The following is a 65,274-nucleotide window of genomic DNA, read 5'->3' on the forward strand; positions in this document are numbered from 1 at the left end:
CTATACTGATACTGAAATAGATTTTGATTCGGAAAGTCCTTGTTGTGCTCCTTCGTTTCATTTATATCGGTTAGTTAGATGATGCACCCAAATTAATGATACACATATTGCAAAATGCATATTCTGCTTTAAAAGAAGTTTTAGGCTACTGGTACTAGTTATGAGGCAAAGCACACATATAGTTGCGATTTGGAGGAGTAGTAGAGCCTCAAATGTGAAGTTCTGCAGCAGGCTGGTAAAGAATAGAAACAGCTCCCTTTTATATAAAGTCTGACCAGCACAAATCCGTCGACCTAAAAATATATGAAAATATTATGAAAATCCACTGGAACAAATCAAAGGAGTCATCAATTTGGAAAACACTTAAGAACCAAGGAGACTTTACATTATATAGAGAGATTAGATGACTATCTATGGTCCACGTTGTATTCTATTGCCCATGGAAACCACCCACTGTGCCAAATCCGCTAGTACTCTATGTCTATGTATATCTGTTGTGAGATAAATCTGGTGGTTTTACAGGCTTTTCGGTTCCTTTTGTTCATTTTACTAAATTAAGATCTTGCTAGGATGTTTTTGGATATTAAGATAACTGAAATATGTATCGACCGATAAATAATTTAAGTGGAAATACAGTACCTGCGAAGAAAGGCATAAATGCTTCCTTCTTTACAAATTTTCCTTCAGAATCTAGAAAATGTTGGGGGTAAAACTCATCTGGTTTCTCAAAGTGAGCTTTATCCTTTAGTACAGACGTTGGCAATGTGACAACCTGTGTATCCTATGAAAGAAAAGTAAACAAAAGAGTGCAGCGCTCCGTTTGTAATAACTCTATATTAATAGTGTTATGCAATACTTGAACATATCCGTCCTTACAAAATAACACCCATCGTGCATAATAAATAAAAAAAGAGAAAAAAAAACCAGGTATACTTAGATTCAAATCACATGTGATGTCTTCTATGAGACTCTCAGCAGGTTCACATAAAAAATAAAAGAAACATCTAGATAATAGTATAATATTGTTTATACAAGAGATATTAACCCTCCTATAAGATTGGTACTCACAATCTTTTGAGCAACCAAGTTTGCTCAAACTATAGGGCGTCTGTGTAGGAATAGCATAGGATCCAATAGTTTCTGGAAAACAGCAGCTTGTGGTGTTCCACTCAATGTTGTTGTTCCTCAATGAGCATCAGCTCAAGATATACAGGAGGTCAAAATGAAGAGGAGGATTTGAAATTAAAAATAGCAATTTATGGCTAGGTTTCCACTTGTTTTTTTTGCTAAAAACGCCCATAAAAACGCCAATAGCGCCACCTGGCGTTTTTTTAGTGAAAAAACGCTGCAGCCAGATGTTAGCTGTTCTTCAATAGGAAATCGCACATTGCCATATCCACTTGGCGTTTTTTTGTTTGGCGTTTTTTCAGTCCTCTGGCGTTTTTCTGCTTTTTTGGGCTCTGTGGCAGTTTTTCAAAATCACAGCATGTTGACACTGGCGTTTTTTGCAAGGAAATCTTGGCGTTTTTCTCCAATAGAAGTCAATGGGAGAGAAAAAACGACATGAAAAAGCCATGTGGGTTTTTTGCCTTGGCGTTTTTTATGGCGTTTTTTTCCACAGTTACAATGCAGAGGATGGACCCAGTATCTGTGTGTCCTACGAGAAATAGGCTGGAAACAAACAGTTTCACACAAAACAAAGTTCATATTGAATTTTACACCATTTGGAACAAACATGCCATTAAAAACAAACCAACTGGATCCTGCGTGCCAAAAGCAACAGCAAACAATTTGCACCATCATTTGGGGCCAATCTTCCTAGAGGAGCAGACATTCGGAATAAAGCCTGCCTTACAAACCACAGAAAAGAGACAAAAGGGTCCGCCGGGGAATTTAAGTAGAACTCTACCAAGTAAATGGCATCAGGAGGGGGCAGATACTTGCCATTTATCCTAATCCCTTTTAGCTGGGTGAAACTTCTAACTTGTAAAGGCTGGAAAAACTGCCTAAGGTCAAAAAAAGCAATTTCCACAGAAAGGCTAAAACTCCAGAAAAAACGCCAAAACGCAGGTAAATGCAGTGGCAGTTTTCTTGGCGTTTTTCCTGGCGTTTTTCATCAAGAAAATAACGCAGGACAAAAACCCAAGTAGAAACCTAGCCTATTAGTAGTAAAATCTAAAAAACGATATGCTTGCAACTTTCAGGTGGGCGTGTCGCCAATTTGCATAACGCGTTTCACCCAATCAGGCTTCCTCAGATGCATACCAGTCCCTCCTCTTCATTATCCTTATATGCTCTGCTGCATTAGATCTGCCAGGTGGAGTCCCTTTATGTGCAGCTGATGTTTAAATCCAATAATATTAGAATGCATTATGTATAAAAGTTTGTCCATATTCAGCACTCATATTTAAGTGTCCATAAAAATATCTATAACAATGTCCATATCGCACAAAGAGAATGAATTAAAAACACACGACTATAAAACATTTTAATCATAATAAGTTAGAAATTGTCTCAGAGACCTATCAAACCCATCCATATGGGGCATGTAGTGTTTCTCACATATTAGTAAAATATTTATAAAGATCATGTATAAATACCAATATAAATAGATATACATTACATCATTTAAAACATATAAAACATATATGAGAAATATATATCTAAAACCACATATACATATATATATTAATTATAAATTAGTTTCATATTTTATGAGGGAATAATTAATCTAAAAAATTAAATAGATCAAAATCCTGATTCAATCCCATAGGATGTAGTGTTTTCAATACATAGACCCACTTCATCTCAATCTGACCAACTTTTTTAATAAAATTTCCTCCTCTCCAATTTCTCTGGACTACCTGTATACCTATATATTTAAGGTGCTTAGGGTCGCTGTTGTGACATTCTTTAAAGTGTAGAGGTACAGTGTGATTTGTTTGAGCTCCCCTTATTGCTCTGACATGTTCATCGATTCTTTTGTGAAGTGGTCTCACCGTTCTTCCAACATATTGGAGTCCACATGGGCATTCCAATAGATAAATAACATTTTTAGTATGGCATGTTATTACATTTTTTATGTTATATTGTTTGCCTGTTCTACAACTCTTGAACACTTTAATTGCTGACCTGTTCATACAGTTTGTCCCTTGACATGAGGTGCATTGTCCACATTTATAAAACCCTGTATTATTATGTATAAATCCATTATCCTTATGTTGAGATTTAATAAAACTAGAAGTTAAACTTAAACTCAAATTTGGAGCCCCCCTATAAATCACTTTAGGGGTTTCAGGGAGGATTTGTTTCAGGTCATCATCCTTTAAAAGTATAGACCAATGACGTTTAACAATTTTTTTTAACTCGTGATGGCATTTATCATAATTGAAAATTAAAGGTATCGTATTATCTTGAACGTCCCTTTTTTTTGGATGTTAATAAATGTGTCCGTTCTACCATCTTGGTCTCCCTCATCGCTTTTTGTAATATTGATTCTGGATAACCTTTTTGTATAAATTCATCGTTAACCTTATTAATTTGTTGTTGGTATATAGAATTATTTGAACAGTTACGTTTTATGCGCATGAACTGTCCCTTAGGGATGTTATTCAGCAATGGACTATAGTGTCCACTATTATAGAGGATATAACTGTTTGGGTCCACTAATTTAAAGAAAGTTTTTGTGCATAATTTTGATTGTTCAATATATATTAAAAGATCCAGATATGAAATTTGTTGTTTGCTATGTTCTGAGGTTAAATTGATCCCCCACTGATTAGTATTAAGATGCTCCAAAAATGAATACAATCCTTCCGCTGGACCATCCCAAGTAAAAAACAGATCATCTATATAACGACGATAGGCAATCAAATTTTGCCCACAGCTATGGGAAGAATAGACAAACGTCTCTTCCCAATATGCCATGAATAGATTGGCATAGCTGGGAGCAAAACGAGTGCCCATCGCCGTTCCTCGTTGTTGTAAATAGAATTGGTCATTAAAGAAAAAGTAATTATTTTGTAAAATCCACTGGATGGCTCTTATTATAAAATCACCCTGTATTTTAGGTATGTTTTCTTCTCTATTCAAAAAATATCCTATAGCTTCACAGCCCTTTTCATGTTGAATTATCGTGTATAATGAAGATACATCACACGTAACTAAAAAATAACTATCCTTCCATTGGATCCCTTCCAATTGTTGTAGCAAACTTGTTGTGTCTTTTAGATAAGATCTTGTTTTTTTCACCATAGGTTGTAAAAACTCATCAATATATTTAGACAAATTTGCAGAAATCGATCCAATCCCTGAAACTATTGGTCGTCCGGGAGGATTCTGTAAACAGTCAAGTGTGTTTTTAATTCATTCTCTTTGTGCGATATGGACATTGTTATAGATATTTTTATGGGCACTTAAATATGGGTGCTGAATATGGACAAACTTTTATACATAATGCATTCTAATATTATTGGATTTAAACATCAGCTGCACATAAAGGGACTCCACCTGGCAGATCTAATGCAGCAGAGCATATAAGGATAATGAAGAGGAGGGACTGGTATGCATCTGAGGAAGCCTGATTGGGTGAAACGCGTTATGCAAATTGGCGACACGCCCACCTGGAAGTAGCACAAACTACACAGGCAAAGCATGGAACTTTGTTTGCTTGTTGCAAGCATATCGTTTTTTAGATTTTACTACTAATAAATTGCTATTTTTACTTTCAAATCCTCCTCTTCATTTTGACCTCCTGTATATCTTGAGCTGATGCTCATTGAGGAACAACAACATTGAGTGGAACACCACAAGCTGCTGTTTTCCAGAAACTATTGGAGCCTATGCTATTTCTACACAGACGCCCTATAGTTTGAGCAAACTTGGTTGCTCAAAAGATTGTGAGTACCAATCCTATAGGAGGGGTAATATCTCTTGTATAAACAATATTATACTATTATCTATGTTTCTTTTATTTTTCATGTGAACCTGCTGAGAGTCTCATAGAAGACATCACATGTGATTTGAATCTAAGTATACCTGGTTTTTTGTTTGTTTTTTTGTTTTTTTCTTTCTTTTTATTTATTATGCACGATGGGTGTTATTTTGTAAGGACGGATATGTTCAAGTATTGCATAACACTATTAATATAGAGTTATTACAAACGGAGCGCTGCACTCTATCTTTTGTTTGTTTTATTGTCACATAAGGGTTAAGTGTTAAGTGCTGGCAGCTATTTATACTCACTTTGTATATCAAAATATCTATTAGAAGCGCCGTCATTCACTTTATTTTTGTACATATGAAAGAAAAGTAATTAAGAGATTCTGCTGTGTTTGTAAAAAAATATTCCACACGTCATATTTTCATACCCAATCGTAAGAATGTCCCTTTTTTACCTGTCTACTGCTCCCCTGAACCGGAAGTTAAGATGGCTGTCCCCGTGACATTGACATAAGGTAGGTTTCTAATACATATTGTTTATACTGTCTGTTTTTGTACTCCTGAGGACTTTCTTCACGTAGGTTTATTAAATGTTTTGCACTGTTAAATGTGCCTAGATCTCGAAAATGCCCCCTAAGTAGGTAGGATAGGGGCCCACGAAATGAACCAAGGCTGAATGTAGGATTGTACATCGCTATGGAATATAATGGCGCTATATAAACAATAAATAGTAATAATGTAGGAGTAGAGTAGGATTTATTAATAAAGACTGTTGACTATGATATCATTTGAGAGGTCTTTAAAGGCTCTTCTCAACTCCTTGTGCTGTACTGTCTATGTGTGTGTGTGTGTGTGTATATATATATATATATATATATATATACATACATACATACATACACACACTTGTTATATATATGTTATATGTATATACGCCACTGTTCAGGACCACTTAGCTGTTTTCATTGAAAACAGGATTTATAGCTGTAACATAATTGCGAAATGTTTTTCATACAATCAACTTTTTAAACTTGGATCAGCGAACACAACATGCCATTGGAACACAGGAGTGATGGGAGTGATAAAGGGCCATTGGAACACAGGAGTGATGGGAGTGATAAAGGGCCATTGGAGCACAGGACTGATGGGAGTGATAAAGGGCCATTGGAACACAGGAGTGATGGGAGTGATAAAGGGCCATTGGAACACAGGAGTGATGGGAGTGATAAAGGGTCTCTCTCCTCTCTTTACGGTCCCCCTGCATCCAATGCAGAATGTAAAATAGACTGGATTTTTGTTTCTATCAGCTGTATAAACTCAGATACTTGCCTTTGGGATAAAATATCCCCGGAATGTAATATCTTGAGTAGTTGCATGCGGAATACTGAGTGGTACGATGTCACTGAATCTTTGGATTACGTGAATAACGGCGTCGGTATACGGCATTAGCTTTCTGTGTTCTACTTGAGGCTTGGTAGATCCAATCACTTCATCTATTTCATCTTGGACCTTTTCTATGAAAACAGAGATATTAAAGTCTTGCATAAATAAATACAAAATACAAATAAGGTATGAAAACAGTATGACCACAGAAACTTATGCTAGAATCACATCTCTAGGGCATCTGAGATAAAATATATGAGCTCAGCAACTCATATGTGTATTATAAGAGACCAATCTTGATTTGTTTCTCCAGTACCAATGGTTGGGCTGGGTCTGTATAATATATGGTTTGGTGAAAAAGATGGCCCCTGCTTGACTTATGATGTAGTGGGAACTCTTCTTGCCGGACAAATTCATGAAAGTTGGTCTTGAGATTGTGGTGCACTGGGGTGAACCTAGCCAGCACCCATAGCATGCTGCTTCCCCTCGAGGAGCCCAGCAGAAAGGACCGCTGTACAGAGGTTGGCTCCCAGCCTAATTACACTAATGTATGGTTTTCTTACTTTGAATTTCCGGATATTTCATCATTAGCAGAAGGCCCCATCGGAGGCTGGTCGAGGTCGTCTCCATCCCGGCAGCAAATAAATCAATCACAAGTGTTGTTAGATTTTCATCATGGAAATATAATTCAATATTTTTACAATATTTTCCACCAAAATAACATTATGAAATGATTTCATGAAACTCCAAAATTGTGCCTTATTTAGCATTGTATTTTTGTGGAAACTAGATATTTTGTCATTAAACCTCTAGCACTCTTAACTTTAAAGGTCATGCACACAAATCAAATAGTGACACGAAATCTTATTGTTATCCTAAACTCAGTTTACAAAAAAGGATAATTAGCCAGAAAATTAACACAAGGGTAATCTGCAAGTTGCTCTCCCATTGTTCTTAATGCGCAGCTTTGGTGGTTGTCGTTCAACAGTAAATACTAGACCTGTGGACCAAAAAATGATTCAAACTAATATTTCATTTTGTTTTTGGTCCAATTGTCTTGACATAGTCTAGGCCAACTAGGCCTCTTTGGGTTAACCAATGAATTTCTAATAACTAATTAGTTGTTGGTAATCATCCCTGCAGGAACCGTGTACTTTGAGGGTAATGTGGAATTGACAAGGTGAAAGGACGGACTTGGGGCTAGAACAGCTCACCAGTGACATTGGACTTGCCATAAGTCTTAAAATCTCATTTACTAAGTGGATGAGTCTCAAAATCGTTGGGTTGTCATAGGCAAACCGTTCACCGAAAACCGTGGATACGATTATATTGGCCACAGCAGAATTCATTAACGTGGTGTTCTCAAATGGCTCTCTTGGAAAGAGAGAGGGAAAAAAAAGCTGAACATTCAATCGGGGATAGACCATGCAAAACTACCATTGCGCTCTGTACACAGCTAAAATTGTTCATCGGAATCCAACAGTCCAGCCAAAAAAGAACATCTGTCCATGAAACGAATAAACTGGATTGATTCTTGCAAGAAACCAAGTCCATAGGTTTGTGTATTTGATATAAAACGTTAAATGTATTGATCTAGGAATTATTGTTTTCTCCTCATGGAGTCATCAAGGAATTTGATTTCATTTTGGGCAAAATTGGCACATTTTTATTTAAATCAAGAGGAATGCCCCATATAAAGAAATAGTTTGGCAACAATAACATATTTACTTTTAAAGCCTTTACCATGAATTTTCGATGGGACATTAGGGTCAGTTTAAACTAGATACACACATATTCATTTAATTTAACACATAAAAGTCCTACACAAACCAAATGGATTAGTTCAAGCCAGCTCTAACCTTTGTATGAATTGATTTTTTTCCACCAAGGAATTGCATTCTTCACTAATTTTATCTTCTATGATTTTCTTTCCCATTTGCAAAATCTCGCAGTGTTGAGATAGTAAATCTTTTCATCACTTTCCAGTTCTCATAGCTGGAAAACGCAATGCCTGAAAGGTATAAAAAAAAAAAAAAAAAAAAGATCAATACATGGATGCTAAAAAAAAACAAAAAAAAAACCAACAAGAGTATATGTCCTCACCTAAAACTTGCAAAATGTTCAACCCTCCACCCACAATACACAAATATGAGAAAAAAATCAAAATAAACTCTTAAATGTGCTGCCATCAGATGAGATTAATTATGCTTTTCTACACTTTTCTATTATTATTATTATTATTTTATTTTTTTTAGCATTTGGCCTCTTTCTTTCCTGCTAATAAATAGGAATGATGGCTTTGTGGATGGTTGCTAGAATGGCCTTGAAATGGTATTTAATCACCTTTTTTTTTTCAATGGGGTGGACAGTCATTTTCACTGCCTGCGGTGGTTCCTCCCAAAGGATATTTAGATGGACTCCTACTCTACCTGGAGGACTTAGAGGTAGGGAGTGGTGTGTATGTGTAGAGATTTTTTTTACTTTACCACCTGCATGGAATGGCATCCAGTCCTCTTCCAATGGGGTTTTCATATGTTTTAACATCCCTTACCCCAGGTGGCAGGGGTGGGGAACAATATGGCAAGGATGCCCCCCCTAAGTGCTGTTTATATATCCCACTGAAAGCAGCACTGGGCATGAGGAGGGGATGCACTTGGGGCAGTGCCTCCCATATAGTAATTTTAACGTGTTTAAACCCCCAATTTCTGAGCAGGGAATGAGGATGAGAGTGGTATATTTGGGGGCCATTGCTTCCATTTTAAATGAATAACCACCTGTCTGTCAGGGTTCAGCCCCAGCCCTGCAAACTGCCAGGCGTGGCCGCCCCTTTTAGTGGTCTGCCTGGAGTTAAACTCCTCTCCACAGCTTGCTATCCTGTTTATTACTGTCTGTATTGTATGTACCTTAGCCCTCTTTCCCTTATACATCTCAGCTCCTCACTCCAGCCCCTGTGTTCTTTGCCTTGTTGCCTGTCCTTTGTGGCATCCTGTGCCATGTATGCATGTCTTGCTATGTATATAATTAATGTGCTGTGTATTTATGTTCAGCTGTGTTTTGTTATACCATTACCCTGCCTCCCTCACCTGAAGCCTAGACGACTCACACCTGATCTGATGATTCATTAAGTTCATTAAGTTCTTTGGAGCCATAGTTCATGCCAGACGCTGGATCTGCCTGTTGGATTTGCCTGCTTACCTGCCTGTTATCGCTTTCACCCGGACTGCCTACTGGATTTCCCCTTTTTTGCTTGCTACCTGTCCCAGACCCTTTTGAATACTTACCTGGACTTTTCTACTCTCATACTCCCCGGCAGTCTGTATGCATGATATGCCTCCTACTCTGCTGCTTCTGGTGAGATGCCTTGCTTTGCTTTTGTGTCCTTTGTGAAGTTTGTTTCAATCACTGCGTTCTTACAGTCCTGCGCTCTGGACTCCAACATCCAGTTAAGGGCTGCAATATGATGAGCCTGACACTGTCCCTCTGCCCATAAGATCAGGGATGCTCACTCTCAGCACTCTCAGTTTAGTAAATAGATCTATGAATTATTCACCAAAGAAATCGGAAACCTTTCCTTTACGTAATAAGTTTTGCAATTGTGTTTTGTTTGTCATCTATAGACCTGATTATTATTTCTCTCGCTTTTAAGAGCTTCATAAGGTATATATATATATATATAACTTACCATACCCTCTTGAGAAATCTAGTAAGATAGGCATTTGGGGTCTTCCAGAAAATGCCTCGGCGTGATTTACAAGAGCATCTTTCACGGTCTCGTAACCACACAGCACCGCTACCGTCACCGATCCTGAGTAAAGAGTGAATATCGATCCATACGTCTTCGATAACTGCAGAGAAAAATATATATTACATGTAATATAATTATATGCTGTCTAGCTAATAAAACCATAAACACAAAGTACATGATTGCCACCAGTGAGTTTCGAGGAAGGTCACTCGTTTCTACTGCTTGTAACTTATTAGAATCTCAAATGTGTGAATTTTCTTAATTATCAGATACCCCCAATGGATACGTAATCATGGATAACAAGGGTAATGAAGGATGTTTATTTATTATTTTATTCACACAGCTTTGTCATTCACCAATTAATTATTTTCCACCTCCCCAGAATCCTGCCAACTAATCTCGAGGATGAAGAAAGCAAAACTCTACATATCTCTGAACATAATCATGTATGCTTTTAATAAATCGTGATTTTGTAGATTTTTTTTTTATTAGAACACATTAGAACATTTACCTGTAAAAGCGAATCAAAGGGTTGCTTCAGATTCACATTGTGAAAATTCCCAATGATTGGCAACGGGTTTGGTCCTGGAGGTAAATTCTGAATAAAATTTTTACTTCGATCAAAGAACAAATAATGCAAACACACACATAGAAGAAAGAAATAAACTACAGCCAATGGATCAATAGGAATCATGTTTTACCCAAAACCTGGACAGAGGAGACAAAATAAAAATAGGTGTATGTTATTAAGTATAATGTATTAACATATTATTACTGGCATTGGTAACCCATTACTTAATAATCTAACCCAAACACTTAAGGGTATAATAGTATATTCTGTTTTTTTTGGCTGCAGCTGGATATCTGCTTGAACATTTCTTATGGCGTTAGCAGAGCCGGCCTTAAGTGTTCAGGCGCCCTGTGCGGACTACTCCTCTGGCGCCCCCTTCTCACAACCCCCCCCCCTCTGCCCCTTCTCGCCGCACAGGTCGCACACCCCTAAGGCCGGCCCTGGGCATTGGTATTTGAAAGCCTAGTTGGGCTTCTTCTTTCTGACACCATCGATGCTGTGTCACGGTTGTCCAGACCTGGATCTACGATTACCCCCCCCAATCACGCGTGCGATCACACTTTTGTACCAAAAAATCATAAAAAAAAAATGTGAATAATAAAATAATTGATAAAAATAATAAACAGTTTACAGATCCCAACTATATCACCATGATATCTTTAGGGCTACTATCTGGTTAGGAGACTAAAAGACTAAAGGAGGCTTATAAGATGATCTCTAGTAAAGAAAAAGATAAAAAATTATAAAAAAAAAATATAACTCCCACTAAAGTATAACATTTAAAAAACATTTTGCCACCCCCAACCCGAAAATTAAAAAAGCCCAGTTTGTAAGGAAGCTTTTTTTTTTTTTAACTCTCCCCAAAAATATATATATTTCCTGGGTATTATGTACTATGTACTTGGGGGATATTGCTACATGTAACTAACCTGTGGGGAATGTTTTGTTTTTTTCTTCAAATTTTCTACATGTTTTTTATATATTATTTGGGAAGTTATACATATGAAAATGTTATCAATAGAAAGCCCTATTTATCCTCAAAAAAGCAATATATCATTTTGGGGGGGGCATTAACCGCAGAAAAATAGGAAAATTATGGTTAAAGAAACTTAAAATTGGAAAAAGAAGGAAGGAGCTAAGGGCACCCTTAAGTTAAAGCGGAACATTTAGAGTGAGAAATACTTTGTTATCCAATGGGCTCATAATGGACAAATGCCCCCTGCAGTAGTAGTAGTGACTGTAGGAGAATCCAGGAATAGTTGTTTTTAGGCATGGAATAAAAAAGACTGGATTGGCTGCTTCTTATTTATATTATTTATTCATGAGTATTACTAGCAGGATGCAGAAAATGAATAGATTCATCCCCACCTAAAGCAATGCGAATCATGTATATTAACATGCATGTTACAGGCAAAGTGCCAAGTTACTGGTCGAGTCATACAGGTTTTGTGTGAATCATGGTTTTCTTTTAACACAATGTATATACATATATAACCATATAAGCTTACAGAAGTATAGTATCCTTGTATGCCGCCCGGCAACCCTTATATGTGATATATTGATATAACTAACTAAGGAATTTAGTCTTTTCTTTAATCAATTTGTTGCTGCTGTTTCTAGACACATTTTTGGGGCTTTTAGGGCTTTGGAACCCTTTGATACCTTCATACCCAGCAAACATTCTGACCTCCTAGAGAAGATGAACACCACCGGGGGAAAAGAAGGAATTGGATCCCAAAGCCAGAATGTCGAAATTAAAGGGATCCCCTTCCAACTCTAACTACCAATTTCCATTTCTCAGGAGGGACGGGCTGTGTGGTGTCCCTGCACATAAGTGTACCATGTTGTTTTACTAAAACATTTATGTGTTTACTGCAGACACTATTTTAATAAATATGTCAAAGAAATATATTCTTAGTCATCCAAATTAGTTACTCAAATTTCCATCAGTAGCTCATAAATGGCCCCAAAAAAACTAAGCCACAGTCTTCAAACTACAAGACTTCGAAATCAACTTAAGCACAGCCATCAAGAAAGAACTGTTGTACCTCTCAACCTAGGAAAGCATAAAATATACCTTAAAATTTGACTCTTGACCACAGAAACTCCCCATAAAACATATGCAACAACATTGCTTATAATCAGATGAAGAAATAATTTTATCATGGAATCAATTGATATAGACACTGGGTTTGCGTCAATAAAGACACAATTTTTTTTTCCTGACACACTTGATGTACAACTTGCCTATGGGCTGTGCTCAGCGGTAAACGTGACCGAGAAGTACCCTGCATACCCTAAACATAGATGAGAGCCAGGAGCCACCTAAAGGTGGACATTCAAAGGGACTATTAATAAATTCTTAAGCGGCTATTTACTTACAGGTCTATAGGTGTCCACAACGTGCGTTGGTTTGATCTTCTGGAACCTCTGTCAACGCCACTGTCACACCAACTTGTGTAGTGCATACATGGACTTGCTACCTGGTAGAGATGGTATGGCCAATTTCAGTATGAGAGGGGTTAATTTGATTGTACAGGCATGTGGTGCCAAAAGGTCTTGTGAGATAAATTTGTCCTTTGAAGCTCGGACTCCAACCGGGGCCTTCTACAGGGTGTGAGGTCCTGCAGTGGAGCTGCTGCTTTGTCTAGGTCAGTGATGGGCAACCTTTTTGGCGTGGTGTGTCAAAAATCGGCAAAAAATCGAGCATAACTCGCATGGTGTGTCACTTCGACAAAAAAACATGCACCTCTACCCCCAGGCTTGCCACTCTGCCCCCCTGATATGCCTTCTAACCCCCTATATGCCACTCTGCCTCCAGAAATGCCTTATACCCCCTATATGCCACTCTGTCCCATGATATGCCTTCTAACCCCCTATATGTCACTCTGCCATATAGGGGGTTAAAAGGCATATCATGGGACAGAGTGGCATATAGGGGGGTATAAGGCATTTCTGGAGGCAGAGTGGCATATAGGGGGACACACTTACATACACACACACATGCCGATTTTTTTGGTTTTTAACAAATACAAAAAACATTATACAGTACAAAAAATACATTATTTTACTCACCTTCTACTTGTCTTGACTTCCTGGTAGCTGCACACTGTTCTCCTCTATGCTGACAGGAAGCCACTGACCTGACATCCGGTGCTGCAGCAGTCTGAGTGCGAGGGGGCGGAGCTTCCACCTCACGCTGCTCCCATCACTATGCAGCCATCAGACTGCTGGGAATGTAATCTAAACGGCCGGTGCGTGCTGATGCCGCCGGCCGGAGCTACTTTAACACTTTTTTTTTTTTATTTATATGGTAAGCTGGATCGGCTTGCCATATAAAGTAAAAAAAAAGTATTGAAACATTCCCAGCAATCTGATGGCCGCATAGTGATGGGAGCAGCGTGAGGGGTGAAAGGTCAGTGCGAGGGGTCGGAGCTTTCACCCCTCACACTGCTCCCATCACTAGACGGCCATCGCACACGGCTGCTGGGTGCACAGATTCTTTCATCCTCGGCGGCCGTGCAGGAGCCGAGGATGAATCGCATGAAATCCTGCGCGTGTCACCCCAAATGGCTACGCGTGTCAGCACTGACACGCGTGTCATAGGTTCGCCATCACTGGTCTAGGTTCAGATGTAGACGACCGTATGCCTGTATCCCCGTATAGATACTGGATTCTTTGATATGCTAAGTGACCACTAGCAGTCAGGAAAACCATTTCATATCCAGGTCATATCCAACCCATATCAATAATATATTCGTTATTATACCTCCTTGTGTGCATACCTGGAACGGGGAAAGCGCACCCTACAAAAAGAGTACAAACATGGAGGCGCCACTTAACCAGTTTGGAAGGAATTGTGAAGTCTATGATGTTCAGTCATAAGTAGCAAGTGTGACATATCTATGGACTTCACAATTTACAGGAAATTCATAAATGCACAAATTATTGCTGTGGCGAGCACAGGAGGGACGATAAAATGAAAATAAGTTATTTGGACTGATATGTTTCCACTACTCAAGGGGGAGGTCACTTATGGTACACCTTCCCTCCGCTTATACCACCTCTGGGCCGGCTTGGAAACTCGAGATGAACTGGGAAAGAGTATAAAATTAACGAGAGAAGGTTGGTCTTTGTGCTTACTAGGGGCCAAGATCTAATTTTGAGTAAGTCGCCATCTTTCCTTGCCGGAGCCCTACGGACAGAAAAACTGTTACTTGACCATTCAGTGAGTAGTTAGGTTTTCTGTAATTTTCTCCTTTTTATTTTTATCTGTTGGTGTAAATAATCTGTTATCTTTTTGTACATGCACTGTGATTTTTTTGTTCATAATAAATATTCCTTTATTAAGTTCTGCCTGTCTGGTAAAGACTCACGTTACCCGATTAGACCATTTTATTGGTAATTTTAAATCACATAATTATTGTGTTAAAATATAGTGTGGGTTTTTTTAGTCTGATTCGTTTGGGGTACCAAGGCACCCCATTTCTAAATTGTCTTGGTGGTGGCAGCGTTATTTTAATATTTGTTATATCATTATAGTTAATTGCGGGTCGTATTAAGGGTGGATATTTGTATTTTTATCACTATTTTCGGTCTAGGGCAGACAGATAGTGAATTTTAACCCTTTTACCACCAGAACCAAGTCACGTGCACGCTTGGAGTAGAGTGCGTTCGTGACAGCCACCCCTAGTCTTTTATACTCTTGCTTACCTAACGAACCTGACTGTAGCTAAATATCTGCAATCCAAACATGTTCAACCAGTGCTTGCTCTTTTAAGTGATTACCTCCCCAACACTTTTTTTTTAAGATGCCTCATTACCATATTTGCTCGATTATAAGACGACCCCCCCAAATATTAATATTAATTTAGGAAAAAAAGAAAAAGCCTGAATATAAGACGACCCTATAGGAAAAAAGTTTTACCAGTAAATGTTAATTCATTTAAACTATTTTTTTAATAAATGCTATGTTTGAGAAAAATATTTTGGTTTTATTTCCTTCTATTTTCCAACCTGCCCCCCAGTTACGCACATCTGCCCCAGAAATGCCTTATACCCCCTATATGCCACTGTGCCCCATGATATGCCTTTTAACCCTATATGCCACTGTGCCCCATGATATGCCTTTTAACCCTACATGCCACTCTGGCACTTAGAGGGTTAAAAGGCATATTATGGGGAAGAGTGGCATATAGGGAGGTATAGGGCATTTCAGGAGGCAGAGTGGCGTATAGAGGGTTAAAAAGGCCTTTCTGGAGGCAGAGTGGCATTAAGGGGGTTAAAAGGCATTTCACAGAGCACCCTGCCTCCAGAAATGCCTTATGCCCCCCATTTAACACTCCCCCCCGCCCCACTTACCGGTACTTCTGAGTCTCCTGTCATGTAGCTGGGGAAGCGTGTAGACTCACGCTGCAGCCGGAAGGAGGCGTGGCTAGCAGCGGGGGTTGTCTGCGTGCATCACGCAGACATTCCCCGGCTGTCAGAGATCAGAGTTCCCCGTGCCGGCCACTCTGAAGTACCGGTAAGTGGGGCGGGGGAGTTGAGACAGGAGGATCCAGATCACCTGCAGCTGCGGGGGATCTGGATCTTAGTCGTCTCATAGTCAGACTTTGAGGTCTGATTATAAGACGAGGGGTATTTTTCAGAGCATTTGCTCTGGAAAAAACCTTGTCTTATAATCGAGCAAATACGGTAATTAGCAAATGCTTATTGTATGGTCTTTAAGAAGCCTAATTCTTCATTAATATGGAGCCGACAATTATGGGTGAACTTGTGAACTGCTTAATGAATTCACTCCTAAATAAAGACAATAGATTTTTCTTACAATTAATAATGAATTAATTATGTATGGCCACAGCGCTTTATTGCTCAATTGCTACACACTGTGGCACGCACAATTATAAATCGTGAATAAAACAGCATGACGCAAAATTGGCAAGCATTGTAACTTGACAACAGACCTTGATAACAATAAGTTCCTCAAAGGACCATGCCCCTAGGCAACATCACCAAACGTTATAAACACGACAAACTGCTGTCTCTTATCTATCCATTGATACCCTTTCCACCAAATTGTTTTTGAACAATGGACCAACGGCCATAGCCTGGACATGTGGACACCTTCACATGCTCCAGCTCCTCCACAACTCTTTCGCCTTCTCGATCCCAATCGTATGTCTAACAACCAAGTATCAGTGCCAGTATCGCTTTGCTACACACCATCCTTCTGGAACAAGCTGTTGTCACCCTCTAACTCGGGGTGAGCCAAAACAATGCCCCCCAACCTACTGACAAACTTAGGAATGGCCTTACTAACTTTCTGCCTGGCATTGCCGACCCTTGTAATGACCGAGCCCCCCCTCTAGAATAAATAGGGAACAATATGAGACCAAACAATGATAATCCCAGGGAATAGTGACCGCAATTTTAGGATATCACATTTTATGTCCCTCATCAACACTCGAAGAGGCTTCTGACATAGGTCACTACCACCTGCATGAATATCCTTCCATCTAAGGCCCCTAAAGCCCCACCACCTAAACTGCGCCTCGCCTGCCATGTTGTTCGACGTTGATTCTGACTTTTGAGGTTTTCTCTGCCCAGAACACATAAAAATCCCAGTCACCCAGGAAAACAGAATTATAAACGTTTCTTCTTTTTATAATTATTATTTCATATTTTTTATATTTATTTGTGAGGCAAACCGATAGCGGTTCAAACCCACAGCCCATGACCCCTTCCAAATTTATATCTTGATGTCAGGAAGGAGCAATCTGATGCAACAGTAAGGGGCCCGATACACGGTGGCCTCATAGCGAAAAATCCCTCCACACATTTCTTTGGACAAACCGGTGACCCATGCAGAGCATGAAGCTAAATGCGAAAGCCCTTACCTTCCAGCAAGAAACCAAAGCACCGTACATGAGGGAGACACCAATTCACTAACTCACAATGCTCTAAAGAAGGCCAAAAGAAACGTGGTTCTAAACAGAAACACCTCAGACTCTGAGCGACATACCAACCTAAGGTTATTGCAAAGAGACAAAAGGATTTCAAACAACACCGGCCTCCTCTTAGCGTGTTATGATCCCTTCTGTAACCTTTAACTGCCTGAGTGTCAGGGACTGGGTCCATACAGACGACTGTAAAGACCCAGAGCGCCCAAAGATGGAGTTCAGGAGGTATTGAGCAGTAGTGGAGTTGGACAGGGCCTGATGCAGGGCGACTGCACTCTCCCAGGTGGGCATCTAGGGTTGAGCAGCCACATACCAGCACCCTGACATAGCAGCGAATGTCCAGAACCAAGCAGAACTAAACTTGGCTGGATACGGAAATCCGAACAAAACTTGGATCTGACAAAACAAACAAAACTTGGAGATATCCTGCAGGCACCCTGGAGCAGGCATGAGACATAGCACGGGAAACATGTCAGGGTACTGCAGGCTGGGAGTATGGAAGCTTAGCAGAGTATATAATGGAAGCAAGCAAGGAGGACAGAGCAAGGAAGGGACAAGGAGACCAAGCAAGGAACATAACCAGACAAGACATACTGTCACTGTCACGTCCTCGGGTCCTGTTAGCCGCGGGTGGGGGTCTGCTCGCAGATCACGGGGACCCGATACTTCTCCCTCCGGACCCGTGGTCGGCGAGCGGACTACCGCTCGCGGCGCACGGGCACCCGAGGGACGTACACGTTCTCTCCGTGCCGGCGGCGAACAGACCGACCGCCGACATGGGAGAAGGAGGGTCGGATCCGGGAACTCCTCGACGAGCAGATCTAAGGCTGCCCGTCTATGCAGGAGTTCCCAGAGGAGTTCCCTTACCTGCTGCCCGACCGCCGGTCCGTCCACTAGGGGCGCAGCTACTCCTTCTGGCTGGTGCTGTGGACGTGATGGACGTCTGGAGGCGTGGCCTTGACTCTGCTCGGGGCGGGATCTTCTGTTTGGCGCCAGATTTAAAAACCTTGCTGTCCTTTCACAGGCACCCTGTTGTGGTCTTTGCCTGTGTCCTTGTTTTTGGACCCTTGCCTGCTTGACCTCCCTTTTGCCTTTGTGATTTTGTACCTCTGCTTACTTGCTCCTGTGTACCGACCCGGCTTGTCTGCTAACCTGCTCCTGTGTACCGACCCGGCCTGTCTGCTAACCTGCTCCTGTGTACCGACCCGGCTTGTCTGACATCCTCACCTGTACCTGGTTGCCATACTCAGTACTTACCTGCTACCTGTGTTCACGGAGAGTGTCTCACTGTTGGGATCATCTAAATCCTGGATTACCAGGATTACTGGATTATAGGGGCTTCTCCCTATTCAGCAGTTTTCTGAGCAGTTTTCTGGGCAGAATAACTCCTGCGGTGAGTACCTCTAGTGATACACTAGCGACACATACATGATACAGGGCACAACAAAGGACAGGGAACAAGGCAAGGAATACAGGGGAAGGAGTGAGGAGCCGGAATCCTCGGACGCTTCTCCTTTAAGCAAGGATAGGACATCTTAACTGGGACATGGGGCGAGAAGAGAGGAACCGAAATCCTGAGATGATTCAGGGAAGAAGGGCAAAGGTACATAAGAGACAAACACACATTAATACAGGAACTAGCCTAGAACTATGTGATAACTATTGGAGATTCCGTCACATCATATGGCCATAGTATGCTTAGCCCACCACTACGCCAAAGTACTCCAATGACGGTGGGTCCTAACGCTAAAGCCTGCTTACTGAATTACTAATAAACTAAACATTGCATCCAAACACAGAACCGAGAAGGACATACCTTTAGACTGCAGACTGAGACAAACAGGTGGGACACACCTTATAAAGGAAACAGGAGCTGAAGCAAAGAGCAGAACTAGAATCCAGGAATCAGAGGTTCAGAACAGAGCATACGGAAATCCAGGAATGGATCACAGCAAAACATGGGAACTGAGGCAAGGCAGGGAAAAACAGAGATATGCAGCTCCACAGCCTGGATGGACCCGGACACTGAGTGACCAAAAAAGTTAGGGGAACCAGTGATCTTAAAATAAAAGGCAAGCCCTTACAAAAACTTTGTGACTTTTGCCACAGACGCACCACCACTAACAGCATCACCCAAGTACCACAATAAAACCTCAATCTTCGCTTGGCTTTCTCAAGGACTTCCGCCAAAAACTGCTCCCACTCCGGCCAAAATGAAGCAGAGATATTATTAATCGCCATGACTACCCCCATGTTATAACATCTGAATGTAATTCTCTTGTCCCTCAACAAATCACCAAATAACTCAACGGCCACAACGATAGGAAATAATTCAAGGAACACGAGATTCCTCAATATATCCTTTCGGCCTGATTGTACCGGCCACCTACCCGCACACCATCTTCCTTGAAAATATGCTTGAAACCTTCCACGCCAGACGCATCTGAGAACAGGCTGATATCCTGATCTTCAACATCCTCCTCCAACCACACTGACCTACCATTAAAAAAAGCTTAACTTATTTAAATCTTCTTCTATAATAATTATATGCTGTGTTTCAAACACCTAAATTTGGACAAAGTGAATGAAGATTAAATACAACACCAGGTATACAAATGGGTCTGTGGTCAACGGCAAATGATTGTGCCTAAAGGACAACATCATGATCCCATGAGGATTAGATGTGTCTTCCAATTATTGATGTGTCTACTGAACAACCTTTTAAGGGGTCCCCAACTCTTCCCATACAGAGGACATATGGAGGGTCAAAACTCGTGGCCATAAAGGAAGAAGAAACGTCCGCACACCAGGAGGGCACAGAATGGCAGATCACGCAATTACAAACTGCCTCTTCATCCACTATAGCCCCTGTGTTTAACTCATCCCAAAGAATCGAGAGGTTAGTCGCTTGTGCCTACCAATCAGCCAGATCGTTTCCAAAGCTGGATCAATATATATTTAATAGAAATCTGAGATTGAAAGAATTATTTGCTAACACTCCCCAGAAGTCTCTCTATTCCTCATTTAAATGTAGGCCCTCGTTTGACCCCCATACCATCAATATATTACTGAAGTAATTTGCCCAAAATACTCATACAGGGTTGAACTCCAAACGTTGCTTAAAGATGCCTCAATAGTGATCTGTCTGCTGATAAAAGGGGTGAAGTGGTTGTACCAGGATTACACGGCATATAATGAAATCCTTTGTCTACTCTCAGAGAGATCACCACGACCTCACTAAAACTGCGTCATTCAAACTGGAACGTCTTTTGTATTCGGCACTACAGATGAGGATCTGGATGCCATTGAAACAAATGTTGTTTTGATGGCATCCAATTTGTCCAGTGATGTACACTGTAACTGGTCCACCAAGAGAGCTGGAGTCACTCCCAGAGATCACTCAGATCACTCCATATGTCTCCGAAATCCCTTCCAGCACCAGCCAGCACCTTAAAACCCTGCTATGTGTACCCAATAAGTAGACACAACTACCTTGAATTGAGTACAGCAAGAATGAACAGTGTATTATTGTAAAACATAGACTCACATATCCACAGAACTGCATTAACATAGATAAACAGACACATGTATCCAACCCAACCTTTAATCCCCTGGCAGCAATCCTAATAAAGGGATTATTAGTTAAACAATGGAGTTCATACCTGTGCCATATTTGTTTGGCAGCCATGCTGGAGCCATCTCTGAGTACCTTGGGGGCCCTGCATGAAATGGTCATTCTTTCACATACACGTTACCCAAAATTCATAGTTTAATTCTGCAATGTAGGCATTAAACTATTCCGCTTATAGAATTTGAACGCTACAGCTCCGTGTCCATGATATAAATATCAAATGGGGCATGAACAGAAAATACACTCTGCATTTAGTATTTACTTGAGACAAGTGGTTTACATACACAAGAAAAACAAAGGAAGACCATGTTCGGCATCCTAATTGACAACCCTATTGCAAAATATGACTTCTGTTGCAGTATTATTTCAAATTAGCCTCATCGTACACTGGGATTTCTTCTAATTCCGGGGCACAGCACATATGTCTTTTGCCAAAGGGCTCCTGGTTGCCCCAGTGCCAGCGGTAAGATCAACTTCGACCCCAGTAGGAGGCTGAAATGTGAAGTTCTGCAGCAGTCTGGTGAAAAACAGGAACAACTCCATTTTTGCTAATTTCTCCCCAGCGCAACTTCTCCGACCTTTTACAAATAAACACAAGGCAGTCAGCAAGTTGCACAGATACTGTTTCTTGCACTATATAACCCAAAGTGTAGAGCTTTGTACAAAGTTGTATACTTTGTACCAACACAGTTGTAAGCAAATGTATCAATCAAGAGAAATGTATTTTCCGCTATTTGTTTTTGACCCCATAATTAAATTAACTCTTAAAGCTGACTTGCAGATGGATTAACAACACGGCGCCCCTACATCCCTGCTCTTATCTCCAAACACTCTCCTAACCGACCTCTTCGCCCTTCTTCTGCGGCCATCACATCTTCACACTCGTGTCTTCTAGAGTTTACCCGCGCTGTACATATTCCCTGATATTCCTTACCCCGTCCCGTTCGTCTCTCTTCTACTTACTCAAACTTCAAACTCTCACTAAAACACGCTTGTTCAGAGAAGCATAAAAGATATCTTCTTAATACCCTCAACCAGCGTCCTGAAGACCGTTCGTCCTCTCCACCTTCAAGATGTCCAGGTCACTCACTTTTCACCCTATATATACTATATATTGTTAACTTTAAAGTTATTGTTCATTTTCACTGTCCCTGTGTTGTAACAGCCCTACGGAACCTGTGGAGCTCTATCTTCCAACCCCTTCCATTTTTGCCTGATGTTGGCCTTTCACATTCACTGCTGACTCAGCTATTGTATTTACAAAAGTGATTCAGTTTAAATATGCAAAACAAAAATATTAGTAGTTAGTTTTGAAAATTCCATAGTTCAAATCGCCTTCAGAAAGCACGTCCTTACCAGCTGAAAACGGCAGGAATGCTTCATTTTTTACAAAATTTCCCTTAGAGTCAAGAAAATGTTGAGGGTAAAACTCATCTGGGTTCTCAAAATAAGCCTTATCGTGCAGCACGGATGTCAGGAGTGGGATGACGTAGGTCCCCTAAAAAACACATTCATTAATTATTTCACATGTCTTCCTCTTCAGAATTCTCTAGCAAAAAAAAAAGTCTGAATAAACCTGTAATCTATAAAAAAAAAATACCTAATTAAATTCCTGGTAAGGCCCTTGACTGATTTTTTAAAAAATGTTTCATTATTACTATGTATTTCTCTAGGCCCAGAAACCCATGTGATTATTTGTTTTCTTTTTTTTTGACTAGTGGATATGTTTAAAATGAGGGGGGAAAAAAAACTACAAAAAAGTGAAAAGAAAAAAGATTTCAAAAAACCCTATTTTTTCAGTATTGCAGTAGATTCCTGCAGAATATGTGCAGATATATACCCTCTTAATTTGCATTCAGTAATATTCCCTTGATAAATGTTTTGGGGATGTTATGAGGTCCAAATGTACATTTTTTTTTACAGAGACTGGGCTGAGATAGTCTCTTCACTTTCCATTTTGGAGGCATACCCAACATTTGTGTTGTTTTCTGGAGTTGGGGAAATTTTTAAAGGAAAAATGTGCCCCTGGGATATTGGGCAATAAGGGGTCATTGGATAACCTTGAAACAAAATTCCTGAAATGAACTGCAACCAAACACTTAAAAAATGTAATTTTCTTTAATGGCAAACAAGTAGGTTGTCGGTGTTTTGTATAATTTCTTATTTTTTCTTATTTTTTTCTCATTATGAGATATGGTTGCATTAACTGATCTACAAGATCTACAAGATTGCCAGTGACAGAGAGAAGTCTTTTCTATTTTTCTTACTCTCCCACAGGCAAATTTCTACAACACAAATATAATTTAAACAAAGGAACACTATTCTGTTTGGGGAAAAAATTGGAATTGCTCAAATCAGATCTGTAGTCCACTATGACTACATTTTTAATGATTCCCATTAACATGGCCATTTTTTTGCAGAGGGGTGAAATCTTTCACATCTACATTTATTCCAGGGGTATTTCCAGATGGATGTGCCCCCTCTTTAGAATCATCCCTGGTAGATGGTCTCTTTCTTTGCAGGTGGCTCATCATCAGAAGAGCTACCACTAGATTCTGGCTCATACTCAATTCCACTGATTCAGATTCCAAAGTGGCACGTGCTTCCTCAAGAAAATAAACCTTTGCCATTATTTCTAACGTGGTTACAAGTATTTTTTTTTTTATATTTTTATTTTTTAGCCCACAACCTACACCTAAAACCAACTACAGGTCTTTAATAACTATACCTAAATATAACGTTCCCAGCTCAAGATGGAAGTTAGATGGAAATGTTTCCTTTTGTAAATTGATGTTTTCTGTGCATTTGATTAAAAACACAAGAAGGAGCCATGATTTGCTGTAGCTTCTCTTCCTGCATGCGGACAGACCAGCAACAGCCTTCCTGTTGTAAACCTCCATGCAGGACATTTACACACAGGACATACTATTACATCCTGTGTCCTCAACGGTACGCATTTGCAGGACATACTAGTACCGCAGCACAAAGGGGTTGAAATATTTAATTACCTTAGGAATAAAATATCCTCTGAATGTGATGTTCTGAGAAGCCGCATGTGGGACATTACCGGGAACAATGTCACCAAACCTTTGGATTTCATGAATAACGGCGTCGGTATACGGCATTTGCTTTCTGTGTTCTACTTGAGGCTGGGCAGATCCGATCACTCTGTCAATTTCATCTTGGACCTTTTCTTTAAGTGATAAAAATAAAATATATTAAAATAGGTGCAGTGGCTGGAATTTATTAAGCCTAGTTTATGGGTTTATTGATGCATTTCCATTAATCTGTGTCACATTGTTATTAAAGGTGTGATCTGGACTGGTGTCCTTGCTTTGCTTCATAATATTATTTTGCACCTAAAGAACTTAAATATTTGACAGATAAGGCCGCTGCTTTAAGCGCATATAACTCTTACTCTGAATTTCTGGATATTTCATCATTAATAGTAGACCCCACCGAAGGGTTGTAGAAGTGGTTTCCATGCCTGCTGCAAACAAGTCTCTCACAAGACTTACTAAGTTGCTATTATGGAAAAACACTTGAGGACTGGGCTTTTCCTGAAACACACACATTATGCATTTTATTAATATGTGTTACAAAAAAACCAAACACAGAATTTAATAGTGGATAAGAATCAGTTGGCCAATCTACTGTCAATGTTTCTACCTGCCCTTGGTCTTGTCTTATATTCAGTATAGCCATATGCATGCTTAAATATCCTCAATAGATTCATCTCTAACACACTCGGTGGATAAAAATACTTTCTTATATCTGAGCCTCAGACCCTCTAATCTCAAACTATGACCACTTGGTGTAGCATTTTTTTTGTCCTTTGAAATATACCCCCTGTTCTTTGTTAAGCCCCCTTCATGCAATAAATATTCTCTTAAATGCCCTCCCTCCAGTCCTTCCCCTTAGTACTCCAGTACAGCCCATGTCTGATCAGAGATGCGTAAAGTAGGATCGCGGCCACCCTTTTTCTAATAGAAATGCCTTTTGTGATACGATATAGAATCCTTCTAACATCGCCTACCTGAAAGCCAACAGGAATAATTACCCCCAAAACTTGAATGAATCCTAAACTCTTCCTTTGGATCTTACGTCCCAAGGTCACAGTGAAAATTCTAATGGAATTAAAAGCCATGCATGAGACCAAATAAAATTTGAGGGCTTAACACTAGCGAAAGTGTAGATAGGCTAAATGTGCATTACAAAACTATCTAGTTTAGATACTCAGAAACGGTAGCTCTCCTTTTCTGGAGGAATGACTTTATGAAGGTGTGGGCAGGCCCGGACCGGTGGGTCATTGGATGACAGCACCGCACAATCTCCCGATCAATCACTCCATGGGCAGAGCGGGTGCTGCAGCATGCGGCCAGCGGTTGGGTATGCCTGGTTGCACGCTACATGACCATTAAAGCAGTCCTTAATCCCTGGGTATGGGCCTAGCCATATGAGGAGACCAGATATGCTCGCTGTGAATGGGGTGGTGCTAGCTCCAGACAACATTAAGTGGGCAGGAGGTAGGAGGGGAAGTGGGCAGGAGGTAGGAGGGGAAGTGGGCAGAGAATGGGTGTGACCAAAAGCCTCTCTGCCGGCCAAAGAAAGAAGAAACTGACCAGGAGACCTGAGGAAGGTGTATCCAGAGCTGGAACGTTCGCATTTATGGTCTTGTGCATACCACGGGAACAGCCATGTGGGATGTATTTTATATGGGCTAGAACAGCGCTGCCAGCCACTTTCTGCTCGTCTCTACCGCATTAGAAGGTGCGCAGTTCTCCATATGGGTTATGGATATGTAAATGGCCCATTGAGTCTGATCTCCTTCTTGCCCCCCAGTTTGGCAGCAGAGGGACTGCCGTCCCTCATGGACTTGAAGCCTAGTCGGTCTATGGCAGGATCCGTCACTGGCTAGAAGGCTTTTCCTTTCATGATGCTGCTTTCTTATGAAAGTGACATACCCAGCCTTACGTTATGATACAATTAAGTATATAGTGCAATACCTCCTGCTGCTTGACAAGGAAGACATCAATAAGGTTCCTTTGGTCATTGACGTCCAGTTGGTCTTTGTGTTTGGTGAAAGTTTCTTTAATAAAGTTGCGCAGTTCCATGTTATTTTTGAAAACTGTGTTGTGACCTCCGGGAAGCCAGCGTATCACCGACGGAAAAAGGTTGTACAGCTTAAGGAAGGGTAACAAGAAATTATGACATTATTTTAGGCCATATTTGAGTAAAATGTATTAATACAATTATTTATGAGGGGGCATAAAAATTAATTGACACTGGTGTCATCATTAGGAAATTTTTACTTTCTGAATTATCTGTTTATCTGATAAATTCAAGCAATTCTGAGAAATTGTAGAACAAAAAATGTAACCCAGACTTACCAGGGTCATTAGACCCGCAGAAATATTTATATTTTCATGAATTAACCCCATAAGCCTCAGGAACGTGGGATCCTTGTAATCAAAGCGGTGACCGAGCAGAATGGATACAATGATGTTGGTAACAGCGGCATTTATTATCATTGTGTTCTCAAAAGGCTTTCCTTGAATAAGTGAAAAAGACACATTTTTGGAAAAACTAAAAATCCTCAATATAAAGACGTTAAGGGGTTAAATGTAACATGAACAAGGTCTTTCCTTTCTATGTTATGCTAATATAGAAAATAGGTTTATAATTACTTTTCTGACCATAGAGAGTGTAACACTTTTTGGAGACACTCTTGAAAATAAAAAAAATATCCTCCATGATTTGAAGGATACATTTTTAGCGGATCAGTACTAAAGTCCATAAGGAGACCTTACTATGCCACCTTCAAGCCGATGCGGTTGTCCTATTTTTAAAGTAACTCTGCCCCATGTGTAGTCTGATACTAAAAATCGTCAGTTGGGAAGCCAGGTTCTACAATTACAGGAGACTTTGAGGAAGTATTATAGGTAAAAATAAGTTATTATAGGTACATTTTCTATGGTGCCCCACGGGTTAGTATTCGTGGGGCTTACTGCTCTAGGGCTGAGCCAGGCCAGTGCCTTCAGCCACCTTCCATCACCTTCCTCATGGAGGATGTCTTCTTCACAACGTGTGCCTTTTTTGCTGAGCATAAGGACATGAAATCATATGGCTTATTGTGAATATTGATTATTTTAGGGCTATTACTGGGTCAATATGGCCCTTAGTAATAATATCATCATGTGACAAGAGTACAAATAATTTCAGGTCGGCATGGAGACTACTGTCATAAAAAGATGTGGTGCAATGTATGTAATTTCTAACGCGAACACAAAGTAATGGAAACCAAGCCAACGAACCATTGAAGGATCTAAACACTTCCACTAATGAGTTGGATTCTTCATTAATTTTGTCTTCTAGTAGCTTCCTTCCCATTCCAAAATCCCGTAGAGTTGTAAGAGTGAACCTCCTCATCACTTTCCAGTTTTCTCCATTGGAAAAGATTATACCTGAATATATTAAGGACATAATATTTTTAGGTCTACCTTATGAAAAGCGGTTTAATAATAAAGATATTACATGCAGATTTTAAATGCAATTTATTTTATATTTAACTTTCTTTGGACAGTTAAAAAAAACTCCTGACGTGTTTCACACTACTTAGCATCGCCTTAATCTGTGTCATTTTCATGTCTTTCCCACAACCAAAATATATGATATTTTTATCATTTAACATATATATAGCAAAGGATAGCTGCTTATAACGTGGACGCCACTCTGTAGGTAGCAACAATGAATAGAAATAAATTTGAGCAGCTACAGCAAATTGAGAAAAAAAATACCCAGAAATATATTTATTACATTTTTGTAACCAGCCTATGAATGGCTAGAATTTTCAGCTATCTTGGCAGTTACAGGGTTAATGCTAATAGGTGTGCATAATATTTTCAGTCCCTAGATTTTTCACATTTGACATGCTAGGACTTTAACTGCAGTTGTTAACCACCCAACAAAACTCTATATTACTGAAAAGAAGACAACCCAGATTATTTCACTAGGACCATTTTGACAAATATACATTGTAGTGTGGCTTTATATTTCGTGACCAGAAAATAGGTAACTGCAGAAAAAAAAACCACTCATTTATATCCAGCCGCATCCTAAAGTTAGTTTAGCTTCCCAAAAATTATTTTTTTTCTTCTAAAAAGTAAATCCAGAGAGCAGTGAACAAGGTGTAGTTATCCATGTTGGGGGATACCAAGTATCTCTTTTAGCACAAGGGAACCCCTATAATATAATTTATGACATCACTAGTACAGGCTCCAGGCACATCCATTAGAAGGGCAATCTAATGGAGAACCTTATAATTCTTATAAACATTTTTATAATTAAATGCATCATTAGAAATTATCATTAAATGCCCAAACTTTTTGCAGAAATATTTATTCCATCATGTAATTATTTGTATAGACTGACAGCACAAAAAGAAAAATATATTTGTTTTTTTATCAGAAATATAAAAAAATATTTAAAAAAGTTAAATAATTCTTTCAGAAACAACCCCTCTGATCTCAAGTAATTTATTATATAGTACCATGTCCTTTTGAGGTTTCTTCTGTGAATGGTATGACAGGTCTCTCTGAAAGTGCATCAGCATAGTTTACAAGCGCATCTTTGAATGTCTCATAGCCACAGAGAACAACAATCTTTTTAGGTCCAAACTGGATGCTGAATACCGGTCCATACTTCTTAGATAGCTGAAAATTAAAATATTAGATACAAAATTACATTTTTTTAACCATTATTCTTATTGTTCTAATGAATACAGTATTTGCTGGTTGGCAACATTGCCCCCTAGTGGTGTAATCCAAGTACTTCTATTGGTCTGCATCTCAAATAGACTTGCTTTTATTTATTACCAATCTGACTCCTCAAAGAAACAATTATGTACTATTATTTTAACCTCATTTACAAGTACTTTTTTTTTTTTTTATAACTTGCTTTTTTTTTTTTAAAACTTGCTTTTTAACATGATCTAAAAGGCATTAATATATTCTATGCAGGGAAGTAAACAGAACTGACAAGTAAAAGAATGAGGAATAAAAACAAATTATATAAATGATGTATATTTTATTTTCCCCTTTGAACGGAACAGACGTTGGAGTACCTGCGTACAATGATTACTGTTTACCTTATAACCCACTTGGCCCCCCTCAAAGTATTTCCATTTTTAAGTATAACATTATATTTCTAGAACTGATACCTCTTGGAGAAAAACATATTGCCGCTGTTTGCTCAGGATCATAGTGTGCAGGTTTCCAATTATCGGCAAAGGTTTTGGTCCAGGAGGAAAGTTGTGGTAAATGTTTCCTTTACGCTCATAATAAACTTTTAGCAAAAATAGGCATATCGCAACAGATACAAGAATTGAGACGGGATCGATTGCAAACATGGCTTCAAGAAATCTGGAACAAGAAAAATAATTGTAAGATATATATATATATAATATATTTTAGGTGTAACCTATTGTATAGTGCTGAGGAACACAATGGCACTGTATAAATCAGCAAAAAAACAGCAAAAAAACTAATAATAATAATAATATTAATATGCTCTAACTTATTTTAATAGAAACTCTAGGGGAAAATGTTTTCTTTTTTTTAATAAGGGCACTTATTAAAAAAAAAAAGCTGCACTTAAATATTGGTGATCCCAGAGGAGGCCCCTGCAGGCGACCAATATAGTCGTTCGCACGGCCCTTTAACCCCTGACGATGCTGCGGAGATAAGGTAGGCTTGATGGGGAAGGGACTTAGGGAGATTAGTAAACGAAGACGAACACAACGCTTCTTCGTGTTGTGTGTCTTTGGATACGTTTTGCCTCCGCCATGTTCGTATGTTCGGTATTCGGGCTGAACAACGAAAACGCACCCTTCGTGTTCGTTTTCATGTTCGCCCGAATATGAATGCACAAGTCCAATGGAAACCATGGAATGGAAACGGATAGGATTGTTAAATATCTGGAGGTGAACATTTTCGTAGCTGGGTAGCTAAACTAATAGACCAGGGAGGAGTAGATAGAGCAAATCTGGATTTCAGTAAGGCGTTTAATGCTGTCCCTCATAGGAGACTGATAAATAAAAGCAGTGTTTGGATATTATGAATGTATTAGATAATGACTGGACAGGAGACACAAGGTTGTAGTTAATGGTGTATATTAAAAAGAAAGTCCTATTACTAGAGGGGTACCTCAGGGATCAGTATTAGTACACATAACTTTTAATACTCTTATTAGCAATATCACAAAAGGACTTAAAGGTAAATTGGGTTGGGGGGGGCCGCAACAGGATAGACATTCCTGTTGGAAAATGTTGGCTAATATAGAAACTAAAAATGACAGCAGATAAGAAGATAAGAAGAACTATTTGGCCCTATCTAGTCTACCTTCTTATATAAGTGTGGCAGCTGCAGTTTAACGTTGATAAGTGTAAAATAATGCAGTTGGGATGTATAAATAAATACTACAGCAATAGGGACACTGTTCTGTCAACGGAAGGGATTTGGGAGTATTTATGTCTGAGGACTTAGAGGTAAGCAGGCAATACACACTTTGAAACAGCAGACATGATGCTTTAACAACGTGTGGGATAGGTACATGGCTCCTGAATCTAAGACAAGTCCAATGTCTGAATAAGGTTTATAGGATATAGGCTAAAGCTTTCTTTTCTTTTCTTTGGACCCACCGGAGCTTACATGAGACCCGGGTGGCAATTTCCCTCCCCAAAACATGTTCTTTCTGAGTAGAATTGTGGAGAAAGAGAAGCGTTTCTACACCTCTTTCTCCACAGATGTATTGGCATAATTCTGGCCTCTTGTCCACTTACGGAAAAAAAAAAAAAAAAAAAAGAGCCACTGGGACAGCCACTCCCCCTTCATCCAGTCAGGGAAGAGCATGTGCCTGGAAGCTCCGCCTTTTACGGAAGTGCACCAGCAGCAGAGACATACTGTGGGGGGAAGCAGAGAGGCAGGGATGTAGTGGGGTCAGGTAACGTGAGGTCATGTGTATGGTTTTGTGAGCATAGATACACACTCCTGGGCCACTATTCCTCTGCACAGTTTTTTCCAGCGGGTGTTTCCATTGACCCCTACTGGAATGGAATGCCCAATCGCTTGACCTGACATTTAAACACTGAGCGCCGATATACCGGATCCGCCGACCCGCAGAGCTGGCTATGCTGACTCTTGCTCACACGGTAGACTCCGGGCTATTGTTAAAAAGCCTGTTTTTTTTTGTGCAGTGGGAGGGAGATCTCAATTTCTGCCAAAAAAAAACAAAACATGGGCCTTCTTATACAACCAACAGTCCTTCTTGACCCCTTTTTTTGTGTATGTAGTATTTTATCAATATGGGCGTTAAGGGGTTAAAGCATTAAAAAAAAAAATCTAACTTGCTGTAGTTGAGTTTGCCTTGGACTGTGGAGCCGGTTTGAACTCTGCCTTAATGTTTGTTTTACCCATTCCCAGAGCGTCCTTATCATATATAGATATTTCCTCTCCCCTGACCCAGATGATCCCGTAATGGCGATGGGATTGCTGATAAAGGTGAATTATTACTATTATAACTTCATAGCAATGTGTCTATATTTGTTAATTATTCAGCTACAAACTAAGGGGGCTCAATGGCACCGAGGAGAGAAGAGAAGGAGAGAGAGGGGATATAAGGAATGTAAGGACGTTTTACTTTACTGAAAGGGTGGTAGATAAATAGAACAGTCTCCCAGCAGAAGTGGTAGAGGGTAATACAGTGAGAGGATTTAAACGTGCATAGGATAGGCATATGGCTCCTGAATCCAGACTAGATGGAGCCAAATGGATTTTATCTGCAGTTAAATTCTGTGTTAATATGTTAGCCATTTGGCTTATTCCACCAATATTATTCCACATAATAATGTATTATCATATAGCGCCATAATATTCCGTAGCGCTGTACAATGGGTAGACAGGACATAACATGTAGTATATAACATAACAATTTCACTTACAGAAACATCAGGTAAGGGGGGCACTGCATAAACGAACTTACAGTACATTAGTAATGAGATTCAATCATTTAACTATACAAACCTAATTTATTCTTGTACGATGGAAAGGGTCGAATCTACTGCTCCTCCGTGGTCTATTATAATACTAAATACCCAAAGGGATTTTACAAAGTACAGGAGGGACGTTTATTTCAAAGGAGGAGAAATGTTAGAACGAGAGGCCAGAATCTAAAATTAGAGGGTCAGAGGCTTAGGGAAGTTTGACTTTACTGAGAGGGTGATAGATAAGTGGAACAGCGTCCCAGCAGAGGAGGTAGAGGTTAATACAGCGATATATTTTAAACACGCGTGGGTTAGGCATATGGCTCCTGAATCTAAGACGACACCAAGGAGTGATTGCAAAATGGGTAGACTAGATGCCATCAAATTATATGTTTAGGTTAAACTTTGCATAATTCCATAAAAGCAATTGTTTAATGGTTATGACATTTATTCCGGAGCAAAAATCACCACTTCAACCAACCTCATTGAAATCACGAAAAATAAAACAAAAAACACCTTGCTCTCTTTCTTGGGCGCTGCCAATTATCTCCCCATCACTGACCGGCTTACCCACTAACTAACAGATCTAGTGGGGGGGGGGGGAATTATGCAAAACCCAATCTGCCACCTTTTGCCACAATCCTTCACCTTAACGCTGTGGGCGATTTCAAATCATGTTGCCTCTAAGGTGAGCAATAGGGCATGGAAACAGTTAAAAAAAAATGCATTAAAAGAAAAATGGATACTTTCACATTTATCCAAATGCAGATGGAGTCCATCTGAAGAGAGCCCTGAGCCCCCCAAATGCTTCAACGAAAGATTCCATCTTTAACCCCTTAAGGACAACGGGCGGTCCCTAAACCCATTGAAAACGATGCATTTTGTGCCTGTACATGTACGGGCTTTGTCATTCAGGGGGTTAAAAACAAAAAAACACACAAAGCAGGGTTAGCTCAAGCAGCAAAGCGCTGGCATAAACGTTAAAATCAGTATAACTTTATCACGAGCACCGTTACTCGCACGGCCAAAACGTTTTGGCCGTATTCCGAATCAACAAAAAAAACGCATTGTTCAAAAAAACAGGCGTGTTTTGTTTTTTTCATTTACTTTTTCCAAATGAATGTCTACTTTAACCCTTTGTTTGCCAGAAAAAAAAACACAGCCTCGTAATACAAAACCTGTATTCCCTTTCGTCTGACCCGCGTGCGCCGGTATTCCTTTTGCTTCCTCTTTTTCAGTTCAGTTTGTGCCAACTGGAGGACGTCACTCCCCGCAACACCGTCGAGAATCGCACTTTTTATCTGATTCCGCGGAGGTTTTACAGGGCGAGTCCGTCCAACGTTTGGCAGCAGCTCCACCTCTGATTCCGCTTTCTAACCCTTAGTACAGTTAGACATTGATCTAAACGTTATAACGATAGGTAATAATAGTTTCAAAGGAAGAGTATATTTCAGAAGGTCTTTAGAAGGCAAAACATTTTGGCCTATAGAGCGAAGCATAGAGTAACTATACTGGAAATACAATATATCGTCGAAGGTATGGGGCCCCCCTCTTCTAATTATTGAGTTAAGGTGTATACAATCCAGGTGTCTCCATAGACAGGCACTGGAGGTAGAATGTGTCCTTCTGAAGAGCTCGATGACTTTAGACGTGGCTCAGCCTCCAAGCAGTCACAGAGAGGGGGTGCTGAAGCGAGTAGCATGTACATATCGCCGGTCCTCTGTAGCATCGCTCACTTCCGGTTACAAACTGTATCTGGAAGCAACATCAGCACAAGCGCTGTGCCTTGAGACCTTCATGAAATGGAGGGTGGGGTGGTGGCCCAAGGTGGTCAACCTACTGCTCAATGCGCCAGTTCCATGGGAGATCTCTGATCTTTCCAACCAGCACGGCCTCTGTAGACTGCATTAGAAGAGAGAGAGCGCTGGAATATGACGCAAAGAAGCCAACAGCGGAGTGGGCAGCATGGGCGCTGCCCTGTGTCGACCCTAGGATAATTTCCAAAGGTGAATATACCGCTGGTTATTAGCATGGGTATCGCACATACATTCTAGACCATCAAACACCTCTAGAAATCTTTAGACGCGTCTTAAGAAACATAACACAAGTTTGGAACAGCCGCACAGCAGAAACACAGTGTAACACGTACAATTTAACCCTTTACTGGTAGGGATGATTATAAAATGAAAGCGTTATAGTGCATATTCTAACATTAAAAATCAAGAATGGTGAGCTTTGAATTAGAATTATGATTTTTTTTTTATGATTTTTGTATTATAATGATTTGTTTTGTTAGGTCGTGGAGATGTAGCGCTGGAACATATTGTGTTTTAATAGGAATCTTTGCACGTATTCCAAGTGTTTTCAGTAAAAAATATAGTGAAAAGGGTATGAGGTTATCAATGTGCCCTTGAGATGAATGGCAGTTCAACCATGATTAAGTTTCACTGATTTCGTACAAAGTACTATAGTGCTTGTTTTTTGACCTCGCTTTGGGAATTATCTTGTGGTTTATGCTATTCAGTGCGCTTTGAACTTCCACTGATTCCTGTTTATAACCTGGGAACTCTCCGGGTTTGGGTCCAAGAACTCCGGGAGAAGCTCCGCTTATCCGATTCTCCAGGTCAAGAACCGAATCCTCCGTGTTGCAGGAGCGGGGTCCTGACCCACCCCACACCTCGCCCATTTCCCCTTTTAATGGAAGTCTAACGGTACCGGCCCACCGATGTCGGTGGACAGTCCTGTATGGTTTCTGGTCCCAGTTCAGTTTGCCAACCTGTAGCTTGGTGCCATTGGTGATATCATGTCCAGTTCTGCATCATGGGTCCACCTCCTGTACCGGTACGTGACAAACATGTTCTAAACGTGTAGCTCCAAAGTGGAAGCTCGCAACAGAAAGTCAAAGGATTTTTTAAAAAAATAATCTTTATTATTATTTATTTTCTTTTTTTTGTTGGTACAGTTCCTGTTGAGGATCCCCCTTATATCTTATGAATGCCAGTGATGCCACCTCACTGAACTCCCTATATATATATTTATTTTGTGTATTCAGGCATTCATGTTATAACGGTGTACCACTGCTCGCGATGCCGGCTTCTGCTGACAGGGGAGAGTCACGGCTCTCATTAGACATCCTGATCTCCCACGCAGCAGCGAGATGTCCCTGTCAGTGTAAAGAAGGCAAGGTATACCAGTGTATCCTAAAAGACATCTTGCCTTGCTTTTATGGATGTACCGATACAACCATAGGGTAGCAACGGGAAAACAACTCAACATTTATAAAATGGGTATCACAGCTTAATTTCCATGACGTAAACATCCATGTCTTAAAATGGGTACATGAATAGAAAATACTAGACTTTGGCACCAGCTATGTCTTCATTTTCATGTTTGTCTTCGTGAAGAAAAAAACCTACGTATTCGACAAATATTCGGCTGTTCCAATATTCTTTTTGGACCAATATTTAATGTGTGTTCGTTTTTCGCTAAATTTTCTGCCGGTTTCTCTTAGTTTATTTGGTATTCAGTTTCAGCAGCGAAAACGCACCCTTCGTGTTCATTTTCATGTTCTCCCGAATACAAACGCGCGAGTCTAGAAAACACTAAAATCTTACAGCAACAAAAATTTTATGAAACAGAAATGGTGTATATATACAAGAAAAACAGACCCAAGCCACGCTTGACAACCTAATTGGAATCTTTCTGACTATTCATTTAAACTACAAATATATTGATGCCCACGGGGGGGGTCTGAATTGACTGAAGGGAGCCTTGACAGGGATGCAGAGCAGGACTAGGTCAGGGGGTCAAGGAAAGTTCTGGGCTTTTCTCTTATTATGCTCCTGATTGGTGTTCGTGTTTAGTGGGGTATTGCCACTGGTGTTAAAGCGTTGGTGGGAGGTTCCTGGCTTTGGCTTGTTTAATGGAACCTCGGGTGGGGGAGGGGCGTCACGCGATGCCCTCCCATAAGGTGATGCTTACGGTTCGGCCCTGGTTGGTCCTGGCAAACCTAGGGGTGTTCGGTTGTTTTTTGGGTCATTGCTGTGTTAACGCACCTTTTTTATGTTCACAGGTTGCGTGGCAATGATGTTAATAAATCGTCCGTGGCCTTTTTCATCCCCAATTGGTGTCCGTGTTTTCTTTGGGGGTTTAATTGGGTATGACGTAGCCCGTGGGTCGAGGCTGATCCCAATTTAAGCCTTTTTCTTCTTCTTCCGTTATCTTATTTTCTAGTTCCGAGCCACAGCGCAAATGTCATGTTTCATGGGGCTCCTGGTTGCCCCAACGCTAACGGCAACATCAACTTCAGCCCCGGGAGGAAGCTGAAATGTGAAGTTCTGCAGCAGTCTGGTGAAGAACAGGAAGAGCTCCATTTTTGCTAAATTCTCTCCGGCACAACTTCTCCGACCTATTACAAATAAACACAAGGAGGTTAACAGGCAGCACAGATTCCATGTCTTGCAATATGTTACCTTGGAATGCTGTCTGAGGCTCTGTCCCCTAAAGAGTAATTAAAGTGAGTACAACGCTTTATAGGTCTATACATATCACTGGTCATTTTGGTACCCTGGATTAATTTACCGCGCAGTGGCATACTGACCAAGAAGAACTTTTTGATTTTATTTCCACTGCACTCATTTTTTAAACCACCATGGAAATAGTTAATTATTAATTATTTTATTTTTAACTCTATTTGCTCTTTTCTATAGCAAATAATAGATGTTGGTGCATAACAACTTCACGTTATTAAAGTGAGTCACTCTAGTGTTGAAAAGAAAATAGGTTTATAATATATATATATATTATAATATATTATTGTGTAGACCTGTTCCAACAGGGGTGTCATAGCTTCCTCACTTGGGGGTTGTTGCTGCTTGCAGCACTCATGCTGGATAAGTCACTGGATTTAACCTGCTCCGCAACTTACACTGGGGCAGAAGATCAGATCGATGCTGAACGCTGGATGCGGACCGTAGGACCCTCTCGCAGTTAGGCATCACACGTCTCAGTTTACTGCAGCTTCCCTCGCCCTCTTCTTCCCCAGCAGAATCAGGACTAAGCTAAAACATCTAGAACCCTTCCTAGAGCTCCTGGCTGCCACGTGTCAGCAAGCCGAGGAATTGTGAAGCATAGTCACAGTACACATTTGTATGTTTAATTAAAACCCTACGTTGTAAAGCGTCTTTGTATTTCGTAAAAATACTTTTTTTATAGTTGTCTTTGGACCAGCACAGCATTAAGTCGGCCATGTGCATGAACCCAAGCTCCTGCATGCACAGAGTATCTCTTCTCCTGTGGCTGCATTATAATAGCCCTATCTGTTTTCAGATTTTTAAGCACATATTTGAAAAACATATTTGACAAAAATAAAATTTGTCAGCTACATCCAACTCACCAGCCGAAAAGGGGAGGAATGCTTCATTTTTGACAAAAATCCCTTTAGCGTCAAGGAAATGTTGAGGGTAAAACTCATCTGGTTTCTCAAAATAAGCCTTATCGTGCAGCACGGATGTCAAAAGCGGGATGACGTAAGTCCCCTAGAAAACAAAAAAATCCATTGCTTAATGTATCCTACGCTTTCATAAATTTCGAGCAAAAAAATTCAGTTCTATGACACCTCCCAAACATAACATAAAATGAAACCTCTTGATGTAAATTTTTGTGATGTCATCAGAATGTAGTCACAGAGACATAATTAACTTGAATAAATGATACACACAAGTCTGAGCCTGGAAGTTCCTAGTAAAATTAAATCGTACCAACGCTCATATTGAGCGCCCTTAGATGGGTGCTTGTTCAACAAAATGATCTCCCTTTGTTGGAAAGACTTCAGGACGTACTGTTACGTCCTAAGGACCATTTTGTTTGGCCTCATGCACAAACTGGTAAGGTAAATGAGAACAGGTGACTACTCCAAAACATTTAATCGCGAATCATGAACTAAATTACGAAAATGAAAAGCCTTTGTTTAAGCCATCCGGAGACAATGTCTTAAGTCTCTATATCGAGATGGAGCCACTTTCTTTTTGTTGATTAGTCTACTCCTTTGCATTGGGTTCCTTTAACCTGCTCAATCCAAGAGAGCTTTATCATTGTGATAGACCTGGATCTGTCTCGATATCGGGAAATCTTTGTTCATTACCTTAGGAATAAAATATCCTCTGAATGTGAAATCTTGAGAGGCCGCATGTGGGGCGTTTTCTGGTACGATGTCACCAAACCTTTGGGTTTCATGAATAACGGCGTCGGTATACGGCATTAGCTTTCTGTGTTCTACTTGAGGCTGGGCAGATCCGATTACCTTGTCTATTTCGTCCTGGACCTTTTCTATAAGTGATAAACATAAAATGTATTAAAATATTAAACAGAACAACATTGGTCGTAGTGCTTAGAATCCATTGAGCTTAGTCTGTTGACACATTTCACATCAGCATGTTTCGAGTTCAAGTGTCTCATTACTGCTAGTGTTTAGCAATTAAAGATAATAATTTGGGATGGTGTCAAGTGGGAAACCAATAGCTATTGATACATGAAAATATTTTCCTTTGGGATTATGTGCTGCATAATTAACATTTTGGGAAATGTCAACTGTCCAATCTGAGACCACTCAACTTCACTATTCATATGGGAGCTGAGACGGTGTCAAGTAAGGAGGAGATTGGCCAACAGAGAGTCAATGGATAAAGGGTCAAAACTGCGCAAGACAAAACTCTGTGGGGAATGGACAGAATTAAAACCCCACCTATATGAACCGAGGCTCAGTAATGAGCTATACTCAGGCTCAAGGGGCAAATCCAGAGAGGACCCAGGTATGATTATATATGTCAAGCCATGTCCAGATAAATTCTGGATCATAAGTGCTACCATTTTAAAATATTACACTGTCCCTATATGTTAGATTACTCCCTTTGTAGGTAATACAATGATTTACGCGCATAAAAACAAATCGCTTACTTTGAATTTCTGGGTTTTTCGCCATAAGTAGAAGACCCCAGCGAAGAGTTGTAGACGTAGTTTCCATTCCAGCTACAAACAAGTCGCTCACAAGGTTGACTAAATTGTCATTGTGGAAAAACACTTGTTGACCGGGCTTCTCCTAAAATACACAAATCATAATGTTAATATAAAATTATGATGAGAAATATTATTTAATTAAAAATTCGAAACACACAATTTGACCATAAAGGTGGTATGGTAACACACCAATGGCTTTTTTTGGCAATTTAGGGGTTTTTTTCCTATGCAGTGACATGTTCTGAGACCTAACAAACTACATACAAAATAGGTATGCCTGGATAGGGGGTCCTAACATTCTGTGTTATGTCACTGGTTGTTTCTCCCCTTTGATCAAGGGCAGGGCCACCAGGATTTATCCAGCTAAGCGGCCCAATATTAAAGTAGCCCAAAATGTATATGTCGATGTACACAATCCAGTCCTGTCCAAAGCGCACTCAAAGAAAGCCAATGCATCGAAAGCCATTGTAATACAGTTTATATAAATATAATATACAGTTTATTGAATATCAATGATATACAAATAAATATATAATATAATATAGATTATAAATTGATATAAAATAAATTATTCTAATAAAGGAATTTCACAATGTAGGTGACAGGAACCTCCTTAACGTTATGACACAATTTGGAATGTAGTACAATACCTCCTGCTGCTTGACAAGGAAGACATCAATAAGGTTCCGTTGGTCATTGACGTCCAGTTGGTCCTTGTGTCTGTGGAATGTCTTTTTAATAAAATCGCGCAGTTCCATGTTATTTTTGAAAACCGTTTTGTGACTTCCAGGGAACCAGCGTATCACCGACGGGAAAAGGTTGTACAGCTTAAGGAAGGGGTTAGAGAAATTAATTATTTAATTACTAATTAAATATATTGATAAACATCAAATACATTGGGGAAAAAATCCTTTTTTTTTTTGTTCTAAATAATCTGCTCTGCTTTTAAAATATTTATTAAGTCGAAACCGTAATCTATTAGTAGCACTTACCAGAATCATCGGACCCGCAGAAATATTTATATTTTCATGAATTAACCTCATAAGCCTCAAAAACGTGGGATCCGTGTAATCAAAGCGGTGACCGAGCAGAATGGATACAATGATGTTGGCAACAGCGCCATTTATTGTCATTGTGTTCTCAACAGGTTTTCCTAGAATAAAATAAAAAACGTAACACATTATTGATTGAGGTAAATCATAATTAAAGTAAGTAAATGCTATATTTATTATAAAAGCATATTGGGTTTATATACTGAGAAGTAGTTTTGGTGGGTTTTCGAGTAGTACCATTGTCGTTTCCAGTAGGTTTGTAAAAGATTACATTTTGACAATAACACAAACATACACTAAGACATACTGACACTGAAATAAAAGTTCTGTTCTCCTGGGCTTGCAGAGAGTTCTTGGAAATTACAATATGTCCTCCAAAATGTGAAGGATACATAGTTACCAGATCTGTCCTACACTGTGCCACCTGCAAGCCTATAGCGCGCTTATCCTGTTATTTATGTAGCCCTGTCCCACGTAATGCAGTGACTTGTTCTAGTTTGGGAATCCTTGCAGCTGATGATGTGAAACGCTCAAGAATATTAAGAGGTATAGAGAATTGAGCTTCCGGGTTCTACAAAGCCCAGAGACTTTTAGCAACAACTTTAGGTAACTCTAATTCAACAGCATGTTAATTAAGGGCCCCCAATCCTTTGGGTTGCGGCCGCTGATGTAATTATGGGGTCCCTACCTGGGTATCACCCCCGGCTTCCTTCCAGTACCTAAAAAAAGGTTGTCTTCCATGCCCCATGTGTCCTCCATGCTAAGCGACATCATATTGTGACATAGATAGAAGAGGCTCTTTTGGCTAGGCCTACATCTCTGTAATGTAAATAGGCCAACTTTTCCAGAGGCTCATTGGGGAGTCTGATTGTCTACTAGGGCCATCAAATCCCAGTAATGTAGCAAAAGAGGCAGAATAATATGTTGGTATAGGGCGTGATGATTGTGCCCATTAACCATGCATGTTAGGAAATGATTATTTCGGGGCTGTTATTAAGCAGTTTGGTCCTTAGTCACAAAAATACAATTCATAATCAGAATTGTATGGAGAAGGCAGTCATAAAAAGATGTAGTGCGACGGAATGCAGCAATTTCTAACACAAACACGCGATAATCAAGAAAAAGAAAACTAACCGTTGAAGGATCTAAACACTTCCACTAATGAGTTGGATTCTTCAATAATTTTGTCTTCTAGTAGCTTCCTTCCCATTCCAAAATCCCGTAGAGTTGTAAGAGTGAACCTCCTCATCACTTTCCAGTTTTCACCATTAGCAAAGATTACACCTGAATTTAAAAATATATAATATTAATATAATAAAAGATATAATATTTTTTTGGTCTTCCAAACCTTAACCAGAAATAATTCTTTAGCCATGCAGATTTCTCGGTAGATATGGCTCATATAACCTTGGCTTCTATCAAGGAAGTCCGCAAAGCAGGCGTACCATGTTCTTTTGATGTTTCCGATATGATTGGTATGATTGGTCTATCTGAAAGTGCGTCGCCATAGTTTAATAGAGCGTCCTTCACTGTATCGTAGCCACACAGCACAAGAATTTTTTTAGTTCCCAGCTGGACGCTGAATACCGATCCATACTCCTTAGACAGCTGAAAGATAAAAAAAAAAAAATATTACTTTGAATCATCTTTTTTAAAGTAGGGTTATTAAAATATATATTTATATACATAGTCCAATAATTCTGCAATAATTTTTTGACATTGTATAATTATATATATATATATATATATATATACACAGGTTTGAAACATCGCCCCCTAGTGATAGAATCTAAGTATTTATATTCATCTGTTTATTAACCGTGCTTTTATTCACCACCAGTCCATATGTCAGACCATAAAAAAATGTTTTATTTTCATCTGACAAGGGCATAATATAAGAAAGGTATTTAGTTTTTTTTTTTAATGGTTATTTTATATGCAGAATAATAAACTGAATTTATCAGGGCAAACTTAGAACCTATTTTAGACATTATTTTGGAATTATGACCTCGTGAAGATAAATATGTTGTTTCCTTTTGCCCATAATCAAAGTGTGCATGTTTCCAATTAACGGCAAAGGTTTTGGTCCAGGAGGAAAATTTCGGTAAACGTTTCCTTTACGGTCACAGTAGAGATTTAGCAAAAACAGGAATATCACGACAGATACGAGAATCGAGACGGGGTCGATGGCAAACATGGCTTCCGGAAATCTAGAAGGAGAAGAACGGAAAATATGTTTTAATATGTTTTACATGTAAAGTAATTCCCCGCAGCATATGCTCCCTTGTACATGCGCACTGAGATTATTTATTATTATTATTTATTGGCTTATAGAAATGGGTAAACAGGACATAGCGAGTAGACCATCAGTTTGGATTTACAGAGACAAAAAGGGAGAAGGGCACTGGGAGCTTACACTCTATTCTAGAAGATTATTATTATTATTTTTATTATTATTATTTTTGTTTAATATAGCACCATATTCCGTAGCGCTGTACAATGGGTAAACAGAACATAACAAGTAGTATGCGACATAACAATCAGGTGAGGAGGGACCCCGAGAGCTTACAATCTAAAAGATACAATCAATGCACTTTAAACCAAGGAAATCTTTTCTGACCAGTGGCAAACCGAAGAAAAGCCTCGGATCAAATATCTACACTAGAACTAATTATAATTATAATAATTTTGTAAGTAAAAAATCATTTTAACCCCTTTGTGACCAGGTCTGTCAGATATTCAAGTGGGATATTTAGAAATGCAATTCTGGGGGGTTTGGCCTCAGTTGTTGAAGATGTCTTCATGGGGATCTGTACTCGGATGACAACACCTGAGAATATTATGAATCTTTTAATTTGTAGGATTTCTGAAATCAGAGGAAACCACGACCGGGTTTTTATGTACGCTGAAAACCCGTAATTAGTACCAGATTTACTTTAGGAGGAAGGTCGAGACCACTAAGCTGAATTTATTTATTTTATTATCCATACTCTTTAATTCGTGTAATAATATCTTCTTAAATACTAGATGAACTGAGAAAAACATCAACTGCTTAATGTGTTCTGTCAATTCTTCTGAATGAAACAAAACTCTTCATCTTCACGTTCCTCTGATGAAATAGAATCCAAATTCTTCTCCGTTTCTCTTCTCTGACTCTCTCGAGAACACCTTCCATTTATTTGAAATTCTGTGAAGGGTTGTGACCATCCCAGGACCGACTTTTTACATTTTGTTGCTAAGTCCTAGGCACACTGGCTTGAGACTAGTTAACCAAAATTCTAGGGTTCTCAGAAAGGTCACAGGTTATCATAGTTATGAATAGTTATCAGGCGTAGGTTGATCATATACCATGACAATTAGATCTTCGAGGTACATTTCCCTTTTTTCAGGACCATCAGGTTTTTTATTATTTATTTTTTTGTTATTTAGGAAGCTTAGATAAACTAACAGGAGGGTAAATGCATCATTGTAGATGTGCAATATGCCCTATATAAAGTATTTATTAAAAAAAACCCAGTATAATTATTCATATGGATTGAAATGTTCACCGCCAAAAGGACTGGTATTACTAAAACAGAGAAACAGGGTGTTCAACACAAGGCAGCACAACTGAAATAGTCTGCTCTGTGAAGATACTGGAAAGCATTGGGAAGGAATGGTCAATAGATGAAAGCTACTAATGAGGTCTGGTGGTCGCCTCAAGACCTCAACTCATGAAACTCAATAAATCTTTATAGAGAGGAGGTGGCGGCCATACATGGCGGACAAGTATTTGTGAATAAGTTACCGTACCTTCATTCCCATAGGGGGTGGCAAACCATAGGTGAAAAAGAAATGCAGCCAAAGGACCCTCTACTCACAGGTAGATCAGAAAAACATTGGTAAGGGGATCTACCTTTTAAAGATGGGGGTAATTTATTATCAAACACCTGTTCTAATTACCTTGGAGGCGACTCTAGGCCTGACCCAGGGCAGCACCCCAAGCCACCCATTCCAGGGTCTTCATTATCTTCGATGCGGAGCGCCGGGATCTAACATTATATCCTGGTGCTCTTTGACTTAAAGGCACAATCCTTTTTAAAGCAGTCTATGGCGGCAGTGCCGGGTTTGGACAGCTAGCTGGGTGATCAAATATCTCTTTTCCAACCAGAGAAGCCTGGTTGCCAAATACAACTCGAAATAGTGTTTAGATGAATAATCTATATACATATAAAATGGGGTTATTTATAGCACTCTGGGGCCTTCAGCTAAAATGGATAATTTTTTTATAGCGAAATAAAATGCAAGTTTTTTTTTTGTTGCTTCCAAATTACCAAGTAACACATTAGCCACTAATGGGTTAAACCTCATCTTGCTTTAAATAACCCCATATATATATATATATATATATATATATTTTTTTTTATTATTATTATTTTTATTTTTATTTTTTTATTATGTTTTTTTAATCTAAACACTATTACATACATTTGGGTTACTGTACAGATCCAGAACATTTGGCAATATGTGGCAGATCTCTATTTAGCTGTACTGGCAGCCAATGTGTTTTTATTCTGAACACTCGCATCACACAAGGCCAATAACCATGTGAAGCAACGAGAAGACTCAAACAGCAGTGAAGGCTGCCCCTGCATAATGTACAGTACCTGTTCTACTATATAATATTACACTTACACCGCCTATGAATAGATATGATGTCATAATGTTAAAGTCTTAACAACATAATACGGTAGCACCAGGGCAAAATAAATAAACAATCAATGATTCATATAACTTACTACTGATCTTATGAAAAATTGAGCTTTTATTAACTCATTACATGTAAGCATTTCCAGGCACGAGTCCTTTGCTTGTGTCTGTGCAAAGGGTTAAATGTACTGCTAGGATTATGAACCTCTGTAGTACATAATAGGTATTGTATGTTCGTAAATATGATCCCGTGATGAGATCTGCACCATGAAGAGATATATTACCTTATTACTATACACTGATGTGGGAGAATTTCCATATTATTATTATTATTAATAATAATAATTAGCGATTTTGATGTATTATTGTATAATATATTTAATCATTTATTTAATTTGAGGATTATGGATTGATAATACAGTGTATCCTCCCAAAATATTTAATTTTGGGACTTTTAGCATGATTATGTGTTTAATGCATTATAAAAAGTCAAAGCATGTAATACATTGTTTCCATGGTCAAAATGATGATACCCTTCCCGGTACAATTAGCTGCCGATATCACTGTCCCTGGCTAAATTGACTGGATTTCTCAATTAAGTCCGGGGACATTTTTTTGTAAGCTACATATTTTACTAAGCGGCGATATTTCATAAAATAACATTTTCTTTTTTTGGGCACTTACAACAAAAAAATACTTTTTTTTCTCTTTTAAAATATTTCACCATTTGGCAATCGTACCCTACGTCTTTCTAGATTGTACGCTTGTATGTCTCAAATTTATATGGGTTTGCGTGATTTGTCCCATTTTGTACAGAGCTGTGTAAATCCATACATAAAAATAATGATAATATACTCTACCTATACCATATGCTATGTTCAATAGAACAATATTTAATATGTTAATATATATTATTCCTTGTTCGTTTAATCGGGGTTGTCTAGTCCTGTCCGTGGGTCCACAGGTTCTCCTTTTTGGGTGATCAGGCCCCCCGGTGTGCTGATGCTCAATGTGCTGGTTACAGGTGATCTCCCCAACCGGCCCACTTACTCCTCAAAAGATTCCAAGCTTGCGGTTAAGGAGTTTTTCGTTGGACTGTGGACCATACCAAGTCCGAAAGCTGCCGGCCTTAATGTTTGCTTTATTTCTGTTTCTGGCTGTATTCTGCCAGCAAATCACATAACCGTAGGATACAGAAAATACGTTAAAAAACAGATCGGGTTCAGAGACCCGACTGCTGATTTAGAGATTGGATGATTATCGAAATACCAACATTTTATCGCTACATTTTACTAAATAACTACAATGTATCGAAACATGTATGTGATATAACGATACGAATGTGTCAAGAATTACGGTAACATTAATTCAGCTACAGACTATGTCAGGGGCGTCCAACCTGCGGCCCTCCAGCTGCTGCAGGACTACATCTCCCATCCTCCTCAGCCAGCCTCTTAGCTCAAAGAGCATTATGGGAGATGTAGTCCTGCAGCAGCTGGAGGGCAGCAGGTTGGACGCCCCTGGACTATGCTATGTTTTGAACACATTACTAAAGCAATGGTTATTATACAGTGTGTAATGGTTATTTCTATTAAATATATATATAATTTATTTATTATTCTTCCACAATAATGTTGTCCCCATTATTACTTTACTGTCCCCACACGCCAACAGCCGATTTGTTTAGTGAAGAAGGGGCTTTAGTATCAGAACTAATTATAGACCAATTATTTCGATTCTGCCACCTTTTGTCACAGATCTTGGCTTTAAAGTTCTTTAAACTACATATGTACAAAAAAAATAAATGTATTAACTAAAAGCATAAGCTGTAGGTCGTCTCAAATAATGTTAGCTCTAAGGTGAGCAGTCTGGCATGAAAAAAGGTGAGATCTCTGTACCCCAAAAAGCTTATGCCCCCCTAATAAATGTATCTTGGACTAAAGACCCCGTCCAGGGCTCAACAGAGCAAGGAACAGCTTGCATGAAGGTTAAAAAACAAAAACATTGTAAAATATATATGCCGCATATAAAAAAATTTTTTTTAATGTACTTGCACTTTAACCCTTTGCTGGCCAGAATGTCTAGAAATATAGCCCACCTGTATTATCCTTAGAGAAACCCGTGAGCTCCAGTTCTATTCTCTTCCTATTTTCAGTTCTTCCTATCCCTACCTAACCACCGAGGATCGCAGCTTTTATCCGACTCTGTCCACATTCCACAGGAGCTCCACCTCTAATTCCACTTTACAACCCTCCGGTAAATTGCACATTGTTATAAATGTTAAAAAAAAAAATATATATATATATATATAGTTTTTAACAGTTTCAAATAAATAAAGAGGCACATTTCGCTTTGTATCTGCTGAATTTAGCAATATATTTAGAAACAATTCTGGAAAGCTAAATATTCAGGGAGAACCATGGAAATATACTACATTTCTGTTCATTGCTCCATCTGTGGCCCTTTGTACTAAAAACTGCGTTATAGATGCACTACCATTCACAAGTCTGGAGTCACCTCGAAATGTCCTCATTTTTGAAACAAAAGCAAATTTTGTCCATTAAAATAACATGAAATGGATCAGAAATCCAGCACAAACAGGGTTAATGCTGTAACTGACTATTGTAGCTAGAAATGCCTGATTTTTATTGAAATATCTTCATAGGCGTACAGAGACCCTTTATCACTCCCATCACTCCTGTGTTCCAATGGCCATTTATCACTCCCATCACTCCTGTGTTCCAATGGCCATTTATCACTCCCATCACTCCTGTGTTCCAATGGCCCTTTATCACTCCCATCACTCCTGTGTTCCAATGGCCCTTTATCACTCCCATCACTCATGTGTTCCAGTGGCCCTTTATCACTCCCATCACTCCTGTGTTCCAATTGCCCTTTATCACTCCCATCACTCCTGTGTTCCAATGGCCCTTTATCACTCCCATCACTCCTGTGTTCCAATGGCCCTTTATCACTCCCATCACTCCTGTGTTCCAATGGCCCTTTATCACTCCCATCACTCATGTGTTCCAGTGGCCCTTTATCACTCCCATCACTCCTGTGTTCCAATTGCCCTTTATCACTCCCATCACTCCTGTGGTCCAATGGCCCTTTATCACTCCATCACTCCTGTGTTCCAATGGCCCTTTATCACTCCCATCACTCCTGTGTTCCAATTGCTCTTTATCACTCCCATCACTCCTGTGTTCCAATGGCCCTTTATCACTCCCATCACTCCTGTGTTCCAATGGCACGTTGAGTTCACTGATCCAAGTTTAAGTTTAAAAAGATAAAACCCTTCTTACAATTATGTTACAGCTAGAAATGTCCTTGGTTTCCATGAAAACAGCTAAGTGACCCCAAACTTTTGAACGGTATTGTACACATTGGTAAACTTGGCTTATAATGGAAATGTTTTTAGACAGAAAATCGTATTTTGGGAAGAAATATCATATTTTACTCTTTGGTATTTTGGAAGACGTATAAATCATTCAACACCTGATTATTACTGAATTTATTGATTGAGAAAAATGTCATCAAACTGTAACCCTTATTGTGCCGACTTTAAATCAGAAATATCTTTGATTTCCTCACTAACATATGCTGGCACGTTGGCACAATCGACACCTGCCGGGGATAAAAATCAGCCGTGGCATTCTAAGGCCAGAGGCTGCTAAATAATTTGTAAGAGTTCAATGTCCAGAAACAATAGAGATATCCAAGGCACCACAACAATAAACAATATAGGAAAGTGGTGCAGGGTGCCGCCTTTCCTGGAAGACACCTATTGCTTTTAGACAATTATTGTTGGCTACAAGTGGTTTTTACTATGCTATATAATGCCTATGCCTGTGTATGGGAGGATGAGTATGTATGCATGTGTGAGAGGCAGTGGGTGTACATGCATGGATGTAAAGTTGCATGAAAAAGAAAGTAAACCATCTTTGAATTCAATGGTTTTACATAATAACAATCATCTGTTCCTTAGCAGGTCTAAAAATCAGGTAAATACAACCTCAGACGAACAACAACACCGTGTCATAATATGTTCAACAAAAATAAAGCCAAAATGAAGAAGCCATGCCTACCCCTTTCATATTTAAGTACCATTGCTGTATTCTTCAGGGAGGCTGTTCCATTTATCTACCACCTTCTCTGCAAAGAGACTTAGGAGATTCTACTATAAAAATACACTAGTGCTAAAAGTACTACCAAAGTAATACTTTCTGAGGGGGGGGGGCTTCCTTTCTTTGGTGATGTATCCAGTCTCATTTATCCAAGTAAAGCAATTGAGTCTGTGACGCCACTATCATACTTTCCCTTTAAATATCCACTACAATGTGAGTATTGTTATGATACCACAGCAACATTATATCATAAGAAAGAATGATATCATATAGGTGTGATGGTCAGGTGTCCAAATACTTTTGGTCATATAGTGTATTTACATTCCAGGCCTCCATTTCAAATCTTTTTATGTTTTGTTAAACTAGACTCTCCCCAGACAGGTCATCGGAGTTTTTGCACTTTTGCCTGAAGTTTGTTTTTTTTTTGTTCTCACTTTTGTGAAAACGCTTGTCAGCAGCGAAGCTGTTATACACCCTCTCCCTTCTAGATTTGTCCAATCATTAACATCAAGATAATGCAGCCATGAGACTAAAGGTGAAGCGAGTTTAGAAAGGCTGTTTGTTTCTGCACGCAACAACTGGACGGGGTGGAAAAACAGGCACAGAGGGAAGGATACAATAACGTGAAATAAAGAACAAGAACATTGTGGAATAATAATATCTCAATCTTTGAAGAAGTACTGAGTAAGCAGTATTTTAAAAATACATCTCATAGATTCGGCATTGGGGTGTGGGAAGTGGGGGAGGGGTGAGCATCAACCCCCATTATTAGGGGATCTTATGGACCCTCATTTCATTTTTTTTTTTCATTTCATCTGTATTATTGTGAATTATCCAGTTCGATACACATCGCTGAGTTCATCGTCTGTGCTGGCATTGTCTAGCTGCCCCACTTCCCCACTTTTGTGGGCAGTAGGGATCATATCAACTCCCCTGACTGCTGCAAGGTGGCTATTCTGGCAAGGTGGCCAGGTTGTTCCCCCCTCTGGATCCACCCATGCTATGTACATATATATACTTGTAATATTATATTATATATTGTCTACCTATCCAATCCATTAAAAGCATTGCATATGTATTAAATCTATTGCAATGTTTTGGTCACCATGCTGCCACTGTTGTTTTAAATAAAAATAATATGTTAGTATGTGTCAACGTATGTTAGTTTGTGTGTTTGTGCGTCTTAACTTAATATATGTTTATTCCTTGTAGGTATTATTTGTGAAATGCAACACTGATTCCCAAGCCTTGTCATGGACACTGGTTTCTGGGTAAGGACACTTGGTCTACTATGGCTTGTTTAGGCTTCCTTTGAATCTTTGGCTCTGCTCAAAAAAAAATAAATAAATAAATAATAATAATAAAAAAATCTCCAAAAAAGAAAAATATGAGGATTTAAAACCTATTATCCGTAAAGCTATTGGACAGTAACAGCTGATATTGGCGGTAGTACCTAATCTTGCACCCAGCTAAGAGTTGGCAAGCCAAACTATGGTTCAATGTAGGTAAATGTAGCCTGCATGTTATACCGTCATGTTACCATAGGCACCATGATTGTGAATCGGTTAGCGGGCAAAAAAATCTTGAGCCCATGGAAAAAATGCCCTGTTCCCTACTTGCCGGCCCTTCCTAAGGTTACTTGAGTTGATTATTTTTAATTATTAAAAGTCAGATTGGAGATAGTTTGCAATTCGATATCCTACCATGCAGCGTGACATGTAAACTTTATTGTTTAAACATTAAGCAATTTAATTTCGCAGTAAATTGAGATAAGAGAGCCGTGAAGATAAAAATTACACTCTAGACCATTTTTTTTTATATGGGTGAAATAAAATGGAAATAAAATTTTCGACTTAGCGGTGGATGCGAGAAATCAAAATAAAGTATTATTATTATTTATATACAGATGATCACTGTTATTATAATTAATATTATTAGTAATATGTATTGTTATTTTATTTTATTTATATAGCATCAACATATTACTTTTTCATATGTTCAAAGGGTCCGACAAAACTAGAACTAACAGATTCTAGATAATAAATGGCCCGTCTCGCAAGCTTTCAAGTTGAGATCGTTTAGTGAGAGTGTATAATGTTATAATTAGACTTTTTTTGTTCTTCTTCTCTGTTTAGAAGAAAGAGATCTTAGCGTTTTCTAGAAGAACTTGTCCCACCATCTATATTAGAGTATATAATCTTAGAGTATATTATTGGATCTGGCCAAATAGGTAATGCATATGGAGGAACCCTTACAGATCAATGCTACAGTGTCCTAGACCTAGAGACTGTGAGAGATTGACTAAAATACACACACACACACCTTACTATTGTTGGTTTGTGCTGGTGTGTGGTTTTGGTAACTCTGTATTAGGAGGTCACATGGCTGGACTGGCACATTGTCTAAAATAAAGCCATCTGTCCGTACCTGTTGGGTATTTCCTTTATGGATAGCAAAGAAGAAGCATCATGGTTGGGGCCTTCTTGGCTACCTTCCTATTCTATTTACTTACCTGTGCTTTTTATATTAACACTATCAATGTTGCACGTCTCTCGTTTTTTGGTTTTTTTTTAAAATCTTTTTCACCAGAAATGCCTTGGCGGTTCCTAGTCCCATGTCGAATGCTATAAGGCTTGAGGTTTTTTTGGCTGGGGTGGTGGGTCCTGACCTTTTGGCCACCAAGGAGGAAGGCCTGTAAAGCCATTGAATTCCAAAGCTTTGCTGAGGTCCCCCATGGGAAGGAAAAAATGCACATTAGTGGAATGGTAAAACAGCATTTTAACTAATAAACAGGAATACATGTATTTTAACATTTTTGGTATCTATTATGCAGTCAGCATATGTTATATACAAATATTTGGAAAAGTTCTGGAGGTTGGATTAATGACTTGCATAGACACATGGAACTTGGCCATTCAGCCCATTTTAGTCTCAAACCTCAATCAGTACCTCATAGATTCAGGAGCCATATGCCTGTCCCATTCATGGTTAAACTCCACACTGTATTAAGTTTTGGTACTTTTAAGTCTCTGACCCTCTAGTTTTAGATTATGGCCTCTTGTTCTACCATTTCACCTTTTTAGAAGTAAGCTTCAATCCTGTACTTTGTTAAATCCCTTTAATATTTAAATGCTTCTACAGACTGCACACAAGTATATAGGGAGTTGTTAATGGGTTAAAATGAACAGGCTGTATCATAGCACCCATCATTCCAAATACCAAAATAATGTCTATTTTGCTACATATGTTTTCGGTCCGTCTTCATCTTCCAGTATTCTAAACTCATAGGATCTTGAGGATAATGCATGTCCTCTGTCTTGGATCCAAGTGTTGAGATCGCAGATATTGGGCTTTGGCTTTTATCTTTTTATTTTATTTATTTTAACCAGAAATAGATGGCCTAGAAAACCCAGTCTGGCACCATCCCCTATTTATTTAGGTTCATATATGGGATCATTCGTTTTGACTTTTTTTATATTTTGGACATGAGCAACGGTGACATCTAGTGTCCATCTAAATATTTTCCCCTGCTTTTTTATAACACAGGTTAATTTTACTTTATTGACAGGGGTGCTAGATAAGTGGAACACTCTCCAAGTAGAAATGGTAGTGGGCATGGTGTTCAGCCAGTATGATGGCGCAACATCATGGGTGTCGCAGTCAAAGAAAGTTAATGCTGTAATGTGTTTTTGGCATTCCGAAGTATATATATATATATATATATATATATATATATACCTTTATATAAAAAAGGTAGTTAGAAGGGAGTAAAAAGGCTTGAAGCAAAATAAGATACATGGTAGTTTCTCAGCAGTCGTGGTAACATTTCGCACTTAAGGTGCTGTTATTACATTTGTCGTGATGGATGGCTGAGGATCATGAGATGTGCATTCCACAGCAGCTGCGGGGCCAATTTTTAATGATATAACAACTAACCTTTGACACTCAAGTCAAACTCACTTTCCCATGATGCTTAACATACCAGACTGGCTGAGAGTCATGGGAGCTGGAGAATTAACACTAGCTGTAATACACGTTTAAAAACTACCTTGTGTCTGCAGCCTGCAAACTGCGTCTCTGCCCAGATGGGGACTCTGTGTTATTGGCGAGGAGCATACGACGTACAGCTCTTTATGCCACAAAATATAATAATAATAATAATAATAGCAGAGCAGCCTGATTTGCTGCTAACATAAAGCTTCAGTACGAACCCAAGAATTGTGTCTGATGGTGTTGCATACTAGAGATTTCACCTAGAGTATTGTGTTCAGTTCTGGAGTTCAGAGGAAGGCCACTAAGTGGTTTGCAGGATAAAATCATAAAGAAACACTCAAGATGTTTGGATTGGAGGAGATGAGAGAGAGACAGGAGATATGATAGAAACATTTAAATACTTAAAGGCATTTAACAAAGTACAGGAGGGAAATTTATTTCAAAAGAGGAGAAATGTTACAACAAGAGACCATCATCTAAAACTAGAGCGTCAGAGACTTACATATATGTAAGTTTTTATTTACTGAAAGGGAGGTAGATATGTGGGGCAGTCTCCCAGCAGAAGTGGCAGAGGTTAATGCAGTGAGGAAAGTTAAAGAGGCATTGGACAGGCATTTGGCTTCTAAATCTAAGACGAGACCAACGCCTGATAAAAACGGGCGACTAGACGGGGGCCGAAGTGTTGTTATCGTCTGTCAAACTCTATGATTCTATGTTTTTAAAACAATTCCGCCAAAGTCCTTTAGATCACTCTGAATAGGCATGAGCTGCGCATGAACAGATTACCTTCGGCGACCATAAATCAAATACTCAGTTTTAGGCAATATATTAAATATTGTGATAGGTGTGTTTGACATGAGAAGAGCTGGTGATCCGTCGACCTCCGGAGCTTCAGCTGCTGCAGGCTGCTTTGCATACAAATCGGAGTTATAATTAAATGTGTCAAATATAATGTACATATTGTAAAAATACTTTATTAACTGCCATCGCTGTAGCCATCCTGTGGTTTACATAGATATATTGATAGCAAGAAAAAGACATTTCTGCTTAGGTTGTTGCGAAGGGCTCTATAATCAGCTTTAAATAAATACACGAGGCACAAAAGGGTAGGTTTATTGTTAATTGTGTTTTTATTTAAACAATAATGAGGTTCTTATTTCATGTGCAGTGATGGACCAAGAAGAGAAATAAAAACACAACCAGATTGATTATAGATAAATGGATAAAAAGATGGTAAATAGATCAATAGATGATAGTTGATAGATATATATACTAAACCAGATGGATAGATATAAACAAGATATATAGATACTAAACAAGATATATAGCTACTAAATAAGATAGATAGATAACAGTGATAGATAAATAGATAATAGCAGATATGTAAATAGCTAGCTAGCTAATAGCAATAAATAGATGTTTGTGATAGATCGATAGATGATAGCGAGAGATGATAGATAGCAAGATAATAACGATAAATAATAGTGATAGATAACTATAAATAGATAATAGCGATAAATGGATAGAAAATAAATAAATTAGATTGATAGACAGCTATATAGTTAGATCGATAGACAGAGCAAGGGTTAAGAAGGTTGATAGATAGATAATAGTGATCGATAAATAGATAATAGCGATAGATAGATAAATAGATAGATAGATGATAGCGATAGGTACATGGTAGTGATAGATAGCAAGATAATAGTGATAGATAATAGCTATTGATAACTATACATAGATAATAGCGTTTAATGGATAGATAGATAGATAGATAGATAGATAGATAGATAGATAGATAATAAATTAGATTGGTAGACAGCTATATAGTTAAGCATCTTGAGTTAGATAGATAGATAGACAGACCGAGAATTAAGAAGGTTGATAGATAATAGTGATAGATAAATAGACAATAGCTATTGATAGATAGATGATAGATGATGGAGATAGATAAATTGATAATAGTAAGATAGATAATAAATAGATAAGATTGATAGACAGCTTGAGAGTAGATTGATAAAACATATTTATTTAGTTAAGCATCTAGATGATAGATAGCAAGATAATAGCGATAGATAATAGCTATAGATAACTATAAATAGATAATAGCGATAAATGGATAGATAATAAATAAATTAGATTGATAGACAGCTTGAGAATAGATTGATAAAACATATATAGTAAAGCATTTTGAGTTAGATAGATCGATAGACAGATCGAGGGTTAAGAAGGTTGATAGATAATAGTGATAGATAACAGCAATATAAAAATAGATAATAGTGATAGATAGATAGTTATCTAATAGCGATAGATAGATGATAGCGATAGATGATAGATAGCAAGATAATAGCCATAGATAAATAGATAATAGTGATAGATAATGATAAATAGATAATAGCGAGATAGATAATAAATAGATTGATAGACAGCTTGAGAATAGATTATATATATAATATATATAGTTAAGCATCTTGAGTTAGATCGATAGACAGACTGAGGGTTAAGAAGGTTGATAGATAGATAATAGTGATCGATAAATAGATAATAGCGATAGATAGATAAATAGATAGATAGATGATAGCGATAGGTAGATGATAGTGATAGATAGCAAGATAATAGTGATAGATAATAGCTATTGATAACTATACATAGATAATAGCGTTTAATGGATAGATAGATAATAAATTTGGTAGACAGCTATATAGTTAAGCATCTTGAGTTAGATAGATCGATAGACAGACCGAGAATTAAGAAGGTTGATAGATAATAGTGATAGATAAATAGACAATAGCTATTGATAGATAGATGATAGATGATGGCGATAGATAAATTGATAATAGTAAGATAGATAATAAATAGATTAGATTGATAGACAGCTTGAGAGTAGATTGATAAAACATATTTATTTAGTTAAGCATCTAGATGATAGATAGCAAGATAATAGCGATAGATAACTATAAATAGATAATAGCGATAAATGGATAGATAATAAATAAATTAGATTGATAGACAGCTATATAGTTAAGCATCTTGAGTTAGATAGATCGATAGACAGACCGAGGGTTAGGAAGGTTGATAGATAAATAAATAGATAATGGCAGGTAGATAGATAGCTAATAGTGATAGATCGATAGATGATAGCGATAGATAGATGATATATAGCAAGATAATAACGATAGATAATAGCAATAGATAACTATAAATAGATAATAGCGATAAATGGATAGATAATAAATAAATTAGATTGATAGACAGCTTGAGAATAGATTGATAAAACATATATAGTAAAGCATTTTGAGTTAGATAGATCGATAGACAGACCGAGGGTTAGGAAGGTTGATAGATAATAGTGATAAATAATAGCAATAGATAAATAGATAATAGCGATAGATAGATGATAGTGACAGATCGATAGATGATGGCGATATATGATAGATAGCAAGATAATAGCGATAGATGATAGCAAGATAATAGCCATAGATAAATAGATAATAGTGATAGATAACTATAAATAGATAATAGTGAGATAGATAATAAATAGATTAGATCGATAGACAGACCAAGGGTTAAGACGGTTGATAGATAGATAGATGGATAGATAGATAGATAGATAGATAGATAGACGGACAGACATGCTTATATAGAATACCAGGCTTATTTAATGCATGCCAGAAGATATGACAGTTAATCTCAGGGGTAGACGTGAGTCCTGTTGAACATGAGCGATATTATGTCGGGCTGTCACATTATCTGTCTCGGCAGTATCTTCCGGAAGGTGATGATGGGGTCAGTTCTGCAATAGCTGGTTGAAGGGGACCAAACCTCTAGGGAAGACGGACTTGGTTCCGTTTGACCAGCCATAGCAGTCTGTAATGTAGAGTGACTTAGTGATTATTTCTTCTAGATCCTCAAGTCCATGCCCCAGTCACCTAGAATGGATCAGAGACACTGCTAGTTACTACAACGTAATCTCATCTCACAATTTACGTTTCTCAAATTCAGCGCCTTCACACTACTAAAGCACGGACAATAAAGGCTGCATCACCTAGAAGTGAAGCTAAATATCAAAACAGACATTACAATAGAACAAAAATATGGTTAAGGGGTCACCATGAGTAAGAAACAACTGATGTGTGGAGCAACCTGATCATGCAGAACGTCTAGAACTTCCGTGTTCCTCCTCTATCCGGTCATTTTAGGTGAAGCTAAACCAGACAGTGGTGAACTAAGCCTCGGGGTGACCGGGGAGCCATATGCTGGTACGAGGAACCCCAATGTTCATATGCAGAATGGCCCAAAAATGTTACAATGTATAGACTGTGAGAACTTCCTCCTGATTGGCTGTGTAAAAAGATTGCGCAATCTTCGTAAACATTTTAGGATTGTTTTTTTTTTGTTTGTTTGCTTTTCTTAATAGGTCCTAAAACTAATCATCAGCTCTAGACATAGTAACTTCACTTAAATGTCATTTAACAGTAGCTGGTGATATTTCACAGATGGTCGGCCACCTGTCTGATGCTAGTCCTTTGCAGATTGATGAAAAACGCATCAGTGGAGCTATTAACCCTTTAAAAAAAACACAATGCAGTGTGTATTTTCGTTGTAGTGAAAAATAATTGGCGTTATCCATTTATAGCATGGTCACGATAGAAAATTACAACCATATTGCTAACCATGCCAATAATTTCATCTTCATTTTACGCCCCCGTGTATCAGTTTTGAATTAGTTGGCATGCCGCTTTTTTCAGGATTATCAGTCCGTTAGAAAAGGCACAGGTTGTGTAAATATTAAACTGCTGATCAATGTTTGTATTTAGCATGGGGTTCCTTTAAGTCCGCTTTTTTTTTTTAATGGTTCTTAACCAAAAATTCTAGTCTGCTTTTGGATTGTCTGGGGCTCTGGACATATTTACCAGGGTTCCCTAGGAGTCACGACTCTGGGTATATTGGGACCCACGGCCTTCTCATTTCAGCCCAACCTCTCACGCTATGAAGCTACAGGTCTAAAAATTAACTATTAATCTAAATGCAGCTCCCATAATTCCATAATTTATTCATTTAAGTGCATTACTAAATGTCTCCTGTGCCGAGGGCTGGTCAAGAGATCTTTGACCTTCCCAACCAGCCTATTTACACTATGGAGGCTATGCCCGCTCACCACAGCCTCCACAGACTTCATTAAAAGGCACTGGGCATCTTTACGATACAGCATGCCGGGATATGACATCATACGGCACCTTTTATTGTACCAGAGACACAGACGACCGAGGTGGTCTAGAGTGTCCCCAAGGGGTAAACACACCACTGTACGCCCAATAACAATAATTTACACATAAATACTGCTAACCCAAGATTTGGAATAAATATAGTTACATAGTAATTTAGGTCCATCAATTTCAACTTCAAGAAGAAGAAGAAGCACCCCCTACAAAAAAAAAACTAATGCAATTTTCAATTGTGCTTCAAAAACGGGGAAAATCCTTTCTTGAGGAAAAAAATATTTTATTGATATTATGATTAGAATTTTTAATAAAAATAACAAATAATATTAATATTAACAATAATAATATTGATGATATTATTATTATTATTATTATTATTATTATTTATTACTACACCACTACTGGTAAAATAAAAACCCTAAAAATAAATCTGTCCACAGCCTCGTAATACACAATATTCTGGCCACCACACTTTTTTTTAGGCTGTCTCTCCCTAAAAGGCTCTCTATCCCCTTTTTGTGGCAATTGGCCGAGGCCGGTCCCCGACCTCCCCCATTCCACACATCCTTGAGAAGAGCTGTCTCTGTGTAATAATGAGATAGGAGAGACAGCTGGAAGCGTGACACTGAGACACACGGACACCGACACGCAAAGAGAGACACTCGTCACGTTCCTGGAACTTTACCAGCCACGATTCCGACCTTAAACAAGTGAACGTTGAAACTAAACAGCACTATTGATCAAATCGCTGATTGGAAAAGCACAAAGAGGCTCTAATTTGGAATTTTGGATCTCTTGACAAAGGCAACATTGTTTCGTGACTGTGAGACTGACCCCAGGCATGTTGGTTTTTAGATGAGTTGATATCTTCACTTAGGATCGTTAGAAGGCACGGGTTCAATCATTTCTGTGCTGGAAAGCTGGGAAATTCTGTCGAACTACATTGTAATTACCGGTATTCACGGTACTTGTTAATTTATTGGTGCAACCACCGTGTTGTTATTATTGATCGGTAGAAAAATCAATACGTTATTTTTGGAAAAGTTTGGAAAAGATTACAGATCTGTATGACAATTTCTGAAGCTAGAATTTGAAGATATTGGAATTGTCCTATTGCTTACCACAAGAAATGACATCATGTCCAAAGTAGCAGCGCACCTTATTACATTATTTTAAGGACACTTTAAGTCATGGGTTTCCTTAGAGTGTGACTTATTTCTATGAAGGTTAATCTTGTGACCTTGATGTCTGACCTTGAATGGGGAAGAGACATGGACCGATAGAATCACATAGGGTACACTTTTGAAAATGAAGACCCCTTAAACCCATTCATTTTTTATCACAAAGGAAGCTTTACTGCTGTTTGAAGACATATCCCGGTGAAACCACACACTTCCTTACATTCCATAGCAATGTAATTCATATGGGCATATAAAGAAGTATGTTCTCTCACATGGGAAGAAACACGCTCCACGCTGAACCATAATCCCAGGGAATGGCTTCCATTGGTACACGAAATATCATAATGTATATATATATATATATATATATAATCATTTAATAATAAAAATATAATTAAAATACAATATTTTTAGTAAATTGTTTATGCTCATATTATTTGTAAGTTCTGTTTGTATATTTTTTATGATAAAAACGAGTGTCTTTAACCTGGGTATGGTGCTTAAATCGAGCCACCAATAGGGACTGGAATCTTAGTGTGCTCTCCTCCCATTGGCTGTACCCAACGTTCTATTTTAGAATATTGAAATGCAGCTGAGTGTTCTTTCAGTGCAGCTAAAATTACCCATCAGCTTGGTTAAATAATATGTAGAATGTACGTCAAAGCCTCGGAGGGGGGGGGAGTTGCACAATTCTTAACACAGCCAATAGAAAAAGCCATATAAGCTTCGCTTAACTCTCATTGGCTATTATGGATTACATTTAAGAGCGCTGACATACACTTGTATGCATATAGAAAGAAATATGTTTCTAAACCATCTTTTCATAATGAGACATGAGAAGAGAAATGAAGATGATCTGTTATAGAATCCGATTAGAAACCAGTTTTACAGCAACAGTTTACAAAATGTAAATGAGAAAATAATTGAAAATTCTGAAATTGAAGTGAGTGAAATGTTGGTAATACAGAAATATCATGTATTCTAGTAATCCAGAAAGCCGATATGTACAATTATTTAACCTTATGTGTGCCAGAAAGATGTACAAGGTATAATATTGATAATATTGTATAATATATAAGAAACTAATATTAATATAATGTTTGACGTTTAAAAAATAAATAAATTTATAGGATTGTTATTAAAGTAGTCCATTGCCAGTGAACATATGACCTCAACATAGCATATATTGTCTACTGTTTAAGGTTCCGATTGTAGGATTTATTGAAACCCATGATACCCAAGGTTAATATATATATATATACATTTTACATGTTGTCATTAATACCTAATCCTGTCATTAACATTAATAACAAACCATGACTTAAATGAAACGTAAATAAATAATATTAATAAAAATTATATATATAAATAAATACACATATATATATATATATATATATATATATATAGATGTATATAATTAATAATAAACAGAAAAAGTTATAATCAAATATAGTCGAAATACAATAAAAAAACACTATATACATTTAGCAGATATAATTACCTGTTAATCATGTCTTTTCACTTCTACCCCCATGGAACGTTTTGTGGTGCGGAATCTATAAATCACTTAAATTGACTAAGTTCTGGAGCATGTCAATGGGTGCTGTTTCTAAAGACCTGTCAGATATTACAAAAAAATACATTTGAAAAAAAAATCCGTGTTTGGGTCGTGGGCCTATGTAACCTGTCAATATCTCAATCTCCAGAAGGAGACTTAATTGCTAACTTTGTATACAGTTGCTTTCCATCTGTGGACCGTGACTGTATTGCTAAAAAAAAACTAGTACGAAAAAGATAATTATTTTCCAAGTTATTGGCGAGGAGCATACGATGTACAGCTCTTTAAGCCACAAACGCGGATAGGCTTTGTGGTCACCGACTAACTTTCTTTTGCCTCTTATGTTCTACAGGTCTTCTGAAGTTGCTGATCTTCCTCCCCGTGAGATGGTGTCTCGGTTTATGCCCCTGTAAAGCCCGTGTCTTCCCTTTTTGTATTAGTTGCTGACCCCCCAGGCCTCGCCTCACACCTGTTTGTGTCGCTTAGTGGCCTGTACAATCCTTGTGCCTTCTGTCCATCTCAATCACGGCAGTGACAAGGCACAGGGAGTTGTAAAATTACACCTCTTCAGCTGTCTCCTCTGTATGACTGAACACCCTCATTTCAAGCCTTTTCCAGATAGGGAGCTGTGCGCTCGGCTCCTTGTCCATTTATAGGAAGAAACACATGTGCGAGGAAAAAAAAATAAAAAAATAGAACTTTTATTTACAGCACAGGCAAAACGTAACTTTTTTATTAATTTTTTTTTAACCAACATTTTACTTTAAAGATCCAAAGATTAAAATAAAATAAAAAATCAGCATACTAGGAAATGTAATGTCAGTGATATCAAGGGGTTTGTTTACTAAAAGTGTACTTTTTTAACCCCCCTTTTTTTTTAAATAATTGTTAATTTTAAATTCATTTAAAATTTGAATAATATGTTTTGATAATATTACGGTCAATCACTGTAAGTTTTTGGCATTCACCTAATTGACAAATTAACTGCAAAGGTAAATTAAGCAGAAATATTAGATGTTTAGAGATGAGCTCATCAAATACTGATAGCATTTTTATTACAGTGTAATACGTTTTATAATATGGTTTGGAAGAAAGAGATCTCAATAAATACGGCTTGAAGGAGAGAAGAGAGAGGGGGGATGTAATAGAGGGTCAGGTTTAGATGTAATGTAAGGAAGATGTTTTATTTTACTCAGAGGGTAGTAGATAGGTAGAACATCCTCCCAGTAGAAGTGCAATTTAACTATGCATGGGATTGGCGTATGTGTCCCAAATCTAAGACAAGACGAACGATTAATTAAGGTTTGAGTCTTTACAGCAGGAAAAATGGACAGACTAGATGGGCTAAATGGGTCTGATCTGGTGGCAAATTCTTTTTATTTTTTTATTTATATAGCACCAATAACTTAAACTCTAGAGTTAAAAAATACAAATATTTATCTAAACTATTTTCTCTATTTTGTATTATCATTATTATTATTATTATTATTATCATTTTCCCTTTTTTAAATAAATTATTATTATTATTATGTAATAAATAATAATTAGTATTGTTATTTAATAAATAATAATATTTTAAATCAGAGTGTTGCTGTAAGGTGTTTTTATGCTTTGTTCAGGTGAAAAGGAGCTCACTCAGATTCTTGAAATATTAACCCTTTAAAAGCCAATCATGAACTCTATACAGTTATTCGCTGAATATATTAGCCAATTGGCTCTAACACTGGTCCTCGTGGAAACCTTGACTTACAGATACACTTAATTGAGTCACCTGCAGCGAAGCAGGGATATAAATTATCAACCATAACATACCGGTAGCAAAAGCACCAACTGGTAGTCTTAGATATGATCCTGGCCGTGTAGAATAGGAAGGAGCCCATTCCCGATTGGGCCAAAAAACCTGAGCGTTCCCAGGTATGGCAGTAATTATGTGATATTGAGTTAAGGACCAGATCGACCCTTCTTGGGTTAATGTGAATCTGCATCTCTCTTGCAAACGCTACTGCGACACCCAGTTTAGTGAATAAATCCTAAATTTTATTAGCTGAGATTTTCAATATGGCATCAATATAGGAGAATAATGCAGAAGGCGACATCTTGGTTGACAGTAAATCCAGGGCCATCGTAGGTGAAATTAATTCTCGCTCCGTAACATAAAGAATGTGTCCTGATATATAATATCCATACTTTACCAGAGAACCGGTAACTTCTGGCTTCACACTGTGCGGGGTATAAATAGAAATTTCCCTCTTACTCCCATATGGCTTTAATCGTGCTGGACTAAAAATAGAGATAACAAAAAAAAAAAAGGCAAGCAACTGATGGTATGGTCCTTGGAAGGTTAAAATTAGTTGTCTTGGATGATGTCCAAATGTGTCTCATAAGACATTCAGGAGCAGTTTAACCGAGCGCGGTCTCAGTGAGTTATGCCTGACTATAAAGGCTCAGCCCAATGGTTTACTCTGGGTTTTGGTGTTGGGAAGGACAGAGATGGTATGAGACAGGAGATGTGGTTTTGTTAGAGGCCACATCTTGCACTCATCTCGACTCCAACGAGGCAGGAACGGAGACGTATTAAGGCTCAACATTAAAAACCTTTGATATAAAATGACCTACAGGTCCATCCGGTGGACCAGGCTGCAATGGTGGTAAGATATATCTATGGCGCAGAGTTAGCATCATCATCATCATGACATCATGAGAAATTGGTTGGGTTATAGTTGTGTGGCATATTTATCCTATAGCCCAATGGGTAATTATGGTTTCAGCTTTCAAAATATACAATCCTACAGTAATAGGAGCCCGCTTGATTTCTTCCACCGGACAGGAGTTTCTGGACACCGCGGAGAGATCGAGATCTCCAAGGTTCCCTGCCAAGGAGAACATGATGACATGAGGATGTTCCATATCCACTAGGAAACACTCTCAACGTCCCAGATAGTCTATTCTCGCCTAATGCCTGTAACACTAGATGCAAACATCAGAATAAGTGGTGTACATGCTCCATAAACTTATTTATCAAGGGCAGGGATGACCTCGCTCAGAGATGACTTTTCATGATTTATCGTTCAAGAGAAGTTGATACAACATGCCGGCAACCAATCAAATTGAACAGCTGAGAAGCATGATGGTAAATGTTATAGTGAAGTGAGTTCCATATGTAAACTTCAGGCACGTGGGGAAACAAAAACAGCTTATTCTCTATTTATTATTATTTTTTTTAACTTTTTGGGGATGTTTTCAAAGAACAATTCTAATAACTTTATTTCAGTTTTGTAACTTTTATATATATTTAAATCGGTTATGTATTAAAATGTATGAAGAAGGCCATTCTATTGGTTGTAATGGTGACGAGTCCTCCTTTAAAACAGGAATAACTATTTATTAATAGCCTCCTCTTTTTAGAGGATACAAGATCACCACCAAACGGGGAATAATGATTTTTGGACCCTGGCTGCCATTCGTTATTTGGGAAACGCCTTGTAGCTTCTCATCACTTGGTCTGACCTAAGCTGTCGGGACCCCGTCTCCAGAAGGATATTGTAATTCTGGAGAGAGTTCAGCGAACGGCCACTAAAATGGTAAATTGGTTTGTAAGATAAAACTTATCAGGAAAGACTAAGGGATCTCTATATGTCCGGCTTGGAGGAGAGACGAGATAGAGGGGGGGGGGATGGGATAGAAACATTTACATACTTAAAGGGACTTAACAAAGTACAGGAGCAAAGTTTATTTAAGTATTTAAATTTAAGCTGTAATAGAAGGTGGTAGATAAATGGAACAGCCTCCCAGCAGAAGTGGTAGAGGGTAATACAGGGAGGGTATTAAACATGCATGGGATAGGCAAACGGCTCCTGAATCTAAGACCAGACCAACGACTGATTAAGGAAAAACCGATGGTCGTGATGTCCTGTGTGGGTCTCTCCGAGGCGCTGTACACGGGACGGGCTCACTTCAATCCATTTGTTGTCGAGAGGAATGTGTGTCTCGTTCCATACATAATACCCCCATACAGTTGTACGTTACAGGCTTCCTGTCACTCAGCACAGCAAGAGTATACTTCACGCAACATCTGCATGTCCTAGGTCCAGCACGCAGCAGTGTGAGCAGGTCCGGCCATCGCGGAGGTCGGACTGTGCTTATCAACCACCTGACCGCATATAAGAGGCA

General features: G+C 38.6%; 2 protein-coding genes and 1 pseudogene across 2 annotated transcripts; all 3 read right to left on the minus strand.

Moving 5' to 3' along the window:
* Positions 1-57: 57 nt before the first annotated feature.
* LOC149281498 (cytochrome P450 2K1-like) lies at positions 58-10,763 on the minus strand (annotated as a pseudogene).
* Positions 10,764-21,629: 10,866 nt separating this feature from the next.
* On the minus strand, positions 21,630-29,637 carry LOC149281499 (cytochrome P450 2C14-like). The gene is made up of 9 exons (XM_089499222.1): positions 29,449-29,637; positions 28,780-28,942; positions 27,545-27,694; positions 26,621-26,781; positions 26,237-26,413; positions 24,649-24,790; positions 24,239-24,423; positions 22,587-22,728; positions 21,630-21,808 (listed from the first exon to the last, which is right to left on the minus strand). Exons 1-9 carry the CDS (start codon positions 29,635-29,637, stop codon positions 21,630-21,632), a joined length of 1,488 nt encoding a protein of 495 aa, XP_089355348.1.
* A 6,860-nt stretch (positions 29,638-36,497) lies between these two features.
* Positions 36,498-41,583, minus strand: LOC149281500 (cytochrome P450 2K1-like). Its single transcript, XM_089499185.1, has 7 exons — positions 41,469-41,583; positions 40,275-40,435; positions 39,933-40,109; positions 39,223-39,364; positions 38,411-38,595; positions 37,664-37,805; positions 36,498-36,676 (listed from the first exon to the last, which is right to left on the minus strand). The coding sequence occupies exons 1-7, from the start codon at positions 41,581-41,583 to the stop codon at positions 36,498-36,500; spliced, it is 1,101 nt and encodes a 366-aa protein (XP_089355311.1).
* Positions 41,584-65,274: the final 23,691 nt, after the last annotated feature.

The sequence above is a fragment of the Sceloporus occidentalis genome, unplaced genomic scaffold (genome assembly GCF_023333645.1).
Source record: "Sceloporus occidentalis isolate IW3139 unplaced genomic scaffold, rSceOcc1.0.p SCAF_131, whole genome shotgun sequence".
NCBI lineage: Eukaryota > Metazoa > Chordata > Lepidosauria > Squamata > Phrynosomatidae > Sceloporus > Sceloporus occidentalis.

Coding starts and splice junctions, on each gene's coding strand:
- LOC149281500 (XM_089499185.1), bottom strand. CDS start 41,583: ATGAGGAGGTTCACTCTTACAACTCTACGGGATTTTGGAATGGGAAGG. Junction 40,110..40,274: donor CTGCGGGTCCGATGATTCTG/GTAAGTGCTACT, acceptor CCCTTCCTTAAG/CTGTACAACCTTTTCCCGTC. Junction 38,596..39,222: donor GAAAAACCCAGAAATTCAAA/GTAAGCGATTTG, acceptor TATCACTTATAG/AAAAGGTCCAGGACGAAATA.
- LOC149281499 (XM_089499222.1), bottom strand. CDS start 29,637: ATGTTTGCAATCGATCCCGTCTCAATTCTTGTATCTGTTGCGATATGC. Junction 24,791..26,236: donor TCCTTGTCAAGCAGCAGGAG/GTATTGCACTAT, acceptor TGTGTGTTTCAG/GAAAAGCCCAGTCCTCAAGT. Junction 22,729..24,238: donor GAGGATATTTTATTCCTAAG/GTAATTAAATAT, acceptor TGTGTTTTTTAG/GGGACCTACGTCATCCCACT.